Source organism: Sus scrofa, chromosome 6 (genome assembly GCF_054392235.1).
Source record: "Sus scrofa isolate SSC_HxYL_T2T_F1_AM1 chromosome 6, Sscrofa_HxYL_maternal_Yorkshire_Landrace_v2.0, whole genome shotgun sequence".
Classification (NCBI taxonomy): Eukaryota; Metazoa; Chordata; class Mammalia; order Artiodactyla; family Suidae; genus Sus; species Sus scrofa.
In genome coordinates this window covers 86345964-86417167 of record NC_139388.1, presented here as the reverse complement: position 1 = coordinate 86417167, position 71204 = coordinate 86345964, and the positions used below count along the sequence as shown (strand labels likewise).

Sequence of the window (71204 nt, the reverse complement as noted above, 5' to 3'; positions counted from 1 at the left end):
AATGTGTGGATGTCTTTGTGCACTCATCAGGTTGCTTAAGCAGTTTAATTAATTATTAAACCCAGTGGAAGAAACTGAAAACGTACGTGGTCCTATAGATGGTAAAGCCAAGACTTGAAACTCAGTCTAACTTTTTCGTCTTATTTTATTTTAAAATACGAATTGTGTATACGTAAGGCATACAACACAGTGTTTTCATATACATGGTGAAATAATTACTACAGCCAAGCTAATTACATATCCATCTTTTCACAGAGTCACTATTCCTGTGTGTGCGTGCGTGCGCATGCGTGCCTTTTGAGCGCAACCGAGATCTCTCAGCAAATTTCCAGTAGGTAATATAGTGTTACCACCTATAGCAACCATACTCTACATTCCATCTCTGGAATTTATTTGTCCTAAGTGCAACTTGGGGAGTTCCTGTTGCGGCCCAGTGGAAATGAATCTGACTAGTGTCCATGCAGGTTCTATCTCTGGCCTCCTTCAGGGGCCCGGGGATCCGGCACTGTTGTGAGCTGTGGTGTAGATTGCAGACACAGCTCGGATCTGGCGTTGCTGTGGCTGTGATGTAGGCCAGCAGCTACGGCTCCAATTTGATCCCTAGCCTGGGAACTTCCATATGTTTCAGGTGCAGCCCTAAAAAGCAAAAAAGAAAAAAGGCTAAGTACAATTTTGTACTTTTGACAAGCCTCTCCTGATTTTCCCCCATCTCCTCACCCCCAGTAACCCCCATTCTACTTTCTGCTTCTCTAAATTTTGACTTTATCAGATTTCACATATATGTGAGATCGTGCAGTATTCTTCTTTATGTGTCTGGCTTATTTCGCTTAGCATAATGTCCTCCAGTTTCATCCATGTTGTCATAAATTGCAACTCTTTTTTAAGGCTGATTAATATTCCATCGTATGTGTATTCTAATAATTTCTTTATTCATTCATCTGCCGAACCACGCTTAGGTTGTTTCCATATGCTGGCCATTAGTGCTGTAGCGAAATGGGCGTGCAAATATCCCTTCAAGGTAATGACTTTATTTCTTTTGAATATTTAACTAGATAACGGATGGTTGGATCACACGGTAGTTCTATTTTTAATTTTTTAGGAACCACTATACTAGTTTCCATAATGACTACACCAGTTTATGCCCCCAGGACTTCCTTTCCTGAACATCCTCACCAAAAGTCATCTTTGGTCTCTTTGATAACAGCCATCCTACCAGGTGTGAGGGGATACTCACTGTGGTTTTGATTCTCATTCCCTGTTGATTAGTGATTTTGAGCCCTTTTCAGATACCAGTAGGCCATTTGTATGTCTTCTTTGCATAAATGTCTGTTCAGGTCCTGTGCCTATTTTTAAACTTTTTTTTTTCTTGTTTGTTTAGTTGCTATTGAGTTGTATGAGTCCTTTATATACTTTTTTCATCAGAGGTATGGTTTGCAAATATTTTCTTCCAATCCATAGGTTGCTTTTCCATGCTGCTGACTTTGTTCTTGGCTGAGCAGAAGCATTTTAGCTTGATGTAGTCCCATTTGTTTATTTTTGCTTTAGATGCATGTGCTAAGCCACCCACCAGCTTTGAAGGGTTGGAAATTGACCACAGGTCCACCAATGAAGCAATAGACTGACCCATCATCCACTGTCCTTCCCTCAATCACTTCTTTTGAATAGATGAATTTATATGTGGGTAGTGGCGTGACCTGGGCGACCTAATCATGACACTGTGAAGTGAAGCAGAGTCAAGAGAAAATGCTTTCACTAAGCCAGCATATATTTATGACCTACTGTGTGCTCAGCACTAGGTTAAACCCTCAGCATAGGATATCACGCCCTTCCTATGCTTCCATGTTTTTGAGGAGCCAAGGCAAACATCTAGGCAAGATTCAGCAACACAAGACTTTTATAAGAAGCTATGTTTTACTTTGAAGTCTAAATATTATGACCCTGCACTCATACAGACCAAGTTTAAAACTGGGTCCTGGAGTTCCCACTGTGGCTCAGCAGTAAAGAAGCCGACTAGCATCCATGAGGATGCAGGTTCAATCCCTGGCCTCGGTCAGTGAGTTAAGGATCCAGCATTGCTACGAGATGTGGTGAAGGTCACACACTCAGCTTGGATCCTGAATTGATGTGGCTGTAGCTGTGGCTCACAGCTGCAGCTCCGATTCAACCCCTAGCCTGGGAACCCCCATATGCATGGGTGCAGCCCAAAAAAGCCAAAAAAAAGGGGGTCCTGATGCTCCCATCTACAGTAATTTTGAGCAAGTCACTTCACCCCTCTGAGCCCGTTAACTGGAGTTAAGAGGACTCTACTCCGTAATGCTGCCTGATACTGGTGCTGGGATGAGCAAAACAGGATGGGTTTTAGGATCACTTCCGGGAGACACTACAACCTCCTGGTTAATAACAGGCAATGGTACTAGGTTCCCAGCTGTGTGCTCCTGTGCACGTCACTCAACTTCTCAGAGGCCTCTCTTTCTTTCTTTTACTTTTTTTAGGGCTGGAGCAGCAGCATATGGAGGCTCCCAAGCTAGGGGTGGAATCGGAGCTGTAGCCCCCAGCCTATGCCACAGCCACCGCAATGCAGGATCTGGGCCACCTCTGAGACCTGCACCACAGCTTGGGGCAACGGGGGATCCTTAACCCACAGAGCGAGGCCAGGGATGGGATCTGCGCCCTCAGGGGTGCTAGTCAAACTCGTTAACCCCCGTGCCAGGAAGGGAACTCCGACTGTTTCTCATAAGGAGAAAATGCCCTACAGGAAGCTTCTTGTACCAGGCGGGGCTTGTGCAGGACCACAGGCAAGAAGACCATGTCAGGGAAGAAGAGCAACAAACCTCCGCGGACAAGGCCACCAAGGTGCACCCCGGTGACTGCCAGCCTGCTACAAAAAAAAAAAAAAAAAGAGTCTGGGGCAATGCCACCAGCCTTGAAACAATCTTGTAGGGGCTCATGGAAAAGCATGAGGAAGAGTGCCACCTCCTCCAGAGACGTGATGGAGGCCCAGAAGAACCTCTGGGTCCCCTGGATGTAAACTTCTGGTCCCAGCGTGCACCACGTGGTCTTACTCCTCCCTGAAGCTCTGATTGGGTCCACTTGGCACTTGCCAACACTGAGCTCTCCTATTGGGTGGAGCCTCCCATCAACACTAGTCTCCGAGCGCCTTAACCCAATCAGCAGAGGTAAGGCTGAGAGTGGCCCAGGGGACAGGGTGGGCTCTGGATGCAGTCTGGAAAAAGCCCTGGTCTCCTGGAAGTTACAGCTTGACCTGGCTCAGTTCCCTGACTTAATGTGCCACTACCTCAGGGTCATTTGCGCTGCAGATGGATTCCAATGCATATTTCATGCCCATAATTTTTTATTACTCAATGAATTTTATGACATTTATAGTTGTACAATGATCATCACAACCCAATTTTGGCATTTCCATCCCAAACCCCCAGTGCATCTCCCCACCCCCCACCCTATCTCATTTGGAAGCCATAAGTTTTTCAAAGTCTGTGGATCATTATCTGTTCTGCAAAGTTCATTGTGTCCTTTTTTTTAGATTCCACATGTAAGTGATAGCATTTAATGTGGGTGTCTCACCGTCTGAATGACTTCACATAGCATGATAATTTCTAGGTCCATCCATGTTGCGGTAAATGCCTTTATTATGTTCCTTTTAATGGCTGAGAAATATTGCATTGTGTGTATGTACCACATCTTCTTTATTCACTCCTCTGTCGATGGACATTTAGGTTGTTTCCATGTCTTGGCTATGTTATATAGTTCATGCCCACATTTTTGAGGCACTGGCCGGAGTGGTGGTGTTGGTGGCTCTGGAACAGAATTTTTGTGCCCAGCAGCGTGACCAACCCCAGGGCCAGGGTGGGGAAATTACCTTCTTTGGTTGCGAGTTGGAAGCCTGAGCAGGACTTTATGTTTGGTTACTGTGTGTGGCTTAAGCCCCAAGACCATTAAGATGATACAGATGCTCCCCATGTCTACAAGAGCCTCTACTGCCTTGGAGAAATAAAAAGACTTTTGCAGAAATATAATACAAAGTAGAAAGGACCTGTTTCTCAAAAGAGATGAAGACAGTGCTTTAGCTCTAGGACAGCTTCATGGCATGGCCTTGGAACCCTGGAGCAGGAAGGATGGAGCTCTTCAGGATGATGCAGCTATGGCCATCATTGAGTGGTGTAGGCGAACGGCCCTTGCTCCCCGTCTTGCTCAGTAGGAGGCAGAGGAGAATAGTAGTTACAGGCACAGGAGCCTTGGGGTCAGGCTACTTGGTTTCAAATTCCCCTTCTTCGATTTCCTAGCTCTGTGATCTTACTCCACCAACTCCCCAGGGTTATGACGTTTATTTGAGATAATGAAAGCAGCTCAGTGCCTGGCATAGAGGAAGAAGGATGGTGATTTTCCAGTAAATAATCACATGCTCTCAAATCAGCATGGCACCAACTATAAAAACCACAACAACAGAACTGGAACTGCAGACCGTTCCCTTTCTCAGCCACCACCCCGTTTCCCAAGGCCTGCAGTTCTCCTTGAGGGATGAGAAGGGAGAATCATGCGGACAGACTGCAGGCAGGCCTTTAGTCACCTTCACACCTCCTGGCTGCCAGCCCCAGGTGAGGTAGGGAAGGCTCAGGGGAATCCTTGAGGCCAGCCTCCCTCTTGGCTCCGACATGTAGGGGCCCAAGATGCTGTTGCCTATTGTGTCTTGGACTTCCTGCAGGCCTAGATCTGGGATTGATCTTCCACCAGATAAGATGGACCTGTGAATGGTTGAAGAAGAGAGAGGCTGACCCCTGACCTTTGTGGCCTGTCATTAGGAGGCAGTTAGCAGCCTAGGGACATGCAAATGTTTCCAGCCCTTTAATTCTTGGTGTTTTCTTAGTTCCTTTCTCTCCCAACTCTCCCCCAGGCATCTTAGGGGCAGGGGAGTCCTCTAATGTGACTCTAGCCCTTTCACAATTTAGGATTCAATTTCATCACTTGTTGGCTCTCCCTTTGTTTGTCACCATATTCTCATTCTTAAGAGATATATTTTAAAAGCCCCAGCAAGGAAAGACTTGTTGGGCCTTACTCTGCATTTTGTGGCTGCCTTTAATACTAACCCCAAAGGGTAATTATCTGTGGCTGGATCTGCCTCATCATTGTCCTATGGGCTCCTCAAGGGCCAGATCAGAGGCTGATTCATTTCTGTGTTCCCAGAATTGAGCACAAGGCCTGGTACAGGATAGATGCCCAAGAGGGATGGGACAATTGGGGAAACAACCAGAACGCTCATCATCACCACCACCACCCCCATCATCACTGTTGTCACCATTATTGTGCAGGGATTGCCAGATGATTAAATCACCAAGCTCATTTCCTGTTCTTCCTTCGCATACCCCTAGACTACATTTCCCAGACTCCCTTGCAGTCAGGTCTGGCCATGTCACAATTCTAGCCAATAGAATGTGGATAGAAGTGACGTCTACCACTCAGCTGTCTGCAATAAGAAATGTTTTTAGGGCAAAGGTTGGCAAACTTTTCCTCTAAAGGGCCAGATAATAAATATTTTAGGCTTTATAGGCCACAAATCGTCCCTGTCATATACTCTTTCTCCTTCCCTTTCCTTCACTTCCTCTCCCCCCACCCCCCTTTTCTTCCCTTTTAAAATGTAAATGTATGCTAGGTTTAAGACTGTACAAAAACAGACTGCTGGTTGGATTTGGTTCATAGGTTATAGTGTTCAGCCTCTGCTTAAGGTGACACTGGGACCCAAGTGCTGAAGATGGTGGAGGCAAAAGATGGAAGGAGCCTGGGTCCCTAAGTCACTGTGTGGAGCCAAGTCTCCAGATGGAAGCACCATCATTGACTTTAACGGAAGAATAACCTTTTTTAACATTCTTTTTAAAAAATTGCATTAAAACATGCATGACATAAAACTTGGGTTTTTAACTGTTTTTAAGTATACAGTGCAGGGGCATTAAGTACATTCACATTGTTGTGCAACCGTCACCACCATTCATCCATAAAATTCTTTTCATCTGGCAAAACCAAAACTCTGTGTTCCTTAAATAATCCCTCCCCTTTCCCCCTCCTTCTGTCTCTGGCAACCACCATTCTACCTTCTGTCTCTGTGAATTTGACGACTCCAGGGCCTTCATTTAAGTGGAATCCTACAGTATTTGTCCTTTTGTCTGGCTTGTATTCATGTTGTAGCCTGTGTCAGAATTTCCTCCCTCATTTGAGAGATGAGGAAACAGAAGCACAACAAAGGACTGGTGACTTGTCCAAGGTGGGGTTCAAACCAGGCTGAGCAGCCCTAGAGTTTGGGCTCTGAACCAACCTGCCATCCTGCCTCTGCAGGGTCTCTCCAGGTAAGAGCGGGGCCAGAGAAGGAATGCTGGAGGGGAAGGGAGGCTTTGACTTTTGATGGTACTGAATTAGAGCCCTGGAGCCTCCCTGAGCCTGTGTCACCTCAGACTAGTCACTTGAGCTCTCTGGGTCTCAGTTGTCTGATCTGCAGTGTGGCAATCATAGTGAACTTGTCACAGGGTTGTTGTGGCATTAAGTGAGATGACAGATGCAAAATGCCTGACACACAGCAGGCCTTCAGTCAATGGTAGTCTTTGCTAAGGCTGACGCAGTTCATCCAATCAGGACTTTCACAAGATGACATCAAAGATCTAGACGTTTTCCTAGTAAACAGGAGTCAGCAGGATATTACAGGGTATTACAGAAAGTGCTGGAATATCCCTCCCTCTCAAGAGGAGTAAGGGAGGTAGGTAGTCTGGACTAAGTGATTCTGAGTGAGTCTTAGCTCTGACATTCTGGGATTCCTTGAGGAAGAACAGACTCATTAAGTCATTCAACAAACACTAAGTGCCCACATTGGAGGCAGCACTGCAGGAAATCAAACATCTCAGGTAAGACTTTTCTTCAAAAGGGGAGATGGAAGGTTGCTGGGTTATTTTTCACCATTGAAGTCAATGTACAAGTGGATATCTATGTGCCAAAAAACCCCCCACAAAAACCCAAAAACCAAAACTTCCATCCATACCTCATACCGTATATATAAAAATTAACCCAAATCGGAGCATAGACCCAAATGTAAAACTTTATAAAATTTCTTGAGGAAAATATAGGGAAAAACCTTTGTGACCTTGTATTAGTGCAAGATTTCTTCCATACCAACAGTACAAGCCATAAAGCAAACTTGATCATTTGGATTTCACTACTATTCAAAACTTCTGCTCTTCAAAAGACACCATTAAGAGAATACAAAGACATTCTACAGAATTAAAAATTAAATAAAATGTTTGCAAATTGAAAAATACTAGAATTGTTTAGGAGTTCCCGTTGTGGCAAAGTGGTTAACGAATCCGACTAGGAACCATGAGGTTGCGGGTTCGATCCCTGCCCTTGCTCAGTGGGTTAACGATCCAGCGTTGCCGTGAGCTGTGGTGTAGGTCGAAGATGCGGCTTGGATCCCGAGCTGCTGTGGCTCTGGCGTAGGCCAGTGGCTACAGCTCCGATTCGACCCCTAGCCTGGGAACCTCCATATGCCGTGGGAGCGGCCCTAGAAAAGGCAAAAAAAAAAAAAATACTAGAGTTGTTTAAAGTAATAAGGTAAATAAAAATATAATGAAAGTAAACACAAAAATAGTAACATATAATAAAATAAAATAGAAACAACTAAAGGCTTGCAGATCATATATCTGACAAGGGACTTTTATCCAGATATGCAAAGAACTCCCAAAACTCAATAAAAAAGAAACAGCCATCCTAATTTACAAACAGGCAAAAGATCTGAACAGACACCTCACCAAATAAGATGCACAGATGGAAAGTGAGCACATGAAAAGACGTTCAGTGTAAGATTGTGAAAATTTTAAAAAACGACTACATCCAAGTGTTGATGAAGCTGTAGAACATCTGGAATTCCCATACATTATTGGTAGGAATGTAAAATAGCACAATCACCCTGCAAAACCGTTCGACATTTCCTTAAAAAGCTGAACATGCACCAGCCGTAGGATCTAGTCATTCCACTCTTAGATTTTTACCCAAGAGAAATGAAAGCCTATGACCATATGAAGACGTGTACCTGAATTTGTCATAACCCCCAACTAGAAAGAACCCACATGGCTGTTAACAGGTGACTGGATAAACCAATTATGTTATGTCCATGTAAGGGATTACTACTTAGCAATAAAAATGAATGAATGAGCTCTTGATACATGCAGACAGAGGGATGACGCTCAAAATAATTTTGCTGAGTGAAAGAAGCCAGACGAAAGGGAGTATGTCGTTTGCGATTCCATTTGGGTTTTTTTTTTGTTGTTGTTGTTGTTGTTTGTTTGTTTTTAAAAAAGTTCTAGGAAACTTGGAGTTCCCGCTGTGGCGCAGTGGTTAACGAATCCAACTAGGAACCATGGGGTTGCGGGTTCGGTCCCTGGCCTTGCTCAGTGGGTTAAGGATCCGGCGTCGAGCCATGAGCTCTGGTGTAGGTTGCAGACACGGCTTGGATCCCGAGTTGCTGTGGCTGTGGCGTGGGCCAGCGGGGACAGCTCCGATTAGACCCCTAGCCTGGGAACCTCCATATGCTGCGGGAGCGGCCCTAGAAAAGGCAAAAAGACAAAAAAAAAAAAAAAAAAAGATTCTAGGAAACTTAAACTAATCTATAGTAACAGAAGGCAAATCAGTAGTTGCCTGGGGATCAAGGGGTGAGGTGCAAGGAAGGGCGAGGAGGGAGATATTTTAAAGGGGCTTTTGGAGGGGATGGGTATGTTCGTTGTCCTGCTTTTGGTGATGGTTTCTTGGTATATCCACACGTCAAACCTTAAAAAGTTGTACATTTTTAAAAGTTAATCTAGTTATAGGCTTATCTATTTTTTCACTGAGATATAATCGTCATACAACATTATATTCATTTCAGGTGTTCAACGTAATGATAGATATTTTTAAGAAGTACATTAAAAATATATTTTACATGTTATTAATATATATTAATATATTAATTATATATATCCATACTTTTATGCTTCACCAGTTCAGAGTAAGCATTTTCTAATAAAGCTTTTCAGATACATACTTAAAAATTTTAAATGAGGAGTTCCCGTCGTGGCACACTGGTTAACGAATCCGACTAGGAACCATGAGGTCGAGGGTTCGGTCCCTGCCCTTGCTCAGTGGGTTAACGATCCGGCGTTGCCGAGAACTATGGTGTAGGTTGCAGACACGGCTCGGATCCCGCATTGCTGTGGCTCTGGTGTAGGCTGGTGGCTACAGCTCTGATTAGACCCCTAGCCTGGGAACCTCCATATGCCGTGGGAGCGGCCCAAGAAATAGCAAAAAGACAAAAAAAAAAAAAAAAAAGAAAATGAAAAAAAATTGGTATAGTTTTACTGTATGGCAATTATACACCAGAAGTTGTTTTTAAAAATCAAGGTACAAACATAGAATTAGTAGTGACAGAAAAGACAGTCAAAATGTGTTAGGACTAAAAATGCTGTACTTAAAAATCACCCTGCAAGATAGCAAATATAATAGGACACCAGTTTTGTAAACACACCCACACAGGCACACACACAAATCTCCCATAATTCAAAATACACACATGCCCTTTGGCCTAGCAGTCTAACTTTTAGGAATCCATCCTACTGGGGGAAAAAATAATGTGTGTAAGATGAGAGAACAGATCTGAACAGACACCTCACCAGCTAAGATGCACAGGTGGAAAGTGAGCACGCAAAAACCCCAGATGTGCCGGTTTTTGCCTGCACGAAGACAGGGCTGAGAGGCACATGGGGCTTGATGTCAGCCCATACTCCGGGTGCCAAGCTTAATGCCCTGTCACAGGCCCTCGTCTACCTGGAGGCATGCATTTGCCAATTTGTGCAAAGGTACTCTACAGTCTAAGCACAGCCCAATTAAAGACATACCAAATTGATTATTGCAACATTGTCTGCCACATCCACTGTGACAAATCAGAAACAACCTAGATGTCTCCCTATAGGGAAAGGCTTGAAGACAGTCCTGCCCAGCAAGACGATGAAAAAGTGTGAAGTTATAAACAAGAATTCAGTCAACATGAAGGGACCCAGAGAGAGATGGGAAGGAGCAAGGAGTTCCCTTGTGGTCCAGTGGGTTAAGACCCAGCATTGTTACTGCAGCAGCTTGGGTCACTGCTGTGGTTTGATCCCTGGGATCCGAAGACCACAGGCACAGCCAAAAAAAAAAAAAGGCAAATCATGGAGTGTTGGGGTCTGAGCCACCACGAGTTCTCCATCCATGCTCCTCCTTGGAAGTTGCCAATCATTTCCTTGATTCTCGGCTTAAATTTTCATTTTCCCTCATGTTTCTCTGAACATCTTCCCTGCTGATGGTTGGAAGTCATTAAACCTGCCCCAGATAATTGTATCCATGAACGGAAAACATAAATCTCAGACATGGAGACTATTCTATGTATATATAAATTAAGGGGTTTCTTTTTAAGGCAAAGTGAACATGTTCATATAAACACAAACACACGTTTGTATGTTCACAGGAGCTTAGAGAAGGTTTATATCCCTGTGTTGGAAGGAGAAATGGAAGCTTATTAACTTTTTCTTCACCAATTTTGGCATCCTTTGATGTGTTAGGACTGGCATATACTACATATGTGTTTATGTATTTATGCATATACAGGTATATATATTTGCAATTAACAAAACAAAGTAAAGTATATTGTAGTTCCTGGTACTGTTTGTGCTGCTGCTTGTCTGTGAGTTTGAAATTATACCAAAATTGAAAACTTTATTTACAAACAAAACAAGAACAAATTTTTTTTTTAAATTTTTTGTCTTTTTTAGCTATTTCTTAGGCCGCTCCCGCGGCATATGGAGGTTCCCAGGCTAGGGGTCTATTCGGAGCTGTAGCCACGGGCCTACACCAGAGCCACAGCAACGTGGGATCCGAGCCGCGTCTGCAACCTATACCACAGCTCACGGCAACGCCAGATCGTTAACCCACTGAGCAAGGGCAGGGATCGAACCCGCAACCTCATGGTTCCTAGTCGGATTCGTTAACCACTGCGCCACGACGGGAACTCCGAGAACAAATTTTGTTTGTTTGTTTGTTTCAAGAAATAAAGTACTAAACCGATGGAAACCCCCTCCTAAACTGCCAAGGAAATGGAAATGGCCTTATAAAAATATTCAGGTGAAAAAGAGGAAGGTAAGAGCAGAAACGATGTTTTTGGTGTGACTTTCCTCTCAGCCTAAGGGAACCGAAAGCCCTTCTTCACTCAATAATAATTCATGAAGAACTGGGGAATTTTCAGACTGGGGCCCCACTTGCCTCTGCAGGGGTTCCAGAGAGTCTGCGGACCTCCAGAAATTTTAGAAAGACTTTATATATGTGCATTTTTGTGTATCCATAGCTCTTAGATTCTCAAGAGGTCCTCTGATTGAAAAGAAGTTAAAATCCACAACTTTGGCTTTTTGGTGGGTTTTGTGGTGTTTAATTAACTTTCTTTTTGGCCACACTTTTGGCATGTGGAAGTTTCCGGGCTGGGGTCAAACTCCCGTCCCAGCAGCCACCCAAGCCTCGGCAGTGACAATGCCAGCTCCTTAACCCCTGCACTGCAAGGGAACTTGTTCGAATTTGTTTTATCTTTAAATTGTTTCTTTTTTAGAAATGATTTCAGTAAGCCTGCCTACATGGTAAAAATCTGTTTATTAATATATCCGTTATAACACAATCACAAGAAAATGAGAAAAACCTAGAAAGTCATACTGGCTGAGATTAACATCTTTCGCTTTCTTCTTTTGTTCATTTCTGCTCCCTAAATGTTCTACAGTGAACACTATATTAACACAGTATTATTTTGACAATAAAACATTGTTATGAATACATTTTTATTATAACTATAAATATGTATACAGAAAGGTGCATAGACAAAAGACTGGAAGGTACCACACCCAGAACACTTAGAGTGTTTCAGCGTCAGTGATGGGAGCGTGGATTTTTATACTTTCTTCTGTGGGTTTGTCAGGAACTTCTTTTCTTTTTCTTTTCTTTTTTTTTTTTTTTTTTTTGCCTTTTTAGGGCCGTACATATGGAAGTTCCCAGGCTAGGGGTCAGACCAGAGCTGCAACTGTCAGAGCCACAACAACACAGGATCTGAGCCAAGCCTGCGACCTACACCACAGCTCACGGCAACGTCAGATCCCTGACCCACTGAGCGAGGCCAGGGATCAAACCTGCATCCTCATGGATGCTTGATGGGTTCTTACCTTCTTACCTGCTGAACCACAACAGGAAGTCCCTTATCAGAATTTCTAAGTTTTCTTTATTAATTTTAGAGCAGGAAGAAGTTATTTTGAAGCAGTAAGAAATGACTTCACTCCCGTTGATCAGTTTTAAGATCTATTTATTCTACCCCACAACTGGCACCCTCCTTAGAGCCCCTCTCACCACAAGTGGCCCCACACTCATCGCCTTATTTGGGGAAAGGGGGGGACCAAGACAAGGGGACTTGCCCAGGCACGCTGGGCTGGGGAGGGCTGACTTTCTTTGGAGGCCCGGCCCCTGAGTCACTTGGGAGAAACTGAAAACACACACTCTGGACGCTTGATTTCCTCTCCCACTGCTGCTTCCTCTTGGAGAAAGAAAGATTTGATCATTGATCCAAGAGTTAAGCCAGAAGGGAGGGGGCCTTCCCAGATTCAGGGGTGTTTCTAGCACAAGAGAAACAGGGCAAAGATTGGGAGCTGGGGAGTCAGGCTGCCTGAGCTTCCGTTTCAGCTCTGCTATTGACCCCAGGCAGCTTCCTTAACCTCTCAAAGCCTCAGTTTCCTCATCTGCAAAATGGTGTTAAGAAGGAGGTACCAAGAAGGAGGCTGCAGGATAGAAGGACATTAAGAAAACATCACACGGAATTCTCGTCCTGGCTCAGTGGTTAACGAACCCAACTGGTAACCAGGAGGTTTCAGATTGGATCCCTGGCCTCGCTTAGTGGGTTAAGGATCTGGCATTGCCATGAGCTGTGGTGTAGGTCGAAGATGCAGCTCAGATCCCGAGTTGCTGTGGCTGTGGCGTAGGCCGGCGGCGGCTACAGCTCTGATTCGACCCTTGGCCTGGGAACCTCCAGATGCTGTGGGTGCGGCCCTAAAAAAGAAAAAAAGAAAAAGAAAATATCACAAAACACGTGAAAGAATATACATTCCTCCTTCTTGAATGAGGAACTTACCAAAACCCACATGATGTCACAGCAGGCTGAGCAAGCAAATAGTAACCTCTTCATACTTCAGCCTCACCGTTATACACTTTGGATGATAAGCATGAGACGTCTCTGTCAGGATGGATCTTGTACCACGTAAGTCTGGAAGTATGTAAACTCTTCAGTGAAAAGATTCTCACCTAAAACAAATTCATCCTGAATCTCAAACAGTTGTAAAATTCTGGTGAGATAGTTTATATCCAGGGCCTAGGTCTGTGCCCTGCATGAGAAGAAGCTCAATGTACAAAATCTAATCCTTTCTTTCTTTCTTTCGTTCTTTCTTTTTAGGGGAGCACCTGCAGCATATGGAAGTTTCCAGGCTAGGGGTCGAACTGGAGCTATAGCTGCTAGTCACGACAACGCCAGATCCGAGCCACATCTGCAACCTATATACACCACAGCTCACGGCAAGGCTTGATCCTTAACCCACTGAGTGGGGCCAGGGATCAAGCTCACAACCCCGTGGATACTAGCTTCATTCTTAACCCACTGTGCTACAATGGGAACTCCACAAAAATCTATTTCTAAAAGTGGCTTGGAGTTCCCATCATGGCGCAGTGGTTAACGAATCCAACTAGGAACCATGAGGTTGCGAGTTCGATCCCTGGCCTTGCTCAGTGGGTTAAGGATCCAGCGTTGCTGTGAGCTGTGGTGTAGCTTGCAGATGCAGCTCGGATCCCGCGTTGCCATGGCTGTGGCGTAGACTGGTGGCTACAGCTCCAATTCGACCCCTAGCCTGGGAACCTCCACATGCCGCGGGAGCGGCCCTGGAAAAAGGCAAAAAGACAAAATAAATAAATAAATAAATAAAATAAGAGTGGCTTGACCTCCCACCCCCTGGGTTCTGGAAGCCACCCTGAGACCCCATCCATTACCTCATCACCTCGCTGGCCCCAACTTGGATAAAGAGGAAGCGGCTGCTATTACTCTCCCAGCTAGCACCCCATCTGATTCTCACCCCAGAGATAGAATGTAAATGTGGCAACGCAACGGGGAACAGGGCTTGTGGTAGACATCCTGAAGCCCCTCCTGGGCCAGGAAGCAGTGCCACAACACTTGGCACAAGCAGTTGCCACCCCATGTTTGCCTGCTCAACCCTCCACCCGCCCCGCACTTCCTCACCCAGCAGACCGGGAGCTGGGAGGGCAGGAGGGGTGTTTGATTGTCAGTGTCTGGGGCTCAGAGCCCGCCCTCGGTAATCTGCTGCTTCGTAGATGCCTGACTCAGCACAACAATTTATAGGGGAGAGGTTACGAGTCTGGGCCATGGACCCAGACAAACCGAATCCAGTGACAGTTCAGTCTCAGAAGGTGGACACGCGATTTCTTCCTTGGGCTTGGCTATCCTTATGGATAAACGAGGAATAAAAATACTTCCCACAGCGCAGGTTATTGGGAGGGTTAAAAGCACAGGCTCTGGAAGGAATTAGCTCAGAGCTTACTGCACACAGACACCATTGCCCAAATGCCCCCATGCTTCTGTTTCCTGAGCACCCCACCCGCCCCCGAGACTGGCAGCTGAAACCCTCCACCCCCTCAGGGGCGTGGGGACAAGGAAGGGCGCGGCCTAGAGGGGAACCCGGGAGCCAGGCTTCCTGACCTGGATTCGTGGCTGCTTCTGAGGTGAGGGGTGAGGCTCGCCTCAGCCTGGCGCACCCCTCCTGGGCCTCAAAGCCTGGGGCTCCCTCTCTCCTTGCCAGAGATGTGCCTCTCACACATCCTGTGAAACTCAGGTGGGTGACTCAGAGGCAAGGCGGGCCACCCTGATGGCTGCTCCCAGGGCCAGGCTCCCGGCCAGGCTGAGGCGTGGGCCCTTGGCACACACCCACACCCAGAGGCGACCCCAAAGCCGCCCAGAGCACCCCTCCTGCCCCTCGGAACAGCCAGAGAAGACCACCTCCCCCACCCTTTCTCCTCTTTTCTTTTATCCCCACTTGTCTGGCCTGTTGTTTTCTCACCAGGGTGAAACCTGAGATCTGTCATTAGAAATTACCACCACTGTCTAGCAGCTGATGGCTGGGCTGGGGGCGGCCAGTCACATTTGGCTTTTCATCAATCCCTTCCCCCACTGCCCTCCTGCTGGGACAATGGGCCAGATGTGTTCACACCCACATCCTAGGGGTTGTTTCTGGAAATAGCCTGGGAGAATCTTGCAAGGCAGCAATTCTCAAAAGGCATTGGTGGACTCCCCACTTCGAAGGGGTCCACAAGGTCTAAACTATTTTCGCAGTGGTCTTGAGGCATTGTTTGTCTTTTTCACTCTCATTCTCTGACAAAACTCATTCTCTGGAGTTTCCCAGAAGCTGCATGACAGGTGATATTACCACAGATTGAAGGCAGTTGTGGATATAAGAATCCAGCGATTTTCTATTAAACCAGACATGGAAGAGGTTTGCAGAAATCTAACAGTGGGCCCCCCCACCAAAAAAATAAATAAATAAAAATAAGGAGTTCCTGTCGTGGCTCAGTGGTTAACAAATCCGACTAGGAACCATGAGGTTGCGGGTTCAATCCCTGGCCTTGCTCAGTGGGTTAAGGATCCGGTGTTGCCGTGAGCTGTGGTGTAGATCACAGACGTGGCTCGGATCCCACGTTGCTGTGGCTGTGGTGTAGGCCAGCGGCTACAGCTCCAATTCGACCCCTAGCCTGGGAACCTCCATATGCCGAGGGAGTGGCCCTAGAAAAGGCAAAAAGACCAAAAATAAATAAATTAATTAATTAAATAAATAAATAAAACAGTGCCAATCTTCTCACTAAGTGTTTGATTGATTTAATTTAAATTTTTTTCAACTTAATTTTTATTTTATATTGGAGTATACGTGATTTAAAATGTTGTGCTAGCTTCAGGTGCACAGCAAAGTGATTCAGTTATACATATACATGTATCCATTCTTTTTCAGATTCTTTTTCCATATAGGTTATTACAGAATATTGAGTAGAATTCCCTGTGCTATTTGGTGGATCCTTGTTGATTATTTTTTCTGTGCTAGTGTGTATATGATAATCCCAGACTCTTCATCTACCCCCCCTTTCCCCTTTGGTAACCATTAATAGAACTACCATACGATCCAGCAATCCCACTGCTCGGTATATATCCAGAGAAAACCATGATTTGAAAAGATACATGCCCTCCAATGTCCATTGCAGTGCTATTTACAATAGCCAAGACATGGAATAAAACCAAATGTTTATTGACAGAGGAATGGATAAAGAAGATGTGGTACACATATAAAATGGAATATTACAGAGTTCCCGTCAGGCTCAGCAGAAATGTATCTGACTAGAATCCAAGCCAGGTTCAATCTCTGGCTTCGCTCAGTGGGTTTAGGATCCAGTGTTGCCGTGAGCTGTGGTGTAGATCGCAGATGAGGCTCAGATCCTGCGTTGCTGTGGCTGTGGTGTAGGCTAGGGGCTAAACAGCTCCGATTCAACCCCTAGCCTGAGTGCAGCCCTAAAAAAAAAAGGCAATATTACTCAACCATAAAAAGGAATGAAATATGGCCATTTGCAGCAACATGGATGGACCTAGAGATTATCATACTAAATAAAGTCAGACAAAGAAAAATATCACATGATATCATTTATGTATAGAATTTTTAAAAACGATACAAATGAACCTATCTACAAAATAGAAACTGATGCCCAAGAATTAGAAAACAAACTTATGAGTCTTACGAAATGTTTTTCAGGTTGGAAAATTTTGCTGCTTTTATAAAGATATGTTTTTATATTAGCACACAGTGAGTTCGTTATTCCTACTTTTCTTTTTCTTTTTTAGGGCCTCATGGAAGTTTCTGAACCAGGAGTCAAATTGGAGCTTCAGCTGCTGGCCTCCACCACAGCCACAGCAATGTGGGATCCAGGCCACATCCTCAACATACACTGAAGCTCCTGGCAATGCCAGATCCTTAACCCACTAAGGCAGGCCAGGGATCGAACCCGAATCCTCATGGAGACTACATCAGATTCGTAACACACTGAGCCGTAATGAGAACTCCTGTTATCCTTACTTTAAATTAGGGTTTCTCAGCCTGGGTACCATTGACATTTTGGGCCCAGGTCATCCTCTGTTGTGTGGACTGTCCTGTATACCATAGGATGTTGGCAGCTTCACTGACCTATACCCATTGGATGCCAGTAGCATCCCTCGGCCCCCGGGGATGACAAGCAAAAACATCTCTAGACCTTGCCAGCTGTTCCCTGGGAGACAAAATTGCCCCTGGTTGATGACCCCTGCTTTGAATGAATTAGTAAGTGAACATTACTCAAACATCTCAGGTTCAACTTCTAATATGAAAATCAGCAATAAATATAACCCACAAAAATCCTCAATAAAAAGTTTCCAAGACTAAGAAGAAATTTGAGAACAATTTTTTTTGGGGGGGGGGGGGGCTATACCCGCAGCATGCAGAAGTTCCCAGGCCAGGGACTGAACCCACACCATGGCAGTGACAACACCAGATCCTTAACACTCTGAGCCACCAGGGAACTCCTTGAGAACTATTGCCCCAACAACACAGAAGCCATCATGGGCTTGCAGGTAAAGACAAAGGTGTTGCCAGATTCAGATGGTTCTGACAGAACTGTTGCCACAGAGAAGTCGGGGTGACGCCCAGCCCTTCTCACTGGGTTGCTGTAGGCCATGTGAGTCAGCTTCCCCAGGGGAGGGCTATTTTTTTTTTCCTTTTAAATAACATTTATTTTCCTATTTCGAAAAAACCCAGAAATCAGCACACAGGGCAGAAAACAGGCAAACACACAAGGAGGTGAAAAGGAATCTCTTGGAGGTCCTGTCGTGTCTCCGCAGTTAACGAGCCCGACTAGCCTCCCTGAGGATGCAGGTTCGATCCCTGGCTTCACTCAGTGGGTTAAGGAGCTGGCGTTGCCATGAGCTGTGGTGTAGGTCACAGACACGGCTTGGATCCTGCACTGCTGTGGCTGTGGTGTAGGCAGGCGTCTACAGCTCTGATTCGACCCCTAGCCTAGGAACCTCCATATGCCACAGGTGCGGCCCTAAAAAGACAAAAAAGAAAAGAAAAAAAAAAAGGAATCCCTAGTTATTCCACCACCCCAGGAATAAGCGTAGATCACATTTTGGCAATTGTCCTAACATTTAGCAAACTGAATCTTTATAAACTTGGGGCCCCAACATTATAGCAACGAGCCCTAGGAAATGTCTCAGCCCAGGAAACCCCTCCTGAGATTTTTCCAAAGGAATAGAAGTTGCTCTCTGAGGGGCCAGGCCATAGGTAACATGGGGAGACATCCAGAATATACCCATAAAGCCAGCTGCTTCCATGATCTCTGTTCCCAAAGCCTCCTGGACCTGCTGGTTAGTGCCTGCAAGCTCACCATTCAAGTGGCCTTCCTTTAATTTAGGGCTCTGTTCCCTAATGGACCTTCTAGAGATATATACAATCTTCCAGCTTAAAGCCCTCTAGGCTCCCCATTCTCTATAAGCAGAAGTCCCCACGCAATGAGTTATAACAATAATAGCTGTTTATTTTTAGAACTGCTTTTATTATAGTTGATTTATAATGTTATGTCAGTTTCTGATGTCCAGCAAAGTGACCCAGTCCTACATATATACACATCCTTTTTCTCGTATTATCTTCCATCATATTCTATCACAAGTGATTGGACAGAGTTCCCTGTGCTGTACAATAGGACCTCATTGCTTCTCCATTCAAAATGTGAGTAAGTCACAGACAAATACCATATGATACCACTTATATGTGGAATCTAAAATATGGTGCAAATGAACCTGTCTACAGAATAGAAACCATGGGCTCATTAAGGACCAGGGACTGTGCTCGCTGCTTTACATATCATAACTAATTTAATCTCATGACCTGCCCTCCGGTGGGCATTGTTACCTCCCTTTACAGATGAAGAAAACAAGGCTTGGAGAGGCTAACTTGCCCAGAGCCACAGACCCAGTAATGGCAGGTTTGAACACCCTTCTGATGACACCAAAGCCCATGTTCCTAGATGCCACTCTACATGCACACATGTCCCTTAGAGATCCCAGCCTGCTCCTTCAGCCTCTTCTCCCAAGGACATCAACAGCACAGGCATTGTACACAAATGGATTCCAACTTTGACTTCATCCTAAAATAGCTGTGTGACTTGGGGAAAGTCACTCAACCTCTCTGAGCCTCAGTCGCCTCATCCGTAAAATGGGAGGGATAATAACACTGACCTCATAGAATTGCTGTGAGAACTCAGTGACATAAAGCCTGTTAAACTTTTATCAATGAGCCTTGCCACTAGTAAATGTTCAAGAAAAGAAAAAAAAATCCTTGACATGCTCACAACATGTGGGTTCCCCAGAATCTAAGCTCCTTAAATCTACTTGTGAGTTCTCAAGAATCTAAGCTCCTTAAAGCTTCTCTGCCTTCATGTGCACTGTCCTCTTCACCTGGAATGTCCTCTGCAACTTCACTTTCAACTCCTATTCATCCTTCAAGACCCTATTCAGTCTCCATCTCATCTTCAAAGTCCCTCTTACCTTCCCTTCCTCACCCCCTAACCTGCGAAGCACTCCTTCCTCTGACACCTACAACTGTGATCCCAAACCTGGTGGGTCAGAACCCCAGACCTCACGATAGCTCTGTGTATGTTCAGGCCCCACCTCCCACCAGCTGAATCAGAACTTCCAGGGCAGGGCCTAGAACCTGTATCGTGATAGGCTTCCATATTGTCAAAGACACACAGCCTTGTATACCCTCTATGCCTGCAGCACATCATCCATTCAGTATTTGTTTCCAGGACACTCAGCATGGTCTCCCACGGAGGGTGGAGACGGCCTTGAGGGCCACGAAGGGCCTCTTTATTTTTCAGTCTCAAATATGCTCCTAACCTTTGTTGGGCACTTACTCTGTGGCACATACTATTCTAAGTGCTTTACTTCTATTATCTCATTTAACCCTCACATTACCCTAGGAAGTGGGTATTGTTAGCGGGGTCGGCTCTGTGGATGGACATGCTTGACGTCCATCCCAGCTTCCTAAGGCAGCCATGAGAACGTGACTCAGAAACATCCTACTACAAGGAGAATAATGGCCTAAGGGCCCCGGCGGTGGTGCTTTGAAACCATTCCCATGGATGATTCCATTAATGACTGACTGTCATGGGGATTCTAAGACAGACTCCTTCCCTGGAGACACAGACTACATTGTGGACCCATGTTGGCTCAAGGATTCACAGATTGCTTTGCTAAAACGTCCTTAGATGCTTCTGCCCACCTGCTCTCCACCTCCTCTTCTCTTGGAATCAATTTGCTGTGCAATCTGACAGCTCTCCTGGCCTCACCTGGTCCTTTACCTGTTTTCTCTACCCAGGCATTTCCCCGAATAAAATCCTTGCATGTTTAATTCTGTCTTGGCCTCTGCTTCTCAGAGGACTCAGCCTATCTCACCTTTTATGAAAAGGTTAGGAAGTTAAAAACTACATTTCCCAGACTCCCTTGCACCTAGGGTTCTGGCTATGAACTGGATTCTCCCAACTAGTTGCTCTAGTGAGATGTTTGTAAGTGGAAGAGAGGCAGGGTGCCCTTTTCCTCTCCTTGCTGGCCAGCTAAGTTTGGGAAATATGAGGCTTTCCTGGAGCAGATTCCTGTGCCCCTTAAACTGAGGTGCTGAGAGGAAATTGCGATGGTGGCTTCAAAATCTACCTTTCTGTTCCATGATTGGCAGTTAAGGGTGTGACTTTTGAACATGGTCTCAGAGTCTATCGCTCCCCTGGTGAGTCAGTTCTGGACACAGTTCCCATAGGCCCAGCCTAGAACCTTCTCCTTCAACCCTTCTAGGAATTCTGTAAACCTCTAGTTCCCTGGGTTAAATCTCTCTTCTTTAACATACCTTGAATGGCTTCTGTTTCCTGCATTAAGACTGGTATAACTGAGAGTTCAGTGGTAACAAACCCAACTGGGATCCATGAGGACTCGGGTTCGATCCCAGGTCTTGCTCAGTTGGTGAAGGATCCGGCATTGCCATGAGCTGTGGTGTAAGTTGCAGATGTGGCTTGGATCTGGCGTTGCTCTGGCTGTGGTGTAGGCCAGCAGCGAGGCTTCAATTTGATCCCTCGCCTGGAAACTTCCACATGCCACATGCCACAGCTATAGCCCTAAAAAGACCAAAAAAAAAAAAAAAACCAAAAAAAAAAGGCGTAATTATTTCTTTCTTCTTATGGATGAGAAAACTGAGTTTCAGATGGTAAAGGTCACAGATGGAGCTTGGAGCCCACATTGCTGTGCCTGTGGTGAAGGCAGGCAGCTGCAGCTCTGATTCAGCCCCTAGCCTGGGAACCTCCAGGGTGCGGCCCTTAAAAATAATAAAATAATAAAATAAACTAAAACAGTGTTCACCCAGGGCTGTGAGGTGTATATGAAGCCATATGGGTGACACCGTATTCAGACGCTTCCCAGATCCCTTCCCAGATCCCGCTCAAGACCTGAACCAGTCCCTAGTCTTGAGGAGGGTGGTATTTAATCAGGAATCTACCAGCTAAAGCCCACAGCCCCCAAGGTTGGCCACAGACCAAGTCCTATGGTTCTAGAGTCACCCTCTCACAGACCCCTGCTGTCTTGGGCAGGAAGCCCGGTGCTCCCTGGGATGGTCTGCTTAAAGCATGGCCTTAGCGTTCCGGCCTTCATTCCCCACAGCACAGCTGAGACCCCTCAAACGCCACTCCTAAGGCCAGGGAGATGCAAGGGAGATAAGCACAGGCAAGTTCTCTGTGTCACAGGCCATGCACTCTCAGCTTCGGGTTCAGCAGCCTCAGCAACAGTCAGCTCCCTGTTTACCTCTGTGTGCAAGCAGCCCTCCCTAACCACCCAAGGGACCCTCCACCCAGACTCCTCCAAGTCCAGATCCCAGGCCCAGTGTGATGCAGACGCCGTCAGGGCAGAAGAGGAGAGGACCAGGGAGGCCCAGGAGGCAGCTCAGGGGAATTCATCCCCAAGTTCAAGTTCATCCCCTAGGATCCAGGTCAGTCATTGATGACTTAAGAACAGCTATTTGTGAACTTTATTCCAGCATACGATCTCCTTTGAGCCTCACGACAGTCTTTGTAATGTAACTTGGCATAATTTTAAGGGGCTCAGAGCTCAGGGTGCCCCACGGACTTGTATGACCTTGGACAGCCCCCACTCTCTGTGAGTCTCAGTTCCTGAATCTCTAACAGACATTCTCAATGGGGGTGATTCTGCCCCAGGGGCATTTGGAAACGTCTGGAGACAGTTTCGGTTGTCACAGCTCAGGGGTGGGGAGCTACCCCTGGCATCTAGTGGCTAGAGGCCAGGGATGCTGCAAAAGATGGCAGCCCCCCACAAGGAATTACCCAAATAGCAATGGTGCCACGGTGGAGAAACCCAGCTCTACAATAAGGGGACCATCATACCGGTCTCATGGGCTAGTTGTGGGGATTAAATAAGCAAGTACATGTAAAACACTAGCACACACGAGGTCCTCAGTAAGTGAGAGCTGTTGTCACAGTAAAACCCACCAGAACATGGGAAGTGTGACCCAAAGACTTCAATCATCTAAAGTGCGAGATGGTGGGGTTCCCATTGTGGCCCAGTAGTAACTAACATTCATGAGGATGCAGGTTCTTTCCCCGGCCTCGCTCAGTGGGTTAAGGATCCAGCATTGCCATGAGCTGTGGTATCGATTGCAGATGTGGCTTGGGATCCCATTTGGCTGTGGCCGTGGCGTAGGCCAGCAGCTGTAGCTCTGATACGACCCTTAGCCTGGGAACTTCCATATGCCTTAGCTATGCTCCCCAAAACCAAAAAAATAAATAAATAAAAAATAAATGAAAAAAGCAAGATTGTGTATTGCAAAGAGTAGCCTGCATAGCTGGCTGGTCTTAACTTCCAGGGGACCAGGAGTCAATTACCAGCTGCAGTTTACCAGAATTTGCATTATCCTGGGGTTTTATTAAATTTTGTTACCACCCCTATTTTATGGATGTGAAGCTCAATTTCCATTGGAATCATTTTCGTCTGAGGGCTTCGTCCTCTCTGGCCTGCTTCTTCTCGGCTGACGAAGGTAGGCTCAAAACTACCAGGTGATGCTCGTTGGATTTGTCTGTAAACCAAGAGTAACTAGGTTCAAAATGAGGACCCGAGGCTACTTTTAGGAGAAAAGTCAGAAGAATTAGTGTGGGAACTCTACACTGTCTGTTTTGTGTGTTCAGAGGTCTTTTTCCCCTTGTTTCCTGGTTCACAGATGAGGCTGCCTGATACAGAGTCTGAAAATCCTAGCTATTATCATCACTTGAATGAGCTCTGTCTGTTTTGGAATGTACTGTATTGTATGATTTTCCAAAAAATTGTGCCTGGAACTGACTTCCTTAGGTTGGACTTAGAAGAGTTATTTTGGCAAATACATCCTAGGTGCCTATGCTGTGCCAGGCACAGTGGGTACAGGGAGCCAGCCGGCCAGCGTGGGCTCTGGAACTGAGTATCCAGCTGTTCACTCATTCATCAAGAAATATTCAATAAGCCCCCATGTGTGCCAAGCATTGCTCTAGGAATTTACTTACCCTCAGTCCTTTTTTCTTCAAAATTGCTATGCAGGTTAGGTCTAATAATCCCCACTTGACAGAGGAAAAAACTGAAAGTCAGAAAGGTGAAGGCTCTGGCTGGGGATCACACCTCCAGGAAGGGGTGGAGCTGGGTCTGAGCTCTCAGCCCCTCCCCCACCCTCCCCCCACCCTGGGCTCCCGACTCCCCCAAGAAAGCTTTGCGAAACTGCTCTCTAAGAACCTCGAATGGAGTGCTTGGCTTTGCCTGGCTCCAGGAGCTGTGAAACGGGTATTTCCTTAAGCTCTTAACAAACTTAGATGGTTCCACCCTTGAGAGATACCTAAATGCCAGCCTCCCATGACAGAGGGGAAACCCAGCAGTTCTGGGGCCCTGGTGACGCTGGCCTGGTGCCAGGTGTCCCCGGCCCCAAATTAGAGCCGGGCCTGGGATGACTGAGGTTTAGCAAACAGAAGGTAGGGTGAGGGGTCAGCCATCAATCAGACTGGAGGGGAGGTTTGAAAATCTGTGCTGGAGGAAAGCTTTGCCTCTGGGGAAACGCCTATGTTCCTGCCTCATTTAAGGAGCCCCATAATCTACTCTGCCCCCTGCTAGCTGAGTAAACTAATAGGCAAGTGATACAACCTTTCTGTTCCTCAATTTCCTTATTTATAAAGTGACTATGATAAGCCCTCCTTGCGAGGATTCCATGAAATCCTGCCCTACTGTATTCAACATGCATTTGCCAGGAACATGAAACGTGCAACACAGTTAAGTCCTACTTTTTCCCCCTGCTGTACGCATGGCAGACATTACTAATAGATCACAGACCCTCTTCCCCACCCAGCCCAGATACAACTTCAGACTGGCTCATGGCACCATCCAGGCAGCCACCTCCAACAGAGCTGACATGTGTCCCCATAACCTATTACAAAGCGGGTGGTTTAAACCAAGCATTTTATCACATCTCATGATTTCGTGGGTTAGGAATTCAGGCAGGGGTTGCCGGGGCAATAATTTGGCTTCACGTGGCATTACTGAGGCTGCTTGATTCAGCTGGCAGCTGGGCTCATCTGAAGGGGTCATCAGCTTCACCCACATTCCTGGAAGCTTGGTGAGAACTGCTGTAAGGTTGGGCTCAACTGGGCCCTGTCCCTATCCACACAGTCATGGGGCCTCTGCACATGATTTCACTAGCCAGAGTAGGAAGACCTGTCCACAGGCAGCGCAAAACTCCACGTGATGGCAAATAGAAGCTGCAATTTCTCAAGGCCTGAACGAGGTCCTAGAAGGGCACTGCTTCTGCTGTATTCTGCTGGTCAAAGCAGGCATAGGCCCACCTATGTCAAGGGAAGGAGTCATCTTTAATCTGCTACATCAGGGGAGATGAAGTTTGTCTGCCAAGCTCCTGATATAATCAGCAAATGGCTGGGCCCTTCCTACCCCTCCCTAGGCACCAACTGTCCCCATATGTATGTATTCAGAATTTTCTTCGGGCGGGGATCTGTGGGAGATAGAGAAATAAGCCTGTCCTCTGAGTTCCCCTTGTGGCTTAGCGGGTAACGAACCCGACTAGTATCCATGAGGACGAGGGTTCAATGCCTGGTCTCGCTTAATGGGTTAAGGATCTGGTTGCAGACATGGCTGGGATCCCACGTTGCTGTGTCTGCGGCATAGGTCGGCAGCTGTAGCTCCAATTCAACCCTTAGGCTGGGAACTTCCATGTGCGACCCTAAAAATGGAATGAAAGGAAAAAAAAAAGGAAAGAAGGAAGGAGAGAGAGAGAGAGGAAAGAAGGAAGGAAAGAAAGAAAGAGAGAGAAAGAAAGAAAGAAAGAAAGAAAGAAAGAAAGAAAGAAAGAAAGAAAGAAGGAAGGAAAGAAAAAGAAAAAGAAAGGAAGGAAGGAAGAAAGGAAAGATAGGAGGGAAAGTGGGGGTGGGGAGGAAGGAGCGTGTCCTGGGCCCTGCCCTCCAGCAGCTCACCGTGGGGGTCTGGGGAAATGGGCCGTGTTCCATAAAGAAGTCAAAGGGCCACGTCCCTCAGCTAAGGGAGAGAGACGCAGCTCCCTCAGGGGCTCGGAGGAGGGAAATTGGGGGGCAGGATGGGGGCACATGGCATCTGAGCTGCATTTTCAGGATGGCAGCTCTTTACAGCTGGATCCCCATCTTCGCCCAGTGCTTACTGGATGCCCGCTGTGTGACAGGTACTGAATTGGGCCCCGAGGATGCAGCCGTGGATGTGACAGGGCCCCTCTTGTAAGCAGCTAGCCATTCTGGTTGGGGAAGCCTATTAATAGGCGAGGCTGAAAATAAATAAAGAGCATAGTTTCTGATCATGATAAAGGCTGGGAAGACCAGCAAGTGGGATAAAGGGCCCAGGTGTAACTGGGGTGGGGGAGGGTGCTATGGGTGGGGAGTCAGGCGAGGCCTCCAGAGGGCCCTGGAGGGGAGGGGGTGGGATTGGCGGGAAGGTACCAGCCAGGTGAGTGCCGAGGCCCCCATCCCAGGCAGGGTGACCAAGGCCGTGGAGAGACAGCAGTGGTCACAATTCTGTCTGAGGAACAGGAACGGGCCAGTGAGGATGGTGCCGGCTGGGCGAGGCAGGGAGAAGCTGGGCCAGGACAGTGAGGGTTTGTTACAGGAAGAACCCCTGCCATGTGGACAGTGGATTCAATGGTGTGGAATCAGGAGCCTGGTGGGAGCTGCTGTGATGCACACCTGGAGAGGTGGGGTGAGAGGGGTGGAAGTCTGGAGAAGGGCTGGCTCGGGGCTGGGTTTGGAGGGGCCAGAAGCATTTGCTGGCGGAGGGATGTGGGCTGTAGAAATCAGGAAAGACTCCAGAGTTTGGGGCCTGGCTCTGCTGGGCAGAGGGAGAAGGGTGGCACTTCCTGAAATGAGGAAACAGGGAGGACGAATTTAGTCTGAGCAGATGGCATTGTCGTCACATGAATTTTAGCTGCGGTTTTTCAAGCATCTGTCACGGGAACCTTGCAACAGCAATGGTTTTTAAATGTTATCTGGAGTTCCCTGGTGGCCTAGTGGTTAAAGGATCCAGCATGGTCGCTGCTGTGGCTGGGGTTGCTGCTGTGGTGTGGGTTGGATCCCTGGCCCGGGGACTTCTGTATGGCATTAGTGCAGCCAAAAGAGAAATGTTTGTGAGACAGGCTTTCTGGGGCCACTTTGCAGCCAAGCAAACCAAGGCTGGGGTAGGTCCTACCCAGTCCCCCTCGTAGCAGGAGCAAAGCAGGGCGTGAACACAAGGTCTAGCCAACACCAAGCCCCTTGCTGTATGTTATACACCAGTGGGTCTCAGCCCACCTGGCCCAGGGGACACTGGGCAATGTCTGGAGACGTGATGGGCTATCACACCGGGAGCGTGGCAATGGTCTGCTAGTGGGTAGGATCCAGGGGGCTGCATGTCACAGGACATATCCTGCACATCATAGGATCATCTCCCCAACCAAGAATTATCCTGTCCCAAGTGTCGGCAGTGCTGAGGCTCAGAAACCATCACAGAGACCATTTAAGAGAAGCAAAGAACAACGTGAGGGGTGGGAATGGGAAGATGGGGCTGGGATTTGAGGGATAGGACTTGAATGAGCAAAGACACAGGGGCCTGAAGGCCCAAGTTGTGGATGAGAAGCCATCCAGGTTGGCCAAGGGGTTGTGTGGGACATGCAGAGTGAGCGGTGGATGGGGAACAGATCCTGACAGAGCTTGCGGGTGAAGTCCAGGAACTCCCTTTAGGGACAACAGGAGGGCCTGAAGGCCAAGCCCAGGGGAGGGGCATGATGGGAGAGCATGCTTTTTCTTCCCGTATCCCTCTCAGGATAAATATCCTCACACTAAGGGCTGATAAATATCCTCACACTAAGGGATAAATGACTGAAAACTGAACTGGTGACCCTTTTCTGGGCTATCTGTATTTTAATGAAGGCAAAGTGTTAAGCCAAAGAAATGAAGCAGTAATGGTGGAATTTCAGGCATCATGAGGATGAGTCTGGGCAGAGGAGCCTGCCAGTGAGTGATTCTCAGCCTGGGCTAAAAAGGTCAAAGGCCTGAGCCACATTTAGGAAGCCCAGGTAAGGAAGTGCACTGATTTCTCCATCAAGTCAACATCCACAGGGCACTCAGGGCTCCGTGTCAGGCATTGGTAAGAGCTCCAACCTGCATCACCTGTACAAGCCCCCCACACCTATGAGGGTGTTTTTGTTCTAGATAAGACCTGAGGCACTCGGGTTAAGCGATAAGTCATGGAGCTGTGTCCCTCTGGGGCTTGTGTTCTTTTTTTTTTTTTTTTTTTTGTCTGTCTTTTTAGGGCTGCATCCACAGCATATGGAAGTTCCCAGGCTAGGGGTTGAATCTGAGTTGTAGATGCTGGCCCACACCACAGCCACCACGATACCATATCTGAGCCACATCTGCGAGTTACACCACAGCTCATGGCAACAGCAGATCCTTAACCCACTGAGTGAGGCCAGGGATCGAACCTACATCCTCATGGATGCTCGGTTTCTGCTGAGCCCAAGGGGAACTCCTGGGGCTTGTGTTCTTTATCTTGACATAGCGCAGAGACATCATAATCATCACCGTTTGCATATATTAACTCACGCCTCACGACCAACCTACCCACGTAGTACAGTTATCCCCATTTTATGGATTAGAGGTCTGAGGCACAGAGGGAAGTACCTTGCTGAAGGTCACACAGCTGCTATGTAAGACTGAAATCCAGGCAGTCCCGCTCCAGAGCCCACACTCCTTCCCACCATTCTGCTGGCAGCCCAGGGCTTTGTGGGAGGGAAGAGGAGGGCCCAGGCCAGCTGTGTACCTCCGAGCCATCTCTGAGAATTCCCACCCTTGCGATGAGAGATTAACACTCTGGGAACTGCAGACACCAAGGGATGGGGTGGGCGGTGGGAAGGGACCAAAGAAGAAAAAACAGGACACATTCTTGGCTTGAGGCCAGTGGAGAACGTGAAAGAAAAGACCAAGAAAACTCTCCTTTGGGGGCCTGGTGCTATTTTGCAAGGTCTTGCCTTTCTCCTCGGTTCTATTTGCTTTGCCAAACTGGAACGCTTTTCTGAAATACAGCAGCCTAGGAGGCCCAGGGCTGTTTGCCAAAGGAACGGGGCCAGGGCAGGTGGGGAAAACGGAGGGCAGGGCTCTGCATCGCCCCGGAGGCCCCCCTCGCCCGCCTATTTCTAGGAGGCTCTGCCAGAGACCTGAGAGAGCAAGAAAGGGCCAGACAGCGAGAGAAACGGGGGAAAGAGCACTGGGCCAGGAGGCAGGTGACTTCCCTGGTCCCATCACGAAGCTGATGATTCCCAAGTGTATTCCTCCTCAGGCCCCCGCCCCAGGCTGGATTCAGATCCACCTGCCCCCCTCTGCTGGGCTCCTGGGATGTCCCCTTAACACCTCAAACTTTACACATCCCTGAACCAAACTCTGATCACCACCCCATCCTTGCTCATTCTCCAGGCTCTGCTGCCCAGGAAAAGATGATCAGGGTGCGAGAGAGCTGGAGGAGGCCCCCACTCAGATTAGGGAGAGGGTAAGCAAGGGTGGCTTCCTGGAGGAGGTGGTCTGACTACTTCTGGCCATCTCCACCACCCCAGTCTGTACTGTCAGTCGTTTCTGATGTGCTGTCCTATCTGCCCTTGCCCTTCCACAGTCCATTGGCATGTGGTGGCCAGAGTGGTATTTTAAGACTCTAAATCAGATTATCTGACTCGGCTGCTCAGAACTTCCCACTGGCTTCCCATCGCACTAGGAATAAAAGTCACTCTTGTCACCATGACCTCAAGATCCTATTCTGACCTGGTCCCTGCTCACCTCTCCTTCCCGTCACCCTGCTTCACAGGGCACTGAGCCTGTAGGACGGCTGTCTGCATTGTCTCCTCTCCCTGGAATGCTCTCCCCCTAGAACTTCCCGTGGCTCCCACCCTCCCATCATTTATGACTTATCGCCTCAGTGAGACCCTCAGCAACCCCTGTGGACAATCACTCCCTGTCCCCCACCCTTTTTTTTCTGTAAAAAATTTTTTTATAAAACATCATATTCTGAAGTTATCAGGTTTCCTCCTTGTCTTTCCCCTGCCGAGTGTCAGTAACCTGAGATCAAGGACAGAGCCTCTCCTACTCCCTGCTGTGTCCTCAGCATGGATGCCCAGCATGGGCTCAGTGTGTTTGTTCACTGGCTGAAGGAAGAAGCGCTGCGGGGGTCCCTGCAAGCCTGTCGCAGGTACTGTCTGTACCCTGCTTCTGCTGTGAGTAAAATGAGGCATCGAGCCTCACCCACAAGGCCCCTTCACCTCTTACATGGGCTCTGACTCTCTTATGGCTCCGAACCAAAGAAGGCCAGATGGAAGATTAGCTGCAGGTGCAAAAGGAAAAAAATAATAATAAAGAGGTAATTTTCTGCAGATAGTAAAGGAAGGGTTGGAAGCCCCAGAAGAGTCAAAGAGTGAGGCGTGTCAGTAGGAAACCTGGGTTCGAGTCCTTGCTCCTGAGCCCTTTACCTACTAAGGAATCTTAGCCAAAGCAGCTGGCTCTTCAAAGCCTCAGTTTCCTCCTCCGTCAAATGGTTACAATACTCCAAACCCTGCTGACTTTGCAAGGTCACGGGGAGTGTCAGACAAGAACACATCGTACAGGTTAGGGTTTATGCACAACAACAAAAAATCCAACAAGTCTTTACTGAATGACTCGGAGCCAGACATTGTGCTGGGGTTTGGGGAGCGGCTCTGGCCTTCAAGGAGGATAATCACATAGACAGATGTGTGCTCCCCAGTAGCAAGGGGTGTGCTAAGTCGGGGGTGGATTGTCCCCGGTCGGGGGGTGCATCAAGGAGGGCTTCCGTGAGGAAGCACCATTTGGCCTGAGAGATGATAGATGAGCAGGAGTAAAAGAGGTGAAGGGGTGGAATGAGGGCTGGAAAGGCTGTTCCAGGCAGAGGATATAGCCTGTGCAAAGGCCCTGGGGTGGGAAAGACACAGGATTCAGGGCACTCAAAGAGAAGCCGTGTGGCTGCAGAGATTGAGGGGACCGTGCCTCACAAAGAGCTGGTGAGGTGAGTAGGGGCCAGATCCCGCAGGGCCTTGTATGGCTGGGGAAGGATTCTGTCTTTTTTTTTTTTTTTTTTTTTCTTTTTTGGTTTTGTCGTTTTAGGGCCACACCCATAGCATATGGAGGTTCCCAGGCTAGGGGTCGAATGGGAGCTGTAGCTGCCAACCTACACCACAGCCACAGCAACGCAGGATCCGAGCTGGGTCTTCGACCTACACCACAGCTCACAGCAATGCCTGATCCTTAGCCCACTGAGCAAGCCAGGGATTGAACTTGCATCCTCATGGATGCTAGTCAGATTCGTTTCCACTGAGGCGCGATGGGAATTCCCAGGATTCTGTCTTTAACCTGAGGGCAATGTGACCTCAAACAGGCTTTGGGGGGGCAGGTGATGGTTAATGACAAGGTCAGATTTGTATTTTTTCTCTCTTTCTCTCTCTTTTTCGGCTGCCCTGCAGCATATGGTGTTCCTGGGCCCAGGACTGAACCTTTGTCCTGGCGCTACAGAGATGCTGCCCACCCCACTGTGCCACAGTGGGAACTCCCAGATCTGTATTTTGAAAAGGCAACTCTGGCCATTGTGAGGAGAAAAATTGGAGGGGAGCAGGGTGGATGTGGAAAGACCTTGAGAGGCCCGTACACACATATCCTTGCCCCAGCCGATGAAGCTGAGATGGGGGCAGGGACTTGCATGTACCATGTTCTGGAGGGTAGTTTCTGAGGGGCCAACTGGCAATCTGAGGCAAAATAGTCAAGTAGCTCTGCTTTGGAGTTCCTGTCATGGTGCAGAGAAAACGAATCCAACTAGGAACCATGAGGTTACAGTTTTGATCCCTGGCCCCACTCCATGGGTTAAGGATCTGGTGTTGCCATGAGCTATGGTGTAGGTTGCAGACGCAGCTCGGATCTTGCTTTGCTGTGGCTGTGATGTAGGTCGGCAGCTGTAGCTCCGATTGGACCCCCAGCCTGGAAACTTCCACATGCCACTGAAGTTCAGGAACTCCTGAACGCAGACTTTAGAACCATCCTGTCCGATAGAAATATAAGCCACATATATAATTTAAAATTTTCTGTTAGTCAAGAGGTAACAAGAAAGAGTGAAATTAATTTTAATAATCTATTTTAAGCTACTACATCTAAAATATCATTTCACTATGTAATCAAGGCAAAACACATGTTATCAAGATCTTTTACTTCCTTTACATCATCCTGTGCCTTTAAAACCTGCTGTGCATTGATGCTTACAGCGCGTCTCAGTTCAGACCCAACAGATTTCCAGGCCTCGATAGCTACCTACGGCTGGAGGCCCCCCATTAGTCAGCACAGGCTGACAGCCACACTGCCTAGGTATGTATTCCAGTTGCAACACACCCTGGCTACTTGTCTGTGGGCAGGTTACTTAACCACTCTGGACTCACTTTCCCCATCTGTGAATTGGGAATAAAAGCAGAGGCATTGTTGTGAGGCTGTTTGTTTGTTTTTGTTTTTTGTTTTGTCTTTTTCGGGCTGCAACCGAGGCATGTGGAGGTTCCAGGCTAGGGGTCTAATCAGAGCTACAGCTGCCAGCCTACACCACAACCACAGCAACACAGAATCCGAGCCACATCCCCAACCTACATCACAGCTCACAGCAATGCTGGATCCTTAACCCATTGAGCCAGGCCAGGGCTTGAACCGCAACCCCATGGTTCCCAGTCAGAGTCACTTCCACTGCGCCACAATGGGAACTGCTGTTGTGAGGATTAAAGGCGTGAACATCCAAACAAGGTTTACTCTGGTGCCTGGCACATAGGCCGTGCTATAGCTGTAGCTAATCTTCCAGAAACCTGGAGAAAGCTCAGAGACTCTGGCTCCACATATGGGGACCAGATGCATAAGGGCTGGTGTAGCCAGAGGGGCTTTAGACTCCATGGAGGAGAAAGCAATTTAGTTGGACCTTGCAGCTTGGGTGTCATTTGCTCAGGAGAAGGGACGTGGAGAGGGCTTTGCAGAGAGAAGGGAGAAGAGTCATGGCGGACACAGGCCAGAGTCTGGTTAAGAGAGAAGGTGTTGGTTGAGGGGCAGAGGAAGGATCTGGGCAGAGCCTGACAATGAGGGCAGAACCCAAAAACAGGCTGAGGGACCCTGGCAATCTCGTCTCCAGCCTCCTCATCAGACAGATGGGAACACTGAGGCTAATCTTCCAGAAACTTCCAGGAAAAGTGACTTATCCAGGGAGGCCTGCAGGCCCAGCTGGGGCTCAGTTACATGTGTTGCACATCGTGCACTTCCCTGAGCACCCTGTCCATCCACACCTCTGCCTCTGAAGCGGAATCACATCTCAAGCCGAGATTGGCAGGTGCTGCTTCTCTTCTCAATGTGCCAAGGACACCAAAATATGGTTGGGCAGTGACCAATGTTCTCCTTTCTCTGAGTGGGCAGGAAGGATGTTTGTTGTGAATCAGACTGGGCCTACACTCAGTGTGGGCAAGTCCACAAAGTTGTCAAAATAGTGAAACACTTCCAAACTCATTGGTAAACAGCTGCTGTCCCAAGCCCCCCAAGGGGCTCCCACCACCTTCAACACTGCAGAGATCCTAGCTCCTACCCTCGAATCTTCCAGGTCTGCCCACAATCCTATGAGTAAAGGACTCATGCCAGTCTACCCGGGGGCCTTAATATATATGTTGGAATCTCCAATATATTGGCCAGTGCCATGTGGGTTGGTAAATATTTTGAATATCACTGTAGATAATGCAGAATCCATGGCTTGGAAGATCATCATGAATTAACCCACCAAATGACCTAGATATCCCTCCTTCCAGAATAATACTCATCTCACCAGTTGTTTTGAGAATTTGCTGAGACCTATCAGATAAAGTCTTAGCATAGAGTAAGCCCTCAGTTCATGGAAGTATGTAGTGTTGTTGATAAAAGCTGTCACTCAGCTGGGTCTGCCCTTTCTAGAACATACTATATCGCAGCCTTTCCCAAAGGGTGCTTACTAGCACTCTAGGCCCAGGAGATGCTCCACTCTAAAAAAAATTCTGAGGTCAAGTAAATTTAGAAAACTGTAGATACTTGGAAATTCACAAAGTGCACCACTTATTAAAGGATCTGAGAAGGCCTGCAGTACAGAAATTGGATTAGCATTGTTGGGGGGGGTTATTTTTTTAATTGTAATCTATTCTTATTTCCCCAATACATTTTTTTTTCTACTGTACAGCATGGTGACCCAGTTACACATACACGTATACATTCTTTCTTCTCACATTATCAGGCTCCATCGCAAGTGACTAGACAGAGTTCCCAGAGCTGCACAGCAGGATCTCATTGCTAGGATTCGCATTGTTTAACCCCTAAATCTCAAAGTTCCAAATCTGGAAGTTCCCTTGTGGTTCAGCAGGTTAAGGATCTGGGGTTGCCTCAGATATGGCACAGGCTGCAACTGCAGCATGAGTTCCATCCCTGTTGCAGGTGCAGCAAAAAAAAAAAAAAAAAAAAAAGGTAAAAACCAAAGCACCAAATCCATCTGACCATAGGACTCCCTAGTTCTGCTGGGGGAGTCTGGTGGGTGGGTAATAACATTGATGGGCATCCTGTACAGTTTGCTTTGGAAAGGTCTGCTGTTCTTGGCCAAAAAATCAGATTGAACAATCAAGGAATGATAACACGATAGATGTGTTTGCGTGTGTGCATGCATGTGTCTGTACATGCGTGTGTGCGTGTTTCATCTACTCACTGGTTCTGAGGGCCATTTTCAAAGAGGGACCCAACATTTGTGCTTGAGATGGAGGGTGGGCCAAGCCTCCTGAGACATATAAGCTCCCGGTTGGAGTATGAGTTTACAACCACTCTGGGTCCCAGTCTCACTTCCTTCCCTCATAGAGGATGCAAAGCGATGCCAGGTAGTGTGAGGCAGGGCCAACCCAGGAAGGCTTCCTGGAGGAAGGGAGTGTTGAGTCAGCTCTTTAGGAGGGGTGGGGCCCAGATGGGCAGGGAGGAGGGTGGAGGTGAAAATGGCACTCTCCTTGAATGCTTGGCACCTTCCATACCGTGCAGAACCCTGTCAAAGCCCATTGTTGGCACTCCACCCTGGCTTCCAGCCCTCCTTCCTTCTCCTCCTCTCCTCCCAGGTCTAGAACCATTTCCTGAGTCAGCTCTGGGCTTCCTGCTTGGGGGGTGGGGGGGCGGTGTAGTCAGACCCTTTCCTGCTCCAGGAAGAGAGGGCAGCTTTAGGACTCCCGGGGCACCCTCCCCTCCTCTGGGGCAGGGACAATGCACAGCCCTAGAGGAACAGAGAGTGCGAGGCTCCTCCAAGTCTGTTCCCTCCACCAAGGGAAGCATGACCTCAGCCTTAGGCTCAACCCTTCGCCCCAAGCTCTTCTCCAAGGGCAAGTGCAGGATTGAGGGAGGGAGCCCTGGGAGCGGGACCCAGGCTGGAGGTAGGACCAGAGGGCTTGGGCCCCACCAGAGGCCCCAGAGCCAGGCCTGGGAGTGAGAGGCGAGCCGGGAGCGGCAGGAGTGGGAGAGGCCCAGTGAGCATAGGCGCCGGCAGGGCTCCTCCACCCCAAGCCCAGGGGAGCGGTCTGGATCCCTCCCTCGCTCTCAGCTGACAGGGCAGGGCCAGCGAGCGTGCAGGGACCTGGCACCCGAAACTCAGCAGGGAGTACTCACCCCAGGGACCCTCGCCCAGGCAGAACCCCAGGAAGCCCTGAACTACCCTGAGCTGGCTCTGCCTGGGGTCATGCTTCCCAGAAAGTGGGCTGATGGGGGAATCACAGAGCTCGGGCAGAGGCAGAGGGCTCGGGGGCAGCCAGAGAAACATGTTCTTAGAGAATCATTTAGTTTTTAGTCCCTGAGCTCTGTTCCAGGAATGCAGTGGGAACCCAAACCAGACCTGGCTTCTTACAGACTGTGTGGCCTTGGCCAAGTCACTCAACCTCTCTGAGCCTCAGCTGCCTCATCTGTAACAAGGGGTTCCTAACCCACCCCCTTCCCCGGCTGCCTTAGCTGATGAGATTAACTCACTTAAACCTTGTGCTGTGAGGTTCAGGACACCCTGCAAAGAGTAGGTGCTCAATAAAGGGGCTGTATTGACCGGCCCGAGCCTGCCCTCCACTGTCTCTAGATCAGAGGCCCAGTGCTCTCCGCATGCCCGCACCCGCACCCCACCCCAGCAGGACCCGCCTTACACTTCTCTGGTCCTCAGTTCCTTCCCCTCTGAAATGGGGTCACAGCACATGTGCTGGCTTCTTCCTAGGATCAAACGAGAAAAGATCCTGAACCCATTAAAAAGTCCTTCCCTGGGGCAGAGAAGGAACGGTCTATAAGCCATGATTTTCAAACTACAGATCACGACCCATTATGAGCCTTGAATGCAATGTAGTGGCTGCAGCCAGGAGTTTGCACCTAATGGACTAGAAGAAACAATATTGGGAGCATCTCACATAGGACAGGCAGACTTTTGGCTCCTGAAATTTGTACTCCAGTTAAATATCGATATACATGTTTACTGAGTCACGATGTAAATTCTATGTCTTGCAGTGGGTAAGGAGACACTGGAAAGCTACTGGGAATAGTTGAGAACACAGGCTCTGGGACCGGAGGGATCTGGGTTTGTATCTCGACTCCACAGCTGACTCGGGATGACATCGGGAAAGTTCCTCTGGCTCTCCTCGCCTGTCAGCGGGAGAGAAATAACCCTGACCTTGTTAGCACTGTTGAGCGGATTAAATGCAGGGCTTAGAATGACCTGGCATGTGGCGCAGTGAATATGAGGGATTGTCGTCGGCCTCAGAACAAGGATGAAGCATGGCCTCTGTAAGTGGAGGAAGGTCCTTGGGGGCCCACTCCCCCTTTCTCACGTGAACCAGGGAAAAGATGAGCTGAACCTGGCCTCCCGCCTCCCAGGCCAGGCCTCTGCCTGTCTCTTAACTGCCTCTTCGGGTCAAAAGAGCCCTTGACTCTGGCTTCCTCATCTGTAAAATGGGGACAGTGAATAATCAACCTTAGAACTCTGCGTGCGAAGCGCTTCCACGGTGCCCAACCCCGAGTGAGTCTCCATAAGCGTGAGCTATGTTCACTCACAATATATTGCTTGATATTTGAAAAAGGCAGGTTCTAAAATAATATATACGGTAAGAGTTCATTGTGTAAAGGAGAGAAGGAAAAAAGAAAGGCATGTGTCCTGTGTGCAGGGCCCAGGGGTGGCTGGTTTCTACGTGGTGGGTGACCCACATGCCTCGGCTTTTTGTCTGTTGCATCTAAAAGGTCTACTTCCTAATTTTTCTAACTAGTGTGTATCTCTTTTTGTGAAGAAATAAAGAGATTATTTTTATTAATCTATATAAGAACTGCTATGCACCCCAACTGATTGACGTGGCGTCCCCACCCAGCACGTGGGCTGACCCCATGCTGCCTACCACCAAAAGCCACCAGCTGTGTCATTGTGGTCTGGGGCACCAGAACTCCAAGAAACTGCCCACTTTTTGGTTTCCTTTTTTCATTTGTTCATCAAGACAGCTGATGACCTACTAGTGGCATTCTGTGTAATAAGCACATGCCAGAGACTGCAGATTTCCTGTGCGGGAGGGAGGGTGGGTGGGCGGGCGGCAGAGGCACGCTGTAGTTCATCAGGTCATAAGTCCTGGCATCTCCTGTGGACGAACTGGGGTTGCCAGGGGAGAGGGAAAAGGGTGGGGACAGGTGCTCTCCAGGCCTTGGATGCCACACCCTGGAGGGGACCCATGGATGGGGGTGCTGGGCAGTGAAGCAGGAGGTGCCCAGTGAAGCAGGAGGGTGGGGGACAAAGGAGGAGGTTCAGAGGCCGCCTCCCAGTGGGCTGGCCCTCTTCCAGGGCCTTCCCATGAGGTCATCTTACTCTAAGCAGCTGTGTGTGTGTGTGTGTGTGTGTGTGTGTGTGTGTGTGTGTGTGTGTGTTGGGGATGCTGGGGGTGCTGAGGGCAGCAGGGAAGAGGTGATGTTTGGCCAGGAAAGGGATATGGAGGGAGAGGAGGAGTCCATTTCGGCTGCTGAGTGTGGACCTTTTAAAATAGGAGGTCCTATTGCGGCTCAGCAGGTTACAAACCCGACTAGCATCCATGAGGCCTCGCTCAGTGGGTTAAGGATCTTGGCATTGCCGTGGGCTGTGGTGTAGGTCACAGACGCAGCTCAGATCCTGAGTTGTAGTGGCTGCGGTGGAGGCCAGCAGCTGTAGCTCCAATTCGACCCCTAGCCTGGGAACTTCCATGTGCTGCAGGTACGGCCATAAAAAAGCAAAATAAATAAATAAATAAATAGGTAAGTAAGTAAATAAATAAAAATAAAATAAAATAGACGCACGCTTCAGTGAGGCTGTGGTTTGGAGGGTTACCACAGGCATCCAGAAATTACCCCCTGACCAGCACCCTGGTGGCCCACCCTTCCATCAGAGCACATTTGCTCTGCACTGTCATTGCCCACTGGAGGACTGTGCACCCCACCTGCCCCCAGAGATGGGACAGGGTCTTCCTCCATCTCCGTCTGGTCCAGTGCCGGGCACCGGGCTTGGCAAATCAAGCACAGTGCATGAGAGCCTGAAGATGAATGCGGCCTGAGTGGCGAGTGACTCACTCAGGCCTGAGGCTGGGGAGACCCTGGTTCTGGTTTCTCCTTGAGCTCACCCGTGACCCGAGACTGGGCGGTTCATGGACCATGTGCCTGGCTTCTGCCCGTCTGCACAGCAGGGTGGGTAGATCCTACCTCCGTCTCTTTCCTGCTCAGAAGAGGAGGAATTGGGGAAAGGGCTCCTAAGGAGCTGAGGGGAAGAGAGAAGATGCGAGACACATTCCAAAGGGACACAACACGTAAAGGGAAGGCCGCCGGCACGTGACCAGTCACCTTGGGGAAATTAGCTAAAGTTGGGAGGCTGGAGAGTGGGGAGAAGCGGGCTGGGGCCTGAGATACGCCATGGCTTGAGTCCAGAAGCAGGAGGAGCCTGGGAAACATACATGAGAACACAGGACCAGACCTGGTGAAGACACTGTCATTGGGGAGGAGCCAAGAGCTCGGTTTATTGCACCAGGAAAAAAGGGTCTAAGTGGCTGCCAGGACAGGCAATGGGGGGACTATCCTCCAGAGAAAATTCCTCCCCACTTCCTGAATCTCCGTGGGCAACAGAGATGTAAATGTCAACAGCATCTCCTGCTGGAAAACCCCAGCATTGCACATCTCTATCCTGGAGGTCACAGGAGGGGGGGGTGTTCTAGAATGTTCGAGTTGGAATAATGCCCTTCAACAACTATTCCTGCTGCTGCTGTCTTTGTGGATTAAGAGCTGACTGTATCCCAGGCACTGTGCTAAGTGTGCCTCTTATATTATCTCATTTAACCTTCACAGCAAATTGATGAGATAGAAACTACTATTAATCCCATCGTTTAAAAAAATTAACCCTTCATTTTTCAAATGTGGAAATTGAGGCAGAAAGGATATATATATATATCTCCCCCCCCCCCCCCGCGAGGTCTCAGGTTAACTTGTAGCAAGAGTGTCTTACCAGACCAGGTTTCTCTGACTCAAAACCCCATGGTTTTAATTACATTCCTGGGCCTCCCATCAAGTCCAAAGATGATGGAGCGCTTTCCGCTTGGTTAGTAAAATTCGGCGCTGAGAAGGATGGAGAGCGCGATGATGAGTTAATGATGGCTGCCAGGGTGCTGGAAGGGACCTGGCAGAGTGGGTGGCAGGTATGTTTTCACCTCTGACCTAGTCTATCCTACTGTGTGGTGTGATTGTTTCCAGCACCCCAAGAAAGGGATTCAGCCTCAAGCTTCTGACCTCTGTCCTCCCTCATTCACTCAGTGACCGGCATCTCAAATGTATCATGTCCAAATACGAACTCTTGATGTGCACCTCCAAAGCCATCCTCTCACCACCTTCCCCATCTAAGGATTAGGGACCACTGGTCTCTGTTCGCGCAACCCAAAAGATTTGGGATCACCCTTGACCCCTCTTCTTCTCACATCCCATATCCAATCTCTCAGCAAACTCATTGCTTCTACCTCCGAAGTATGTATAGAAGCCAGCTGCTGCTCATCACCTCCTCAGCTCCCAGCATCAATCACATCTTCCCTGGACCAGTGTAGCAGCCAGCTCAGCAGTCCTGCTACCTGCACCCTTACCATCTACACTCTAGTCTGCACCGCAGACAGAATCTGTAAGCCTTCTTGGTTTTCCAGTTATATTTTTCCCCTGGGAGAGCTTGACTTAATCAAGGAGGCTTTTTTCTTTGATTTTTTTTAATGGCATATGGAAGTTCCTAGGCCAGGGATTGAATCTGAGCCATAGCTGTGGCAATGCTAGATCCTTTAACCTACTGCACCGGGCTGGGGCTCAAACCCACACATTCACAGCAACCCAAGGCACTACTTTTGGATTCTTAACATACTGCACCACAGAAGGAACTACTTAAAATTAATTTTTAATTGAATTATAGTTGATTTACAATGTTGTATGAGTTTCAGATGTACAGCAAAGTGATTCGGTTAAAAATAGATATATATTCAGTTAAACATATATATTTTTTCAGATTCTTTTTCCCTTATAGGTCATTACAAAATATTTAGTCCCCTGTGCTATACAGTGGATTCTTGTTAGTTATTACAAAGTACCTTTTCCTAAGCTATACACACACACACACAGTGAAAAAGGGCAGGGAATTGTCACTCTCGATTTTTTTTTTTTTTTTTAAGGGCCGCTCCTGTAGCATATGGAAGGTCCTGGGCTATGGGTCTAATCAGAGCTGCAGCTGCCACCCTACACCACAGCCACAGCCATGCTGGATCCAAGCGTCATCTGCGACCTACACCACAGCTTGCAGTAACACCGAATCCTTAACCCACTGAGCGAGGCTAAGGATCAAACCTGCATCCTCATGGATACTAGTCGGCTTCATTACCTCTAATCCCTGAAAGCTTTTAAGGAAAGGCATTTTGGGGGGATTCTGATGTCTGCCCATCTTTTCTGACCTAGTTCAAGTCTCACCTCCTCAAATAAAATTTAAAAAAAACCTCTTGAGCCACCACAGGAACTCTTCTCACTCTCATTTGACAGATGAGAAAAACCGAGGCTCAGAACAGTGGTGTCATTGGCCCAAAGACACACAACGGAGAAGCTACAGGCCAAGGCTCTTAACAGGATCCTGTACACCGCCTTGGGGCTCACCAACATGCCACTCCAACTCCCAGAGCTTCCTATGGGCACAGCTGAGAGTAACCCTTTCCAGAGGCTGAAGGAGGTCCAGTAAGGAGGATGTCAAGGGAGTCGGGAGAGGTGGCCTTCCTTCTGCCTTGGAGTGTCCCCAGAAAGCTCTTAATCCAATACAACCTCGTGCAATCAAGTCACTTTTCTTTGGTGTGTGGTGCCCCCTGGTGCTCACTCTTGTGAAATGCAGCTGATTTTCCAAGAAAGCTTTTGGAGGACAGCGTGAGCTTGAAGGATGGAGTCGTACCTGGGTTCCTCTGAGCACCCTCTCAGAGAAGCTCTCTCCCAGGTAGAGTCTTCCATTCCTTAGAAACCAGACAGTGTGTTCAGGTGGGTGAAGGCCATGCTGCTCCTTTCAAAGCGTATCTGTCCCACACCTCCTCATGGGAACCCAAATTGGTACAACTTTTCTGAAACTAGTTACTTAAAAAAAAAAGGATTTCAAAAAAAAAGTTGAAATGACACACTCATCACATCATGCTAAGTAAAAAATTCGTGCCGAAATGTGTATAAAAATACGATCTATGTACACATCAATCAAAGACAGACGTACAAATGGCATCAATGTGTCTCTTTGGGGAAGAAGGTTATGTTCTTTACTTTTTCCTTATAATTATTTACTCTGAGCACATTTAAATTTTCTAAAGTAAATTTTAAAAAGGAAACATTAATAAAGCCCTTTCTATCTCGAGTCCTGCCCCTGATGCCTGTTGTAGGCTGATCAGTGTTCAGAGGGTAAGTTTCCCACCAATCCACTGGTGGGAACAGGGCGCACTGCAAGGGGAGCTTCTAGACACCATGTCTGTGTGTGCATTTCCGAGTCCTGGCAGGGAGGGGAGGGGAAGAAAGGGGCTCCCTAAGTATCAAGAAGCATTAGAAACCAGAGACAAAGAGATAGGAAACCCAAAAGAAACCTGATGACCAAGATTCTCAGGCAGGCAGAGAAATTCAGGTTTGCAGAGAGATCAGAGGTCGGGTATATGATCATGCCCTGGACCAGAGAGGTTACTGGTTATGCCCAAGGTCACACAGAGTCTGATGGTGACAGAGCGGGCTAGTATTCAGGCTGCCTAACCCCAGTTCTTGAATTCTCCCCCGCCCCATTAGCAGCCCGGAACTTTCAGAAAACGCCTGTGGAAATGCAAATTAGTGCAATATTAAGATAAAAACTATTAGCACACACAAAAAAAAAAACCCACTGTTTGATGAGATCAAAGGTTGAAAAGATGTTGGGGAAAGGATAAGCACGTGTATACTGCCGGTAGGAAGTGGATTGGTTCAGCAGCTGTGACGAGCAAGTTGCACCATCTGTTAAATTTTAAAATGCACACACCCTGCGATCTTCATCTCTGTGTTATCTCCCCCAGAGAACACCTGCCCAAGCACACATGGTGTACAAAGGTGACCATCCGGGCCTCTTGCCATAGTGAAAAATTAACAATAGTCTTTATATCTATCAACTGGAGAATGGTTAGATAAAATATGACACATCCAAACAGTGAAATACTTTGAGCAGTGAGAAAAAAAATGGTCTCTATATACCGATGTGGAAAGTTCCCCATGAAATTGTGTTGCGTGAAAGAGGCCAGAAACAGGAGTTCCCGCTTTGGGCAGTGGATTAAGAACCTGACAGCAGCAGCTTAGGTGGCTGTGGAGGCCTGGGTTTGTCCTGCCCCCCTCCCCACCGGGACAGTAAGTTAAAGGACCCAGCCCTGGGAACTTCCATATGCCATGGGTGAAACCATTAAAAAAAAAAAAAAAGCCAGAAATAGGTTGCAAAATAATAGAGAATGACTGTTTGTATAAAACAGTTTATGTAAAAACCACACACAGAGGCACATAACATATATTTTCTGTGGGCTCATGAAAAACCATCCCCAAACTGATAAGAGCAGTTATTCTGGGTGTGTGACCATGGGGTGGGGAGGAGCAACAACAGAGGATTACATATTAAAAAGAAAACATATCCATCTATTGTGTGAAATTCATTATTGAAAACAAAGAGAGGTAGTTGTGCTTGTGGCTCAGCAGCTTAAGAACACAACTAGCCTCCTTGAGGATGCATGTGGGTTTGATTCCCCAGCCTCACTGCTCAGAGGTTGCAAATGCAGCTGGGATTCAGTGTGGCTGTGGCTGTGGTGTAGCCCGGCCGCTGCAGCTTCACCACTAGCCCAGGAAATTCCACATCCTGCAGGAGAGAGAGAGAGAGAGAGAGAGAGAGAGAGAGAGAGAGAGAGAGAGAGAGAGAATAAAAGGAAAGGAGGGACAGAGGAATTAAGGAAGAGGGGAAGGAGTAGTCCCCCAGGAGAATGCACACACAGTAGGGCCACAAGGACAGGTGACCGGGGAGGAAGCCCACAGGAATGGAAGCAGTTGTGGGAGCAGAGGCTGCGGCAGATGCACAAATGCTCAGACCCCAGCAGCAGGTGCTTGCCTGGCCTGGCCGCCTCCGCTTTCCCAGAAGTAACGGGCGGGCCTCTGAGTCTCAGCAGGCACAGCCCGGGTCCCTGCACGCCCAGTGGCCAGCACACCTGGGAACCACTGTCAAGCGCCTGGGGGCCTTCTCAGGTCTGGAAGGAGCAGATAAAGGCAGGTTTGGAACAAGCCTAGCCGTTCTTACGGGAAAGGGAAGAGAGAGGGGATTCTCAGAAGAGAGCAGCCCCCCTGCACTCCATCCCACCCCCTCTGCGCCCCCTGCCCCAGAGCCCAACCCATTGGGTGGCACCACACCTGAAGTCCTCTCACCTAGCACCTGGAGGAGTCCCACCCCCTCAACCCCGGGGAGGTTGAGGTCAGAAGGGAAGAAGGAAAGGCCTTGCCTACAATCAAGGGTTGAGCCAAGATGGGTAACCATGGGCTCTTTCCAGGCTTTCGTATGCTCCTGAGTTCAAATCCCAGCTCCACTTTTCTTCACTGTGTACCCTTAGGAACCCTGTCTGCCTCTTTGAGATATAATTTACCTACACAAAATTCACCCGTTTAAAGTGCACAAAGTTTTAATATACTCACAAAGCCATTGCAACCCTCGCCACTAATTCCAGAACGTTTTTCACCACCTGAAAAAGAAACTCCATACCAAAGAACAAAGTCATTCCTCCATGTTCCTCCCTTCCCCAGCCCCTGGCAACCACGAGCGTACTTAATGCCTCTATAGATCTGCCTATTCTGGACATTTCATGTCAGTGAAATATACATGTGGAACCACATGCAAACTCTCCTGTTGGGCTTCTTCACTTAGCATAACAGTTCCAAAACTCCACTCATGGAGTATGTATCTGTACCTAATTCCTTTTCTTACTGGATAGTATTCCATGATATGGATATGTCATGTTTTGTTTACCCGTTCCTCAGCTGATTGAAAGCTGGACTGCTTCCACTTTGGGGCTACTACAAATAATGCTGTTATAAACATTCACGTACAGTTTTCGAGTGGACAGGGTTTCAGTTCTCTTGGGTACATACCTTAAAGTGGCATTGCTGAGTCATATCATAATTCTGTATGTGACTTTCTGAGGAACAACCATAATGTGTCCTCCAGCAGCTGTACCTATGACATTCCTGTAAACTCAGTTTCTTAACCTCCCTGAACCTCAGTTTCCCACTGGCAAAGCATCAGTACTGATACTCACCTTATAGACTGGCTATAGAGCTCCCATCGTGGCACGGTGGTTAGCGAATCTGACTAGGAACAATGAGGCTCGGATCTGGCTTTGCTGTGGCTCTGGCGTAGGCTGGCGGCTACAGCTCCAATTCGACCCCTAGCCTGGGAACTTCCATATGCAGCGGGTGCTGCCCTAGAAAAGACAAAAAAGACCAAAAAAAAAAAAAAAAAAAGAATTAGGTAAGATAGGCCTTCCCATTGTGGCTCTGAGGTAACGGACCCAACTAGTATCCATCAGGACACAGGTTCAATTCCAGGCCTCAGTGGGTTAAGGATCAGGTGTTACTGTGAGCTATGGTGTAGTTCTCAGACACAGCTCAGATCTGGTGTTGCTGTAGCTGTGGTGTAGGCCAGCAGTTACAACTCTGATTAGACCCCCTAGCCTGGGAACTACCATATGCTGCAGGTGTGGCCCTAAAAAAAAAAAAAAAAAAAAAAAAAAAAAAAGAAGAGAAAGAATTAGATGAGATAGAGTAGCAAAAGCAGTTAGCACATAGTAGGTGTTCAATTATGTGAAATTATTGTAATTAGAAAATTTATAAGATTCTGAGCCTGTTCCTTTTGATTCCCTCTAAATCTGACACTGGGCAGCTACTCCGCATTATTCCCATTTGTTTACCCACATTTTTTTTTTTTTTTTTTGGTCTTTTAAGGGCCCCACCTGTGGCATATGGATGTTCCCAGGCTAGGGGTCTAATTGGAGCTTCAGCTGCTAGCCTGCAGCACAGCCACAGCAAAGCCAGATCCAAGCTGTGTCTGCAACCTACACCGTAGCTTATATGGATCCTTAAGCTGCTGAGCAAGGCCAGGGATCGAACCTGTGTCCTCATGGATACTAGTTGGTTTCTTTACTGCTGAGCCATAACAGGAATGCCCAACACAATGAATTTTGGGTCTAATCATCTGTAAAATGGGAACAGTGAGCCCCTGCTCTCAGGGTGGCCACTATTCTCAGTAAAGGCAGAATGAGGGGTTGGAGTTCAGGCCTCCTGATATCCAGGGTGGTGCTTTTGCTCCCAGGAAACTGGCCATCACCCCGACACCACCGATAAGAAGGATCCAGAGACCTTAACATTTGAAAGGCTGACATGGAGAGAAGGGCTTTGTTTTATTTTGAGAGGTCTGGAAAGGAAGAGCTAGATGACTGGGGAAAAGTAAAAGAAGGTAGATCAATTTAAGGGAGAAGTTCCTAACTGGAAATGTTCAGAAACAGAACTGGCAGCCCTAAAGTGTACTGAGAATTCATCTTGTAGGATTCCAAGCACTATCGGGATGCCTGTCCGTCCAGAGTATGAAGTTGGTATGGATGATCTCTGAGGTCTCCTCATATGTAACCCTCTGCAGTATCCAGATATGTGCTGTTTGTCTCCTCCACATCTATTCTATAGGGAGCAGAACTTCTTCCACTCCAGTGGTTGGAGGGGCTGTCAATCAGGGTTCTCCATTCACCCCCACCCCAGAGGAGTGCACACTACCCAGACTAGCCAATTACACTATCTCATCCTCCCTGCCCACACTGATTGGCTGAAGAGATGGCATGTGGCCTAAGCCAAGCCAATCAGAATCTTTTTCTGCCAGAGCCTTCCTAAACCCCATCCATTCTTCAGTTTCCCAATCTAGTGAGATGGCAGAATTCCTTTCTGGCTTAAGCCAATTTGAGGTTTCTGTCCCTACTGCTGATAAAGTCTTAAGTAATACTACCATATAAAAATGGGCTTTTCTGTTCTTGTACTGGGCCTACTTCCCCCTTGCATTGCATTAAAATAAGGACAGCAAGAAAAACAACAGTCAAAACAACAATAGTTTCAAGCCATTTAAAATCTTTAGTCTGGGGAGGAGGGGACAGGGAGCCAAAAAGGATTCCAGTCCTAGCACAGAACCAAAAGTTTTAAAATCCATTTTCTCCACCTCTTGCTTTAACTCACAGTCACAGCAGCCAGCTCCTCAAATTGCTTCCTTCTTCCCCGAATGCCCAAGCCCCAGTTGGCTCTTAACTATTTCCTCCTCACCCGCCTTTTCCAATGTCCACTGACCTAAACTTGCTGGACCCTTTGCTGGCACAGGAAGGAGAGGGGGAAGCTGCAGCCCCTCATTCAGATATGTGGGTTTTTTTCTTTTTCTTTTTTAGGGCCACACCTGTGGCAAACGAAAGTTCCCAGGCTAAGGGTCAAATCAGAGCTGCAGCTACTGGCCTACACTGCAGCCACAGCAATGCCAGATCCTTAACCCACTAAGCAAGGCCAAGAATCGAACTCACATCTTCGTGGATACTGGTCAGGTTCTTAACCCATTGAGCCACAATGGGAACTCCCAGTAATGTGGTTTTTGTACACTTTATTCTAGAGGTCAACAGAATAGGTATGATTGTAAAACCCCATCAATGGAGGGAGACGTGATTGTGAAGTCATACTTTCAGGAGAGATATCAAAGTCTTTCGAGGATGAGTCATATGCCAAGTTAAGCTCAGTAAACTTTCAGTGAGTGCCTACCATGTGCCAGCTAAAAGCTGGGAGTGGGGCTGAGTGGTCTTGGGCATCTGGAAATATGCTGATTGAGTCCCAGACATTTTGCAAGTCTGTTACTCACTCTTCATTGAACACCTACTATGCGCCAGGCCCTGAGGATATATCCAGGAGGGGAGACAATAAAGGCAAGAAATGATTTCTAAGGGCATTCCTACTGTGGCACAGCGGGTTGAGAATCCAACTGCAGTGGCTTGGGTTGCTACAGAGGTGCAGGTTCAATCTCCAGCCCACTGTAGTGGGTTGAAGGATCTGGCATTAACACAGCTGTGGCATAGGTGGCAGCTGTGGCTCAGATGCAATCCCTGGCCAGGGAACTTCCATATGCTATGGGTTCGGCCATTAAAAAAGAGAAAAGAAATGATTTCCACAGAATGATGATTAAGTACTGCCAAAGGGGACATATATGGGGATTGGGAACGAATTAAAGTCAGGAGTTAAGGAATGTTCCCTGAGAAAGTGACTCATGAGCTGAGACGGGAAGCAAGCATAGGAGCTGGCAAAAAGACTAGAAGACTTGGGGGAAGATAAGCCTGGGAAAGGAATTTTGAAAAATGAGAGAGAGACAAAGAGAGGGAAAGGGGGAACCAGGAGGACTCCCCAGAGAGCTGAAGGGAGCTTCAAGAGGTAGGTGGAGGCCCTGTTGTAAAAGCCTTTGACCCTCATGCAAGAGATTATGAACCTCAGAGACTTCAATATATCCCATATGCCACTTAGGGCTTAGGATGTGATTTGTTCTAAATGTGGAAACACTCCGTTTTGGTTCCTCCACGCTATGCTGTGCTGAAGCAGGCTCATGCATACTCAGGACGGCTAATCAGTACGTAGTTCTTCCCAACTCTGTGTTCAGTGACCTCAAATTGAAATTGACCATGGCGGAGGTATTTACACCACAGAAATTGGCTTTTCCCCTGCCCCATAAGACCCAGTCGTTAAGCACTGCTTCCACCAAAGAGGAAGCTGGAACGCCAGCACTGGTGAGAGTTTAATGCTATGATCTTTGCAAATCGGGAAGTATTCTAGACGAGAACATTTTATTTCGTCTGCCCTTCACCGTCTGGAGGCTGAGTAGCAGAAGTTTTAAACCCGCAGGCTTTGAGGCCAGCTAGTCTGAAGTCCAAATTCCAGCCCTGCCATTAACCAGCTGTGTGACCTTGGGCAAGCAATGTAACCGCTTGGAGTTTCATCTCTTAAAAGAGATATTAATACCCACCTCATTGGGGTCTTGTGTGTGTTAAATACTATATGTAAAAAAATACATACATACATACTCTATGTAAACTATAGTGCCTGGTGCATAACAAGGACTTAAATAAACATTAATGCTATTGAATGCTGTTTTAAGATCTCAGTAGAGAGATACCCATTTTATTCCTGAATGGCCTTATCATCAGTATTTGAGACACCAGAAAGAAACCAAAGCCACACACTGAGGACCTGTGTAGAGGCTGGGTTGTGGCAACTGGCTGAGATTTTTCTGACTTGAGTTCGTGATAACATCTTTTAACATTTTGAGAGATGCAATTTACCCAACTTTGGGGGCACAAAATGTCTTTGTATACGGCTTCAGAAAGCAACTAGACACAAACTTTCCTAACTTGAAATAACAGGGTGGAAGGAAAGGGAGCAAGAGAGAGAAAACATGTGGCAGGTTTTGCCAAAAAGAACAAGGGCCAGATTCAAAGGAGCCAAGAGCGTCGAGCCAGTGGCAAAGGAAGACACTTCCATGCCCCCTGCCAAACTGCTTCCAGTTCAGTGAGATTCCGGGTCTGAAAGGGCTGCAGTTGGCAGATGACGTCAGGGTCAGAGGAGATTCAAAGATACTTAAGTGTGTCTCCACCTGAGACACACCTCCTCCTTGTGTTTGAGGTCTAAACATGGCCTCTTGTGAGCCCCTGTTCAGAAGTACGGATTGAGCTGAGAGCATGATGCAAAGCCCAAAAGCATCCTGACATTTCTGAATGTCTGCACCCACAGCCAAACACAGGGCAACCGAGTCCCGTGAAAGTGCATTCTCTCCCAAGAACTGCCAGGACCCAAACTGAGAGCCAGCATCCAACCAGAGATCACCCCCAGGAGTCTCTCTGCCATGTGTCTTGTTCATGGGCTTGGTCGCCCCTGACCAAACATCACCCGGCCTGTCACTGAGACCAGGAGAGTGAACAAAGCAGCGAACCCAAAGGCCATGGGGTGAGACAGGCCTGGGACTGAATCCAGAATCCAGCACCTGCACAAGCTCTATGGGTTTTCAGAATGACAGTTTCCTCATCTGAAAAGAGGAAGCAATACCTCCTTTGAGAGCTGTGGAAGGACAGAAAATAGTATATGTTAATAAAGGAGAGGGATGATTATTTTTAGAGTAAAAGTGACTTTTCGTGTTGGAAAAGCAGTACATATTAATTAGAAGTTAATTCAGGATTAATGTAATTAAGTAGCAATTCAAGTACTTAAATTTAGAAATTAAACATAAACAGAAAGAAGAGAACTTAAAATCCTCACCAGAGAGAGAGAAGCCCCACTAACATATTGGCATACATCCTTCTGAAGCTGTCCAGGTCGATAGGCACACATTTTTGGTTTAATCAGCCTGTTTCGGTACTTGCTTTTCTGCTACTGAGTACATTAGAAATATCCCTTAGTCACTGCATGCACCTCGGCAGTATCTTTTTTATTTTATTTAATTTTTAAAGTTTTTTGTCTTTTTAGGGCCGCACCTGCCTCATACAGAGGTTCCCAGGCTAGGGGTCCAGTCGGAACTGTAGCTGCCAGTCTACACCACAGCCACAGCAACTTGGGGTCTGAGCCTTGTCTGGGACCTACACCACGGCTCATGGCAACACCAGATCCTTAACCCACTGAGCAAGCCAAGGATGGAACCCTCGTCCTCATGGATGTTAGTCCGGTTGGTTAACCGCTGAGCCACAACGGCAACTCCCGGCAATATCTTGTTTCATGGCTGTAGACGGTTCTGAGGTGAGGCTGGTTGCATTATTTGAAAGCGGTTACTGTTCAGGTGACCAGTAACACACTGGCATCAGAGGGACCAGCTATGTCCGGAACAAGCCCATTAAGCTCTGGAGGCTGCCACGCCCCGCGTGAAGGATATAGAGAATAACAAGTCAGACCCACAGGATTCTCCAGGAAATTAATGTCGATAATGTGGGAAAGTGCATGGCTTGGAACCTGGCACTTAGAAGAGGCTCGGATAGAGCCAGTGGTGTCTGAGACTCAGTTCATAAACTGGCCCTGAACTCCTCTGCCCTCTTAAAAGTCCCTTATTGGAATTCCTAGCCGTGATTATTAATAATGAACAGTTTTCGGGAGTTCCCGTCGTGGTTCAGCGGTTAACCAACCCGACTAGCATCCACGAGAACTCGGGTTCAATCCCTGGCCTCACTCAGTGGGTTAAGTTTCTGGCATTGCGGTGAGCCAGAAGTTGCAGACGCGGCTCAGATCCCGCGTTGCTGTGGCTCCGGTGTAGGCCTGCACCAGATCGACCCCTAGCCTGAGAACCTCCATATCCCGCGGGTGTGGCCAAAAAAAAAAAAACCAGTTTTCTTCCACTCACCTCACTCTGTACACGCATTTACTGAACCTCACCCCCACCCCGATCCCGCAGAACGAAACGAAGCAGAGGCAGAACGAACTGCTGGGGACTTAGGGGCGGCCCCAGGGGAAGCCCGGGTGGAGTCCCGTCCCGGAGGGGCGGGTCCACGGCTTGGCCTCCCATTGGCTGCCGTTCGCGTCACCTGCAGTCGGTGGGACGGGAGGCGGGAGGTGGGAACGGGTCCCACCCTGGCCGCGGGACGGCCGGCATGTCGGGGGCTGGCCGCTGGGCCTCTCTACTCCTATGCCTGCTTCAGTCCACTCCAGGTAAGGGCACGGGGTGGGCGCGGGGCCGCGGGGCGGGCGCGGGGCCGCGGGGAGCGCCGTCCGGGCGGCATCCACCTTCGGAGCCAAAGCTCGGGAGACAGTGCCTTAGGCAGGGGTCTGGGCGCAGCAACCTGAGTCGTGCGGATCGGCAGAGGCCACCTCCCACCCGTGTTCTTCCGAGGACTAAGCAGACTCTTGTCTAGTCCTTTCCGGGAAGAAACTGATCAAGTTTCCTAATGCCAGCTCAGCTTCAGGTAATCAGGAAACAAGACGATGGTTCTAAAGTCAGCTGTATTTATTTATAAAGTGTTTTTTTAAGGTTTCCTAAAGGCTCTGATCCCTTCATTAATACCGCACTTGGAGTTCCCGTTGTGGCGCAGCGGAAACAATCCGACTAGGAACCATAAGGTTGTGGGTTCGATCCCTGGCCTTGCTCAGTGGGTTAAGGATCTGACGTTGCTGTGGCTGCGGTGTAGGCTGGCAGCTGTAGCTCTGATTAGCCCCCTAGCCTGGAACCTCCATAGGTGCGGCCCTAAAAAGACAAAAAGACCAAAAATAAAAATAAAAAATACCGCACTTGACCCTTGCTAGTAGGGAAATTCAAACAGAAGTGCCCTGCCCTCGCAGGGTGTGCATTAGTGTGTGTGTGTGTGTGTGTGTGTGTGTGTCCCCTTTCTCCCGGCTGGGTGTAGGAAGTTCCATCCAGCCCCTACCCCCTTTTTTTTTTCTGAGCTGCCACCGGTAAGTTTACAGGGTACAAAATACCTTGGAATAGGACACAACTGCCAAACCCCAGCAAAATTGTTCCCAGGATATCTCCCTAGTCTTAGCCTAATAATTTAAAAACACGAAGAGTTCTTGTACATAATCTAATACTAATGTTAAAAGCCAACATTTGGAGTTCCCATTGTGGCTCAGCTTTAACGAACCCAACTAGTATCCATGAGAACCCAGGTTCAATCCCTGGCCCTGCTCAGTGGGTTAAGGATCCGGTGTTGCCCTGAACTGCGGTGTAGGTCACAGTTTCGGCTTGGATCTGGCTTTGCTGTGGCTTGACATAGGTGGGCAACTGCAGCTCTGTTTGGACCCCTAGCCTGGGAACTTCCATATGCCTCAGGTGCAGCGAAAGAAAGAAAGAAAGGAAGGAAGGAAGGAAGGAAGAAAGAAAGAAAGAAGGGAGGGAAGGAGGGAGGGAGGGAGGGAAGAAAGAAAGAAAGAAAGAAAGAAAGAAAGAAAGAAAGAAAGAAAGAAAGAAAGAAAGAAAGAAAGAAAGAAAGAAAGAAAGAAAGAAGGAAAGAAAGGAAGGAAGGAAGGAAGGAAGGAAGGAAGAAAGAAAGAAAGAAAGAAAGAAAGAAAGAAAGAAAGAAAGAAAGAAAGAAAGAAAGAAAGAAAGAAAGAAAAAGAACGAGCCAGCATTTATTTGAGCAACTTCTTTGTACTGGGCACCACACAGTTCTAGTTAAGCATCAACGCAATCGTCCTGCGAAGTAGGTATTATTTTCTCCCTTTTCAGATGGAGAAATTCAGATGGAGACTTTGCGCAATTAAGGGAATTACCTAAGAAGGAAGGCATGGGTGAGGCACCCAGAACAGAGAAGACTGAGGCTGAAGCAAGCATGGCCAGCTTTGGCCTTGGGGTGGACAGCTGACACAGGATGGTCCATCCACCCAGGTCAGCTCAGGGATGCGCCAGCCCCTGGTACCTTCACAGCAGTATTACTACAGCCAATGAGGAACAGCATATACCTGCGTGGGTTACCATCTTTTCAAACTCGATAGTTTTCCTGTCTGGACCTAGCTATACTTGCAGCTGAGGAATATATGATGTATATAATACAAACTGTGGTGCAAAGGTTTAGGCTGAAGCACAGGTGGATCCTGGTGTCTATACTTACTGGCTGTGTAGCCTCAGGCAAGTTATTTACCATCTCTCTCTAAGCCTAGTGCCACCATGGAAGGGGAATGACGCCTCTCCCAGGGTGGTTTGTTCTGAGGATTGAATGGGGTTTTGTGTATAAAGTGCCACGCCGGTGCTTGGCACCCTTCAAAGGCTCAATAGGGGATAACTATGCTAGTTGCTATTTCTCCACTGTGGCCAAGCTCAGATTTATGCCCATAAGCCACTTGTAGACAGATGTTTGGCTTCCTGCCGGCCACCTGCTAGAAAGTCCAGAAGCTGGGAGCACTGTCAGCATCCGCATCCTAGTGACCTGGGTCCTGCTAGAGGACACAGGATGAGGTGGAAGCAGGCACCCATATTTGGGTCTCAGAGGCCAGGGATGTGGAGCCAAACTGAGAGCCATCAGCAGAACTGGCCCCTCCCTCCCTGATACCGCTCTGTAACCTGTATGGGTTTCCACTGTGGCCCATGTGACACTTCAGGGCACTGATTTCTCCATGGGAACTTGAGCTCCTAAAGGGCAGGAGCGGAGTTGTGGTCCTTTTTGAAACCTCTGGCGCACAGTGATCAGTAGATGTCCTTCGCCAATAGTGATCTATAGATATTGGAAGAATAGGGATGAACAGGCCCCATGAGAACCCGGGAAAGGAAGTGTGATCGAGAGCTCTGACAGTGGGGTTGCCGGAGCCTGGATTTTCTGACTCTACAAGTGATTAGCTGGGAGGGCCTCAGTTTCCTCATCAGTAATGTGATGATCATATTTAGTACCTACCTCCTAGGGATGCGGGAAGGATTGAAAGAGAAAATGCGGAGTTCCCGTCATGGCTCAGCGGTTAACGAACCCGCCTAGTATCCATGAGGACACGGGTTCAATCCCTGGCCGTGCTCAGTGGATTAAGGGTCCAGTGTTGCCACGAGCTGTGGTGTAGGTTGTGCAGACACGGCTCGGATCCCATGTTGCCGTGGCTGTGGTGTAGGCCGGCAGCTCCAGCTCTGTCTGGACCCCTAGCCTGGGAACCTCCATATGTCGAGGGTGCAGCCCTAAAAAAAAAAAAAAGAGAGAGAGAGAGAGAAAATGCAGGTAATGACAGTGACACACAAAGGAATGCAGTTGTTTGAAAGGAAGATAAGCTGCAGCCTGGAATCCAGTCGGGGAGCTGTAAGGAAGAGGTCGACCCAGTCAAGCCAAGCAGGGCAGGACCTCACATACCGTGATAAGGCGCACGGACTTTATTCTGAGGACAAGGGAAGGGTGGAAACCGGGTAGCTGTGTAATCAGATGCATATTCCAGAAGACGGGGGTTAGCAGTGAGAAGGAGGAGGTGCCAAGAAGGGGGAAGTAGGAGTCAGTTTGAGGTGGCCAGGGTAAGTGTCACTGGGACCGTGACAACCGAACAGAGATGTGAAGGAAGCAGAGGAGTGAGGCAGACAGAGATCCCAGGGAGAGCTACGCAGAGGGAACGGGAAAGGGCCAGTGTGGCTGGAGAGGACCGAGCAAGCGGAGTCGGGGGTTGGATTCCGTAGTCTTATGGGTGCGTGTAAAGATTCTGGATTTTATCTTCAGCGAAATGGGTTTAAAGCAAAAGAATGACGTCATCTGACTTTCATTTTAACCCTTGCTGCCGTGTAGAGAATGGATTGAGGGGACAAGCCTGGAAGTAGGAAGACCAGTTAGGAAGCCTTTGGAACAATCCTGGTTATCACAATATTCATTCATTCACTCAACACTTTTTTTTTTTTTTTCACCCACAGCATATGGAGGTTCCCAGGCTAGGGGTCGAATCGGAGCTGTAGCCACCGGCCTGCACCAGAGCCACAGCAACGCAGGATCCGAGCCGGGTCTGTGACCTACCCCACAGCTCACGGCAACGCCGGATCCTTAAGCCACTGAGAGAGGCCAGGGATCGAACCCACAACCTCATGGTTCCTAGTCAGATTCCTTAACCGCTGAGCCACGATAGGAACTCCCATCAACACATTTTGGTTGTGCACCTGCCGTATGCCAGGGACCACTGCTGGCAGGCTCTGGGGACACGGCTGAGAACAAGACAGAGCCTCTGCTCCTTGAGACCCTCGGGGCCCTTCCCTCCTGGAGCCCAGGAATCCATTAGATGGTCCTGTTCCATGGTGTTCTACTGGAAACCTCAGATGTCAGTGGGCTTCCTCTCGTAGCACAGATGGGCCGCTGAGGTCTAAGGAAGGGGGAGGGGCTGCAGGACAGCCAGCCAGGGTCATGGCTGTGACTGGAATCCTGATCCCCCAGGTCCCCAGCCTACATCATGTCCCCTGTGCTTCAGCCACCCGAAGTAACTCCTGGTTCTCAAACCCAGCCAGCACCTGCTCTTCAGCTCAGACCGGCCCATGTCAAGACCCGCCAGGAGCTCCAGGCCTCATGATCTCTTTCTCCCCCACAGGGAGGCTCCACCTGGCCCCTCCCCAGAACGTGACGCTGCTCTCCAGGGACTTCGGTGTGTACCTGACGTGGCTCCCAGGGCCTGGCAACCCCCAGAATGTGACCTATTTTGTGGCCTATCAAAGGTGAAGGGGCAGCTCCCAGGCTCGTGGGTGGGGAGACAGAGGAGGTGGGCAGGGGCTGGAGAGGCTTCTCTGGAATAGTTCAGCATGGGCAGCGCTCGCTGGTCCCCTGGGTCCTTCAGGGGATGGCGTGCGGCAGGTACTGGGAGAGGGCATTTGACCAAAGACTGGAGGCAGGGCTGATGTTGAATGGAGAACAGTCCACCGGTGATGGGCCTGTGGGGGTTGGATCTTTGAGAAAAGTCGGAGCAGGGCTCGGATGGAGCCGTGAGGGCCCAGGGATGGAAATCTTAAGGGCCTGGATGCGGTGCTTGGCATTGCAGCGAGTAAGGGAGGCAGGGGCACCTCTTGTAAAGCTGGGTTGGCATCACCAGATCATCACCCTTTTCCCTGTGGAGCCTGCCCAGAGCCTTGGGGTCCTTCTCAGCTTGGCAGCCCAGGCCACCACTGCAGATCCAGAGGAATCCGAAAATGAAAGCAGAATTGCCGTCTTTGGATATAGATGGGCCTCATATGAAGTTCTTTTGTAAGAGAGTCAGCTGAAAAAAATCAGAGACTTAGAGAGTTGCTGAGAAGGCAAGGCGTTCCCTCAACGGGAGGGACCTGCCATGTACTCAGGACCCACTGTGCCAGGCTGGGTGCCGGGAGCCTTGCGTGAGTAGTAGTTCGCTCCTTTCTCCCAGTGCCACCAGGCAGGCCCTGCATTTCCCCCGTTTGAGAGGTTAGGGACACAACTCAGCAGGTCCGTGACTTGCCTGAGGAAGCCAGTGATGGAACCAGAAGAAAAACCCCAATCTGTCTGGCCACAGAGCTTGTGCTCTTCCTGTTCTGTCACTGTCTCCCCATCTGTAGCATCCAGATGTTAATGGTGGGGGCCTGGCTTGGGACAGGAGAGTCTGTTAAAGAGCTTTCATTTTAGTTCTTTATTTATTTTGTATTTTTTTCAATGGCCACACCTGCGGCATCTGGAAGTTCCCCGGGCCGGGGTCAAATCTGAGCCGCAGCTGCAGGCCTACACCACAGCCAGAGCAACACCAAATCCGAAACACATCCTGGGCCTACATCTTCTGGCAACGCCAGATCCTTAACCCACTGAGCGAGGTCAGACGTTGAACCTGCATCCTCAAGGACACTATGTCGGGTTCTTAACTCTCTGAGCCAGAATGGGAACTCCTAAAATGTCTTTTATCGCCCATTTTGAAGTAGTAGTTTACAGTTTTGACTGTTCATGGATATGTTTTTAGCATGCATTTTCTGACTCCTTCCATTGATTGCTTAGCATATTAATTCCTATCCTTATTTTCTGTTTTAAGTATTTAAAAGCTCTGTTTCCCTCTAAGTATTATTCAGCTGCATATCATAAATTTTTATTTATACTATTTTTATGATCATTGAGTTTTAGAGATTTACTTTCATCATAATTCTTTCTTTGATCCATGAGTCATTTTATTTTATTTTCCAGTGTGTGATTTTTGAGTCTCCTGCATTTTTTTTTAAATTGAGGTATAGTTGATGTACAATGATGCATTATTTTCAGGTACATAGAAAATTGATTCAGTCACACACACATTCTTTTTTAGATTCTTTTCCATTATAGGTTATTACAATATATTGAATATAGTTCCCTGTATTATACAGTTGGACTTTGTTGTTATACAATAGTGTGTATCTGTTAATTCCAAACTTCTAATTTATCCCTCCCCTCTCCCCTTCCCCTTTTGCTAACCATGTTTGTTTTTTCTGTGAGTGTTTCGTAAATAAGTTCATGTGTATCATTTTTTTAAGACTCCACACATATGTGATATATTTGTGTTTCTCTCTCTCTCACTTAGCATGATAATCTCTGGGTCCATCCTTTTTGCTACAAATGGCATTATTTTATTCTTCTATTATTTAATTATTTTAAATTTAATCATCCTTAATATCTGAGTGATATTCCATTGTATATATTTATCACATTTTCTCTCTCTCTCTCTCTTTTTTTTTTTTTTTTTTTTTTGGTCTTTTGTCTTTTTAGGGCTGTTCCTGTGGCATATGGAGATTCTCAGGCTAGGGGTCGAATTGGATCTGTAGCTGCTGGCCTACACCACAGTCACAGCAATGCCAGATCCTTAACCCACTGAGCAAGGCCAGGGATTGAACCCATGTCCTCATGGGTACTAGTCAGGTTCGTTACCCATTGAGCTATGATGGGAATGCCTGTCCCGCATCTTCTTTATCCATTCATCTCCTTGATGAACATTTAGGGTGCTTCCATGTTTTGGCTATTGTAACTAGTGCTGCTATGAACATTGGGGTGCATGTATCTTTTGAAATTAAAGTTTTCATCCTATCCGGATATATGCCAAGGATTAGAATTGTACAATTATATGGTAAATCTCTTTTTAGATTTTAAAAGAATCTCCATACTGTTTAGTTGGAGATTCATTCAACCAACAGTGCAGGAAGGATCCCTTTTCTCCACACCCTCTCCGGCATTTAATATTTGTAGACTTTTTGATGATGGCCATTCTGACTGGTATCAGGCGATACCTTCTTATAGTTTTGATTTGCGTTTCTCTAATAATTAATGATGTTGAGCATCTTTCCTTGTGCCATTGGCCATCTGTATGTCTTCTTTGGAGAAGTGTCTATTTAGGTCTCCTGCCCATTTTTTTTTTTTATCAGGTTGTTTGTTTTTTGATGTTGAGCTGTATGAGCCGTTTATGTATTTTGGAAATTAATCCCTTATCAGTCACATAGTTTGCAAATATTTGATCCATGAGTCATTTTAAAACATTGTAAAATGTTCAAAATTTCTTTAGTTCTCTGTGTTAATAATTTTAAACTGGAGGAGTTCCCGTCATGGTGCAGTGGAAACAAATCCAACTAGGAACCATGAGGCTGCAGGTTCGATCCCTGGCCTCACTCAATGGGTTAAGGATCTGGTGCTGCTGTGAACTGTGGTGTAGGTTGTAGACGTGGCTCAGATCTGGCGTTGCTGTGGCTGTGGCATAGACTGGCAGCTACAGCTCCGATTAGACCCCTAGGCTGGGAACCTCCATATGCTGCAGCTGCAGCCCTAAAAAGACAAAAGGCAAAAAAAATAAAATCTTAGAAAATAATAGTAATAATAATTTTAAACTGGATTATTTGTGGTCAGAGGAAATAGTTTGAGAGATACATGTTCTTTGAAATTTCTTGAGAGTTGCTTTACTTTTATTAATATTTCCTAATATTTTTGTTAATATTTTGTTTATGGTTCATGCATGACTCACACACTCGTTTGTTCTTAAACCAACTTTCATAATTATGACGTTTATTTTTCAACATCATGAAAAATATTTACTGGAGTTCCCATCGTGGCTCAGTGGTTAATGAATCTGACTAGGAACCATGAGGTTTCAGGTTGGATCCCTGGCTTCGATCAATGGGTTAAGGATCCAGCATTGCCGTGAACTGTGGTGTGGGTTGCAGACACGGCTCGGATCCCCAGTTGCTGTGGCTCTGGCGAAGGCTGGCAGCTACAGCTCCGATTCGACTCCTAGTCTGGGAACCTCCATATGCCACAGGTGCTGCCCTAGAAAAAACAAAAAGACAAAAAAAGAAAAAATGTATTTACTAATTATTTTTCTTTGTTCAATTGTCAATTACTGAGTGAGTTGTATTACAGATTTCTCATTGTAACTGTGGATCTTCTATTTCTTCCTGTAGTTTTGTCTATTTATGCTGAATAGAGTTTGAAGCTATTTAGTAGACACATGCAGGTTAGAATTTTATCTCTTCCTGGTCAATGGAATCGTTAACTATTGTGTAGTGATTCTTGTCATCTTTAGTAATGCTTTCATCTTTGAAGTCTCTATTTTGTCTCATATTAATGTACCTACCCCAGTTCCTTTTCTGTTCATGTTTACATAGTATAACTTTATCCGGAAACAAAACTTGGTGAATTCTTTTCTCTTTACTTACCTTCATATCAGCCTTTTCCATTCACCCATCGCTCAGTCTTAAGACCCAGGAAGAGTCCTCAATTCTCCTTTTCCTCACATTCCACATCCAATCCAGGAGCAAGTCTTGCCCTCCAAAATGCTTCCTACATCCCGCCTCTTCTTGCCGTCTCCACCACCATTCTCTCTTGGGCCACCGCTGCAGCCTCCCAGCTGGTTTATCACAGTGATATTTTAAAAGCATAAATTAGATAACCTCAGTCCCCCTATTCAGAGCCTTCTGGTGGGGAGTTCCTGTTGTGGCTCAGTGGTAATGAACCCGACGTGTATCCATGAGGATGCGGGTTCGATCCCTGGCCTTGTTCAGTGAGTTAAGGATCCAGCGTTGCCATGAGCTGCAGTGTAGGTCGCAGATGCAGCTCAGATCTGGCATTGCTGTGTGTGTGGTGCAAGCTAGCAACTGCAGCTCAGATTTGACCCCTAGCCTGGGAACTTCCACATGCTGTAGGTGTGACCCTAAAAAGCAAAAAAGAAAAAAAAGAAAAAAAAAAAAGAAAAGAAACTTCCAGTGGCTTCCTAACACACCACCCCTCTCCACCCTCATCTCCGGCCTATCCATCCTCTCTGCTGGGCTTCGGCCACCCTGGCCTTTTTGTGGACAGGTCAAGCCCCTTCCCATCACAAGGCTTTTGCTTTTGCTGTTCCTTCTCCCACGCCTTCTCCTGGCTCCCTTCTCTTCCTCCCGGCCTCCGTGTCAGCATTCTCTCCCTGGCCTTTCCTGAGCCGCCTTTGGAAAGCAGTTGCCCCCACCTTGCCCTGTGATCACCGCACTTGCCCGCTCCTAGGTTCACCTCATTGATACAGGGATGGTCTCTCATGCCCTCCCGCCAGCGTGTAAATTCCCGAGGGCAGGACCTTGTCTGTCGTGAACTGCCGATTCCCCAAGAGTAAGGCCCAGCAAGCAGGTCCCTTCTTTGGACCTCCCATTCTCAGGAGTTTGGACTCACAGAGCTGTGTGTCCCCTCTGACAGCTGCACAGCACACCGCACAGTGCCTGGTATACCGCAGGTGGCCCATAAGTGCCTGAAGGAATACACAGGTGGAAAGGGAGCACTAGTAGTAATGATAGCAGCTGTCATGAAGGCCCTGAGAGGGAGACGTGACAAATGAAGAGACTGAGGCTTGGGGGCAGTGACATGCGTAAGGTCCCAGAGCAGGTCAGAGGCAAAACCGGGAGTCCCGCCCTCGTCTGTCATTCCAGAGTCTGAGCTCCTACCTTGACTGTTCTCATTCTGTCTCAGCCAATGGCTGGCTGGATGGACAGATGGACGGATGAACAATCGGATGGGACAGAGGGACGAGCCATCACCTGTTCTCCAGCGTTTCCTCACCCCAAGAGGCTGAATCCATGTCTCCTTCTTCAGCTCAGCAACCCCTAAACGGTGGCAAAGAGTGAAAATGTGTGCAAGAACCAAAGAGCTGGTGTGTTCTCTGATGTGCCTGGAGAAACAAGACCTGTGCAACAAGTTCAAGGGGCGAGTGCAAGCAGTTTCTCCCAGCGCCAGGTCCCCCTGGGTGGAGTCCAAGTCCATGGATTACCTTTTTGAAGGTATGCAAGGGACCTGCGGGAGGGAGGCTGTCTGCCCAGGAGCCTGGCTCAGTGGCACTGCTGTCCTCGCCGTGTGCCTCGCCCTTCCCCAGAGCAGCTGTCCGGGGCCACCTGCCGTGGTGTGACTTTGTGGTAGAAAGTTAGGGGAGCCCACCAGCAGTTCAGTTTGTTTCTCCTTTGGATGAGGTTCATTATCTTTTTTTTTTTTTTTAGCATGTGGTCACACCTGTGGCATATGGAAGTTTCCCGAGCCAGGGGTCGAGCCATAGCCACTGCAGAAGCAACGCCAAGTAGTTATGCTGCGAGCCACACGGGAAGTCCGAGGTTCATTATCTTCTATTGAGCACAACCTTGGTCATGAACTACACAAGACACTTTATATACTTATTCCTATATTTTTTATGTTCAATCTCTAGCTTTAAGAAACAATTTTTTTTGAAAAATTCTGGTTGCACATGTAATTTCTGCACACAGTAGAAATTTGGAGGGAAAGGAAAATAGAAATAGAGAGGAAAACATTCCTCATGCTTATAGCCTTCAGAAACCACCAGTGTTCACACTGAGCGAGCAGAACATTTTTCCCCCCAATATATTTTATTTTTTTATTTATTTTTATTTTTTTGTCTTTTTGCCATTTCTTGGGCCGCTCCCATGGCATATGGAGGTTCCCAGGCTAGGGGTTGAATCGGAGCTGTAGCTGCCAGCCTATGCCAGAGCCACAGCAACTGGGGATCCGAGCCGTGTCTGCAACCTACACCACAGCTCACGGCAACGCCGGATCGTTAACCCACTGAGCAAGGGCAGGGATCGAACCCGCAACCTCATGGTTCCTAGTTGGATTTGTTAACCACTGCACCACAATGGGAACTCCTCCCCAATATATTTTAATTCTTCCTTCCTTTCTTTCTTTTCTTTTTTCTATTTTTAATTTTTCTTTTTTTTTTCTTTTTTTTTTTTTTAAGGCGTCTTTTTTTTTTTTTTTGTCTTTTTGCCATTTCTTGGGCCGCTCCCATGGCATATGGAGGTTCCCAGGCTAGGGGTCCAGTTGGAGCTGTAGCCACCAGCCTATGCCAGGGCCACGGCAACGGGGGATCCAAGCCGCGTCTGTAACCTACACCACAGCTCACGGCAACGCCGGATCCTTTAACCCACTGAGCAAGGCCAGGGACCGAACCCGCAACCTCATAGTTCTTAGTCGGATTTGTTAACCACTGCACCACGACGGGAACTCTTTTTTTTTTTTTTTTTTTGCTTTTTAGGGCTGCGCTTGTGGCATATGGATGGAGGTTCCCAGGCTAGGGGTCGAATCGGAACTGCAGCTGCCGGCCTACACCACAGCCACGGCAACACAGGATCCTTAACCCCCTGAGCGAGGCCAGGGATTGAACCTGCATCCCCATAGATACTAGTTGGGTTTGTAACCTCTGAGCCATAACAGGAACTCCATATATTTTGTCTCTAATCCTCACCACAAACTTATGAGGTTTGCTTTTCTCAACCCATTTTTAAAAAAGAAATAAAGCAAGACCCACAGGAATTAAGGAACTTGCCAGCAAATAAACTGGGTGAGGAGCAGGCCTGCTGGGAGGCAGGGGCATGGATGCTCTGTGGCCCCCAGGGAGTACTGACAGGTCCTATTCTGTTTCTTTCAGTGGAGCCGGCCCCACCAGTTCTGGTATTCAACCGGACAGAGGAGATCCTCAGCGTCAATGCCACATACCAGCTACCCCACTGTGTGCCCCAGCCCGATCTGAACTATGAGGTGGATTTCTGGAAGGAGGGGACCAGGAACAAGGTGAGAAGCCCCTTTTATGCCCCCAGGCTGAGTCCCCTTCCTCACTCTCCCACTAAATCCCAGTGCTCCTCCCCCATGGAGGCTACTACTCCATGAATGCCTCCTCCAGGAAGCCTTCCCTGCATACCCCTCACTCCTGGCAGCCACCCCCTGACTCTGCACAGTGTGATTGGCCTGTGGTCCACCTCCTGCCCCTCTTTTACCTAAGAGGCCAAGTTCAAGGCATCCTATTCCTGCACATTACAGACAATAAGAGCACAGCAGGTTTCTACCTATTTTTTTTTTTCATTATGAAACCCCCCTTTTTTTTTTTAAGGGTCACACCCACAGCATATGGAAGTTCCCAGACTGGATGTCCAATCAGAGCTGCAGCTGCCACCCTGCACCACAGCCACAGCAACACCAGATCTGAGCTGGATCTGCAACCTACGCCATAGCTCACAGCAATGCCGGATCCTTAACCCACTGAGGGGGACCAGGGATCGAACCTGCATCCTCATGGATACTGGTTGGGTTCATTACAGCTGAGCCACAGTGAGACCTCCCCTTTTATTTTTTAATAAAATCTGATTGAAGTATGATGGGCTGCAGGAGGCCTATTTGCCAAGCCATGAGATCCATTAGGAAAAAACTGGAAAGTACAGATAAGTGCTGGGAAGTAGACCAAAAGTACCCAGAGGTGATTGCAAAGAATTCTTTGGTATATAGCCGATTTCAGACTTGGTTCTGTGCATGCATGTGCATATGCCTATGTGTCCTTATTTATGTCAGGCATTGGCAAACTTTTTCTGTAATTGGCCAGAAAGTAAATATTTTTGGCTTTGCAGGCCATGTGGCCTGTGTGTTCAACTCCATCTGTAACACAAAGGGAGCTGTAGGTAAATAGATAAATAAACAGGCATAGCCGGGTTCCAGTAAACTTCTATTTGGGAAAAAAAAAGGTGGAGCTGTAGTTTACTGACCCCTGTTCTTATTCATTCTTTCTTTTACCGAACCAATATTTACACGCTTGACCTCCTGCACATTCTGGATCCCAGGGATGTAAGTTTTCATTCCATGTGGTCCCTGCCTTCAAGGCCCTCACAGAGGGAGTTCCTGTGTGGCTCAGTGGGTTAAGAACCCAACACAGTGTGCATGAGGATGTGGGTTTGATCCCTGGCCTCGCTCAGTGGGTTAAGGATCTGGCGTTGCCATGAGCTGTGGTGTAGGTCACAGACACAGCTCGGATCTGGTGTGGCTGTGGCTGTGGCATAGGTCAGCAGCTGTAGCTCCAATTAGACCCCTAGCCTGGGAACCTCCATATGTCACGGGTTCAGCCCTAAAAAGCCAAAAAAAAAAAAAAAAAAAAAAAAAGAGTGAATTTACTTTTCATAATAGATTTTATTTCATCCAATAGAATGTTATCATCTCAACATGTAACTAATATAAAAATTATTGAGATGTTTCACATTCTTTTCTTACGTGGTCTTCAAGCGCCGATGTGAGAGCCCATCTAGTTTGGTACCAGCCACACATCAAGGGCTCGGTACCCACATGTGGCCAGTGGCTACTGTGTTGGGCAGGCAGCCCTGGCGTTTTCAGTGACTGTGATAGCTGAAGAAGCACCCCTCCCCCTGCCCAAATTGATTGACAGGCCCTGAGGGTAGGAAGCCTGCGGAACTCGTGCCTGAAAGTGAGGAGGTGGTGAGGTGTAGCTTGCGTGATGCAGAATGGCCGGGCTGCTTTTGAACCCAAACTATCTCTACCTTGAGACTCAGCAGAAGAGAAATGAGATAGAGTTGGGAAGTGCTCCCCTCATGCTTAAACTGCTTTGGTTTTGTTTTGGTTTTGTCTTTTTTTCTTCTTTAGGGCTGCACCCGTGGCATATGGAAGTTCCCAGGCTAGGGGTCGATTGGAACTGTAACTGCCAGCCTACAGCAGAGCCACAGCAACACCAGATCCTTAACCCCCTGAGGAAGGCCAGGGATCGAACCCACATCTTCATGGATAACAGTCGGGTTCATTAACCACTGAGCCACTTTGGGAACTCCCCATGCTTCACCTTTAATGCAAGAAAAGAAGATGGGAGACTCACAGCTGTGTCCTGGCTGCCAGTCCCACCCTGTCCCCCCAGTAGCTCAGCCCACTCTGCTTCTCTCTCCAAACAGACCCGATTTCCAGCCACTCCCCATGGCCAGCCAGTCCAGATTCCCCTCCAGCCAGCCACCCGCGGACCCCACTGTCTCAGCGGCAGAACCATCTACACCTTCGGTGACCCTAAATACAGCAAGTTCTCCAAGCCTACCTGCTTCTTCCTGGAGGGCCCAGGTGGGTGCAAAGGGGTCCAGAAGTGGGGACTTTCTCCCTGGGCCTCAGAGTCCTCATAATATGATAATTAAGAGCACAAGTCTAGAGACAGACTCACATCAATTAAAATCCCAGCTCCCCCCCACACTTGCTGTGCATCTTTGGGCAGCTTACATACCTCTCTGAACCTTGGCTTCCACAGTCTGTAGGATGAATTTATTCTTATGAGGATTAAATAGGATCATCTATGTGAAGCCCTCGGCACCTATGCAGTTGATAGAAGCCCCTGTTTCTCTAGTTGTTATTATTTTTTTTCTTTCTAGGCCCCAACTGGGCATTCCTGGTTCTCCTACCATTTCTGCTGCCGCTGCTGTTGGTCATTGCCGCAGGGCATGTGATCTGGAAGAGCGTCACAGGAAACTACTGGTTTCAGCAGGCAAAGATGCCACAGGCCCTGGTATGGCACATCTGGGGGTGCGTGACAAAGAGGGAGGGTTGTTAAAGAGTGAGCAGGTGGAGCTCGACTTAAAGGTGGTTCAGATAGACTATCAAAATGATCCAGACTGCAAAACATCTATTACGCCGTCTAAATTTTCACCATTAGTAATTCATTCCTTTGGCACCAAAGTAAAATAGCAAATATGCCCTGGGCCGGGGTGGGGGGAGGACAAGTGCCCTAAGTCTCTTTTAAAAATAATCTCCTCTCTGCTTAAGATTTGTCAGGTGCCAAGAGCAGAGCCCCCAGCCTTGGGACAAAGGAGAGATGCCCAGAGGGGAAATGGGGAGGGTGGCAGCTAAAGGGAACCCAACACTTAGTTCGCACTCTCACCAAGGCCAAGTCTTGCCCAGGTGGACCCTGGAATTTCCTCTACTGTCTGGTAGCTCACTCGCTTAGATCCTGGGGGCCAGCTGGGGCAGGGGAAGCCCGGAGGGGTCAGAGGGGTCAGACTTGTGGAGAGGAAGGCCCAGAAAGGGAGGCTGAGCCATAGGTGAGGCTCCGTGAGCCCTCAGGTGGAGCTGGGGCTTTGAGGATGGATGCTGAGCGTCCCAGCCACATGGGAATGTTTCAGCATTCCCGGCTCTGGGACCTGCAGGGAACTCCCACTAACTGAAGGACAGCCTCTGTGAGACGTGTTAGATGTGTCTGCACCTTGCCCCATCCCTCCGCCTTCCCATCATTTGGGAACTCTCCAGCTCGACCTCCTGCAACCTAGGGGCTCTCTCTGGCTCATGGCATCCACTCTGCCTGGGCACATCGCAGGCTGCATGTGCCAGAGAGTTCACGCCGCCACCGCCCCCTCCATCCCCCACCCAGTGGTGCTCTGAGGTCCACGTGCTGCCATGATTCCCTGAGTCCCCACAGAGCTAAGCTCCAGCTGCCCTTGGGGTAACTTGCCTCATCACGCCCTGCCTGTTGGCTGCTGTGCCTTGCTGGTACTTCCTGCAACATATCCCAAAGAAACTATTTATTGTTTTTATTTTTCTACCTATTATTCTTTTTTACAGTTGATTTACAAGTTCTGTCAATTTCTGCTATACAGCAAAGTGATGCAGATATGTATATACACACACACACGTGTGTGTTTGTGTGTGTGTATGCACACGTTCTTTTCTCATATTATCTTGCATCACCAAGGAAACTATTTACATTGGAGTCCTTGTGTCAGGGTCTGTTTCCAGGGGAACCCAAATTAGAACAGTCATGCTTTTGCAAAGGCTGAATTTCCTGCTCTTCTCTCCCCTCCCCACATCAGGACTTCCCAGGACACAGACCCCCTGGGGCAACCTTTCGGCCCAGTGGCCCAGAATGCCTGGATGACTTGAGCCTCTATCCCCAGAAGGAACTGGCTATAAGGGTCAGGCTGATGCCTAGAGTCAGGGCCCCAGCCACCATCCAGGCAAGATCAGAGAAGAACAGGGCTGAGGAGGAGAAGAATGAGGAGGGGGACACAGACGAGGACACAGACGACCATGTCATCTTCCAGCCCTACATGGAGCCACCCCCCCTCCTGGGGCTGGAGCACCAGACCCCGTGCCATGCTGAAGCAGAAGGGCCCCAGTCACCTCTGGTCCAGGTCGAAGGCTCCTCTGTTTGCGATTCTTCAGACAGAAGCTGGACCAGCACTGCGGGCTCCTCCCCCTGGGATGAGGCTGAGTCCTCGGGCTATTTGGCCAAGAAGGGGCCAGGCCGAGGGCCAGATGGGGAGGAGTGCCAGAAGCCTCTGCCACCACCGGAATTCTCCGAGGACTTGAGTTCCCTGGAAGAGCCCCCCAAAGACAACCTCTCCTGGGCCAGCTGGGGCTTCTCATCACCACGGCTGAACCTGGTCCCCAGGGAGCCCCCAGTTTCTCTGCGGACACTGACCCTCTGCTGGGACAGCAGCCCTGAGGAGGACGAGGAGGAGGAGGAAGAAGAGGGTGGGAGCGAATCGGAAAGCGAGGACAGCGGTGCTGGCACCTGGGAGACTAAGAGCCTCGAGAGCACCGAGGTCAGAGGTAGGACACTGGGGCATTACCTGGCCAGGTGAGCCATCCCCTGGCTTCCAGTCAAGTCTGGTGCTACCACGTTTCCTGGGGACCTAACTCACCACAAAGACTTGAAATCCCTGGAGCATCATCGCCGGGGTGACAGAGGGTTCTTGCAGCACTTCGGGGAGCCCCAGCTGGAGGCTGTCTGCCAGGCTGAGCCATCAGAAGCCACCTGTCCTATGACCTGCCAGCTTTGGGCTGAGCACCAGGAGGGGTAGAGACACGGATGGGCTGGGGTCAGATCACCCCACTGTCCCCGGGGTGACAGGCCGGCGGGAAGAGTCATCCCTGGATGACACTGCACAGGTGAGGTCAGATCACAGTGGACATGGACGGCTGATGGCACAAGGGCCATGTGGATATGGGAAGGGAGGAAATTTGGAGGCACAGCTGGTGTAGCAGAGACTCACTCCTCCCTCCTGCGCCTGCATGGTTCCCTCCTCTCCGAGGCTCCCGTGTCCTGATTTAGGAGTCCCCTAGGGTGGGTCAGTGAAAAAAAAATCCAGGCTGAGGGTGTCGGGAGGAAGGGGAAGGGCGTGGTCATGCAGATCCCCGTCTCTGAGTGACGGATCCCAGTTCTTCACAACACACAGAGCTGGGTCCCGATCCAGCTCGGCTCTTTACCGGCTGTGTGGCCTTGGAGGAAACACCTTCCTTCTCTGTGCCTGAGTTTCCTCTCTGCAGCCACCTGGGGCGTGGCCAGGGTTCCGAGGGACGTGAGTGTGATGCGCTGCCTGCCATGCCTTTGGCACTGGCCCCATGGTGGCTGGGAGGCTCCCCCCTTCACCCAGGCTCTGAGGGGACTACCTGTGACCCTAAGCTCAGAGTGTCTAGAAGCATCCATCTGTCAGCTCCCCACCGCCAGTCTACCTCCTGCCTCCCGCCCTCACTGTCCCCGCCTCCTGGTCAGGAAACTGAGCTCTCAGAAGCAGGAGCCCAGCCAAGGGGGACCCTGGTCTCTCTCTCCCTGTTCCCAGCCAAGAACGAACCAAATAGTCCATTTTCCAGGGAGTCTGATGATTGGTGGTGGGGTAGCAACCCAGCAGGGCGTTGGACCCCCCGGCCTGCAATCCCCATCTCAGCACTTTAGACCCTTTGGTTGACCATTGCGTTCATAAAGAGGCCTATCTCCCCTTCTGGTTTTGAGAAACCACTGCCTTCTAGGAACAGGTGACTCTTCTTCCCTGGAGGTAGTGATGGATGTTCTCCAACAGCTCCCTTGTTCACCGACAGGCACCAGTATATGGATGAGCATAGCTGGGTCTCCGCCCATTAGGCCAAGCTTCTTGTCAGTTTTGTGGTCCAGCAGGGATGGGACTAATCCTTGGCTCCGTGCCCTGGGGTCTGCCATGGCACCTGCCAGGAGCTAGGTGTCTCTGTGGATGTAAAAAGCATCTGCATAGCCGTTTTATCCACAGGGCTATATTGTTTGGAAGCCAACATGAGGGTACTGCCTTAAGTGAGAATTGTGGAAAAGCTTCCCCAAGGGCATCTGGTCCAGGGATTCCCAAGCTGTGTTCTCAAAAGCCTCGGGCTTCATAGGAGGTGCCTCAATTTCAGGGAGAGCCATGGTCTATAAGATCCCCCCAAGTTCAACCAGAGTGACCTCCCTGTAAAGCTGAGCTTAGGAGTTTCCACTGATAAAGAAAAGGTCAGCAACACCATCCCCCTGCTTTTTTTTTTTTTTTTTTTTCCTTTTTTGGCTGCCACACAGCATATGGAGTTCCCGGACCAGGGATCAGATCCTATACTGCAGCTGTGGCAATGCTGGATCCTCTAACCCACTCTGCCAGGCCAGGGATCAAACCTGCATCCTTGGTTCTGCAGACACCACTGATCCCCTTGCACCACAGAGGAAACTCCAGCAAATCCGTTTTTAACTTGAACACCTATCTTTTGTTTCCAAAGAAGAAGCTGAAATGACTTGTGTATGTACCTAAGGGTGAGATCTTTGGTCCTAGGTCCACTGGGCCAACCCCTCTCCCCTCGGTCATATCAACACAGTGCCAAGGTCTCAGCAATGGTGTCCAAAGGGCATTAAGCTGGCAGGAAGCCTGCGCCACTGCTGGGACTCACACGCATACCCATGCACAAGCCCAGGAGGCACACGTGCATTTCTGCAGGGGTTTCCCTGCCATGAGGCTTGTCCACATCCACCGTTGAGTGCAGAGGAGGAAGAACTCACAGACCCCAGGGAGCTGGGGAAGGCTGTGGCTCGGGGCCAGTTCCCAGGATGATAACCAGACCAAGCCCGATGTCCTTTCTAGAACCAGCTGAACTGCTGTGTGCAGGTAATTCAAATACCTCAAAGCCCTCATGATTGCCGTCTAGGCCTGTGTGAAGGAATGACTTTCTTTCTTGTGTTTTTCTTAAGCAGTTTTTCCAAAGCTTCGTTTCTGACGTCAGCTATTTCTATTCAAACTTCCAGCTCCTTTCTCGCCAGGCAGTCATAAACACATAAGCTGTGAGAACCACTAGGAAAGAGCATGCTAATCAGTCTATTCATTTGTCAAGTGTGCTCTGCACTGAACTGTTTACAGAGGCCTTTCATGTGCCCAGCAGCCAGGAACTGCATGGCTCAAGTTCCAGGGCCACCGTGAAGGACATCAGGTGAATGGCCGGTGATGCCCTGGATGAAAGCCACGTTACCATGCGTGAGGGTACCGAGAAGATTATATATTGTTCTTAGATATTTGTATTTATTTCTAATTTTATGTGTATATCATATTTAAATAATTGCCTATTGCTTGTTGGGACCTACCCTAAATTTTTAAATAAAGAGCTCTATTTTTCAAGAAAAAAAAAAAAATGGCAGAATCCAATGGATCCTGTGAAAAAGGATCTTTTCCAATCTTAGGTTTCAAAAGCGCCTCACCGCTCATCTGGCTGTTAAGACTACAAACGTCCTGGATTGTGTCCCCAGCAGCAGACCCAGAAACAAAGACTGGGGGCATAAAGCAGGGCAGCCGAGGTAGGAGGTCGATGGGCCCCTGGGCCGAGAACAGCTGGGACCTGTCAGACGGAGTAAACTGGAGCTCGTTTCTCTTTGACACATTCAGGGAGAAAGTTGCTGGCAGGAGCTGAGCTCTGCTGGAGGAGAAAGATAAGATGACCACTTCAATCCCTCGTGAGGTCAAGGAGACCTCCCCAGCTACACATGCGCAGAAAGGCTCCTCAGGGGTCAAAATGGGAGGGGATGCCAGACCATAATAAGCTTTTGTAACCTCCCATAAACACACACACCACACACCACCACCACTACCCCCCCCACCCACGTTGGAATCCATGGTGGCCGGAGGATGCACATGCATATGCGGGAGGGCCCATCAGGTGTGGGAAACAAAACAAAGCAAGATGATTGGCCAGAGGAAAAGACAAAGACCCAGAAGAAGAGCCCCTAGATGAGTGATTTATATCACCCCTTTGACGTGCTCCCCACCAGCAGGGACCTCCACATGCCTCTCTGAGTGGGCTGTTTTGCTTCTAAACAGATTTTCTGCATGCTCGCCCACATAT

The 71204-nt window shown here is 48.4% G+C and overlaps 1 protein-coding gene across 2 annotated transcripts; it reads left to right on the top strand.

Annotated features, from left to right (window-relative positions):
* The first annotated feature begins 51009 nt into the window (after positions 1-51009).
* On the top strand, positions 51010-70497 carry IFNLR1 (interferon lambda receptor 1). Of its 2 annotated transcripts, none has more exons than XM_021095537.2 (7): positions 51010-51108; positions 55423-55546; positions 60894-61078; positions 62731-62873; positions 65021-65180; positions 65483-65616; positions 66914-70497. In XM_021095537.2, exons 1-7 carry the CDS (start codon positions 51051-51053, stop codon positions 67685-67687), a joined length of 1578 nt encoding a protein of 525 aa, XP_020951196.2. In that variant the 5' UTR covers positions 51010-51050; the 3' UTR covers positions 67688-70497. The 2 variants fall into 2 exon arrangements, with proteins under 2 accessions (XP_020951196.2, XP_020951198.2); XM_021095539.2 differs by having other exon boundaries at positions 60771-61078.
* Positions 70498-71204: the final 707 nt, after the last annotated feature.

Excerpts from the sequence above, each read along its gene's own strand:
- IFNLR1 (XM_021095537.2), top strand. The coding sequence starts at position 51,051 with ATGTCGGGGGCTGGCCGCTGGGCCTCTCTACTCCTATGCCTGCTTCAG. Across the intron at positions 51,109-55,422 it reads CCTGCTTCAGTCCACTCCAG|GGAGGCTCCACCTGGCCCCT; the intron begins GTAAGGGCACGG and ends TCTCCCCCACAG. Across the intron at positions 61,079-62,730 it reads CATGGATTACCTTTTTGAAG|TGGAGCCGGCCCCACCAGTT; the intron begins GTATGCAAGGGA and ends TGTTTCTTTCAG.